This window comes from Bos taurus, chromosome 4, assembly GCF_002263795.3.
Source record: "Bos taurus isolate L1 Dominette 01449 registration number 42190680 breed Hereford chromosome 4, ARS-UCD2.0, whole genome shotgun sequence".
Taxonomy (NCBI): domain Eukaryota; kingdom Metazoa; phylum Chordata; class Mammalia; order Artiodactyla; family Bovidae; genus Bos; species Bos taurus.
This window is the reverse complement of record NC_037331.1, coordinates 69508311-69580399: the sequence shown is the minus strand read 5'-3', so window position 1 is coordinate 69580399 and position 72089 is coordinate 69508311. Positions and strand designations below refer to the sequence as shown.

The 72089-nt window shown below is 41.9% G+C and overlaps 1 long non-coding RNA gene across 1 annotated transcript; it reads left to right on the top strand.

The window, feature by feature from the left end:
* The first annotated feature begins 19822 nt into the window (after nucleotides 1-19822).
* Nucleotides 19823-40954, top strand: LOC132345115 (uncharacterized). The gene is made up of 4 exons (XR_009494244.1): nucleotides 19823-21268; nucleotides 29300-29443; nucleotides 31332-31410; nucleotides 36811-40954. It is a non-coding gene; the product is annotated as an uncharacterized lncRNA (long non-coding RNA).
* Nucleotides 40955-72089: the final 31135 nt, after the last annotated feature.

Here is a 72089-nt window from a genome sequence, read left to right as displayed (position 1 = left end):
AAGTAAGACGGTAGGTGTTGCAAGAGGGCATCAGAAGGCAGACACACTGAAACCATACTCACAGAAAACTAGTCAATCTAATCACACTAGGACCACAGCCTTGTCTAACTCAATGAAACTAAGCCATCCCGTGGGGCCACCCAAGATGGGCGGGTCATGGTGGAGAGGTGTGACAGAATGTGGTCCACTGGAGAAGGGAATGGCAAACCACTTCAGTATTCTTGCCTTGAGAACCCCACGAACAGTATGCAAAATGATAGGATACTGAAAGAGGAACTCCTCAGGTCAGTAGGTGCCCAATATGCTACTGGAGATCAGTGGAGAAATAACTCTAGAAAGAATGAAGGGATGGAGTCAAAGCAAAAACAATACCCAGTTGTGAATGTGACTGGTGATAGAAGCAAGGTTCGATGCTGTAAAGGCCAATATTGCATAGGAACCTGGAATGTCAGGTCCATGAATCAAGGCAAATTGGAAGTGGTCAAACAAGAGATGGCAAGAGTGAATGTTGACATTCTAGGAATCAACGAACTGAAATGGACTGGAATGGATGAATTTAACTCAGATAACCATTACATCTACTACTGCGGGCAGGAATCCTTTAAAAGAAATGGAGTAGCCATCATGGTCAACAAAAGAGTCCGAAATGCAGTACTTGGATGCAATCTCAAAAATGACAGAATGATCTCCGTTCATTTCTAAGGCAAACCATTCAATATCACAGTAATCCAAGTCTATGCCCTAACCAGTAATGCTGAAGAAGCTGAAGTTGAAAGGTTCTATGAAGACCTACAAGATCTTTTAGAACTAACACCCAAAAAAGATGTCCTTTTCATTTTCAGATCAGATCAGATCAGATCAGAACAGTCACTCAGTCGTGTCCAACTCTTTGTGACCCCATGAATCACAGCACGCCAGGCCTCCCTGTCCATCACCAACTCCCGGAGTTCACCCAGACTCACGTCCATTGAGTCAGTGATGCCATCCAGCCATCTCATCCTCTGTCGTCCCCCTCTCCTGCCCCCAATCCTTCCCAGCATCAGAGTCTTTTCCAATGAGTCAACTCTTCGCGAGAGGTGGCCAAAGTACTGGAGTTTCAGCTTTAGTATCATTCCTTCCAAAGAAATCCCAGGGCTGATCTCCTTCAGCATGGACTGGTTGGATCTCCTTGCAGTCCAAGGGACTCTCAAGAGTCTTCTCCAACACCACAGTTCAAAGCATCAATTCTTTGGCGCTCAGCCTTCTTCACAGTCCAACTCTCACATCCATACATGACCACAGGAAAAACCATAGCATTGACTAGACGAACCTTTGTTGGCAAAGTAATGTCTCTGCTTTTTAATATGCTATCTAGGTTGGTCATAACTTTCCTTCCAAGGAGTGAACGTCTTTTAATTTCATGGCTGCAGTCACCATCTGCAGTGATTTTGGAGCCCCCAAAAATAAAGTCTGACACTGTTTCCACTGTTTCCCCATCTATTTCCCATGAAGTGGTGGGACCGGATGCCATGATCTTCGTTTTCTGAATGTAGAGCTTTAAGCCAACTTTTTCACTCTCCACTTTCACTTTCATCAAGAGGCTTTTGAGTTCCTCTTCACTTTCTGCCATAAGGGTGGTGTCTTCTGCATATCTGAGGTTATTGATATTTCTCCCGGCAATCTTGATTCCAGCTTGTACTTCTTCCAGTCCAGCGTTTCTCATGATGTACTCTGCATATAAGTTAAATAAACAGGGTGACAATATACAGCCTTGACGAACTCCTTTTCCTATTTGGAACTAGTCTGTTGTTCCACGTCCAGTTCTAACTGTTGGTTCCCGATCTGCATACAAATTTCTCAAGAGGCAGATCAGGTGGTCTGGTATTCCCATCTCTTTCAGATTTTTCCACAGTTTATTGTGATCCACACAGTCAAAGGCTTTGGCATAGTCAATAACGCAGAAATAGATGTTTTTCTGGAACTCTCTTGCTTTTTCTATGATCCAGCGAATGTTGGCAATTTGATCTCTGGTTCCTCTGCCTTTTCTAAAACCAGCTTGAACATCAGGAAGTTCATGGTTCACATATTACTGAAGCCTGGCTTGGAGAATTTTGAGAATTACTTTACTAGCGTGTGAGATGAGTGCAATTGTGCGGTAGTTTGAGCATTCTTTGGCATTGCCTTTCTTAGGGATTGGAATGAAAACTGACCTTTTCCAGTCCCGTGGCCACTGCTGAGTTTTCCAAATTTGCTGGCATATTGAGTGCAGCACTTTCACAGCATCATCTTTCAGGATTTGAAATAGCTCAACTGGAATTCCATCACCTCCACTAGCTTTGTTCGTAGTGATGCTTCCTAAGGCCCACTTGACTTCACATTCCAGGATGTCTGGCTCTAGGTGAGTGATCACACCATCGTGATTATCTGGGTCATGAAGATCTTTTTTGTACAGTTCTTCTGTGTATTCTTGTCACTTCTTCTTAATATCTTCCGCTTCTTTTTCCTTTAATGCATATTATTAGTGTTACATGTTCTATGTATAAATAGTGTACTATTGTATATAGTTCTATATTAGCTGTGTACCCATTCAGTTCAGTTCAGTCACTCAGTCATGTCCAAGATTTCTGGGAGAAATATCAATAACCTCAGATATGCAGAAGACACCACCCTTATGGCAGAAAGTGAAGAGGAACTCAAAAGCCTCTTGATGAAAGTGAAAGTGGAGAGTGAAAAAGTTGGCTTAAAGCTCTACATTCAGAAAACGAAGATCATGGCATCTGGTCCCATCACTTCATGGGAAATAGATGGGGAAACAGTGGAAACAGTGTCAGACTTTATTTTTGGGGGCTCCAAAATCACTGCAGATGATGACTGCAGCCATGAAATTAAAAGACGCTTTCTCCTTGGAAGAAAAATTATGACCAAGCTAGATAGCATATTCAAAAGCGGAGATATTACTTTGCCAACAAAGGTCCGTCTAGTCAAGGCTATGGTTTTTCCAGTGGTCATGTGTGGATGTGAGAGTTGGACTGTGAAGAAAGCTGAGCGTCGAAGAATTGATGCTTTTGAACTGTGGTGTTGGAGAAGACTCTTGAGAGTCCCTTGGACTGCAAGGAGATCCAACCAGTCCATTCTGAAGGAGATCAGCCCTGGGATTTCTTTGGAAGGAATGATGTTTAAGCTGAAACTCCAGTACTTTGGCCACCTCATGCAAAGAGTTGACTCATTGGAAAAGACTCTGATGCTGGGAGGGTTGGGGGCAGGAGGAGAAGGGGATGACAGAGGATGAGATGGCTGGATGGCATCACTGATTTGATGGACATGAGTCTGAGTGAACTCCGGGAGTTGGTGATGGACAGGGAGGCCTGGCGTGCTGCGATTCATGGAGTCACAAAGAGTTGGACATGACCGAGCGACTGAACTGAAGTGAACTGAACTCACTCATGCCTTCTTGCCTGGTTCATGTCACCTAGTTGTTCAGGACTCTAATGAAATGTCTCCTGGTGCAGATGCCCACTGTGGCCACATCCCCTGCAGGGCGGGGACGCTTTTGCTGTTTCCACTCAGGACCTACTTCACATTGGCACTGCCTTCCTGGCAGCACCCACACCCCTGTGCTGCACGGTTGGTCACCCATCTTCCCTTCAGGCAGAAGCCCCTGGAGGATGAAGAATGCATTTTATCTCTGGCCCGCCGTAGCCTCCCAGCACTAGCCACAGTTTAATACAGAGAGAGTTCCAGAGTCAGAGATGAGTTACACTCCTATGTAGGCAAAAGGTATACAGACCCTTCTTAAAGCCCCTTTCCTGTGGTAGAACTAGCAAAAGTAGCAGTAGATCAACTTCAGGAATGGTGGTAGGTGATTCAGAGAGATCTGCCTCCTGGAACTGGAAAGCGTTGGTTGTCCGGAGGGTGTAGAAGAAGCTGCTGTTACAGTGCCTCATGTCCCGTTTCTCTGTGGCAGAAGAGACATGGTAATGTAGTTGTCCATTCATGAGGTCTACGTGGCAGTCAATCAAAGCTTTTCTTCAGATTCCTCTTTTCAGTTATCAAAGAAACCATTCAATTAAATATTTTGGTGAAATATTTCTTTTGGTTAATTTGTTTCTGAGACACTGTGCCTAGCTCAGTTTGTACATAATAGAGTAATTGATATTCAATAAATAGTGGATGATTAAGTTGGAATATTTGACTTGATGGACAGACTAGTATTTTTTCCAAATGTAGTCTGCTATGTCATATAATCCCATTTAAAGCTGAAGCCCAGGCTGACTTTTAAAAAGCAATTGAAAAATAATTTAAATCCTTACTGAATTCTCTTTTAAAAATACCAAAGGATTCTGATACTCACCTCCAAAACTTTCTTAAAAGCCTCAGTCCTCTTCTCTGTCTGTCTCTAGATAGATATACATAGATAGATATAGATATTTACATCTCACAAATCTTGTCACCTTTTTTTGAACTTGTGAAACTTTAGTCTCTTTCCAAACTTCCAGATCCCACCCCATACTGGCTCTTGTCTTTTCCTTGTTCTCTAACCTTATTTACTCTTCTTAATGTAAACCTAATTCTCTCGATTCCTGCCCACACTTAGTTCAACCTGGGCAGCCGTAGCTCAGGAACTAGTCTGGCAAAGACAGAATTCTCCTGAAGGATGTGGACAGGAGGACTGGGAGAGGAGTGTGGAGTGTGAACAGTCCCGGGGGGCCGAGGGTGGAAACAGTCGGCTATACTTAGAGCTGATTATCTTTTCCCTGTGAGCAAAAGTGAGTAGAGTGAAACCTGCAGTCTAACCCTGAAAAGAGAACTTGCCCAAACTCTTCCTTTTGTTTAGTTTCAACGAATAACAAACATTAGCTTGCATCCTGTTTTTGCTTCTCTCTTTGTTGGTTTACCTAAGTTCATCCTCTGACCTTCATGGGACCTCCTCTAAAAGTCATTCTGTGAAAATCTGCTTTATTTCTAAGGAGCTTTGGAGAAAGAGACTGTGACCTTCTTTGGCAGTTCATCACAAGAATTAACAACTCCTTTTAGAAAATTATTTTGACCCACGCACGTCATGCTATACATGTTAAGCCCAATCTATGGCCAGGGTCTGTGTGGAAAAGGCTGGTGTGAGGCCACAGGGAAGGACAGAAACTTCTGGACTGAGGAGCATTTGCCTTGTACACACACTGAAATTCAAAAGTCCTGAAAGCACCGTGTTGGATTGTGCTGGACTGGGGAGGTGAGAGACAAACACTGGTAAGTCAGATGCAGCTACACAGTGGTTTAGAATGTGTGTGTGCACGCATGTTCAGTGTGTCCGACTCTTTGTGACCCCATGGACGGTAGCCTGCCAGGCTCTTCTGTCCATGGGATTTTCCAGGCAAGAATACTGGTTTAGAATACAAACATATTTTGTGTAAAGAAAATTAAATTTTTTCTTAACCTTTTATTATCTGATTGAGATGTTCTCAACATTACTACTTCATCCTAAGTTTTGCTGTAGATATGTATCAGATCAGATCAGATCAGTCGCTCAGTCATGTCCAACTCTTTGCGACCCCATGAATTGCAGCATGCCAGGCCTCCCTGTCCATCACCAACTCCCAGAGTTCACTGAGACTCACGTCCAGCAAGTCGGTAATGCCATCCAGCCATCTCATCCTCTGTCGTCCCCTTCTCCTCTTGCCCCCAATCCCTCCCAGCATCAGAGTCTTTTCCAATGAGTCAACTCTTCGCATGAGGTGGCCAAAGTACTGGAGTTTCAGCTTCAGCATCATTCCTTCCAAAGAAATCCCAGGGCTGATCTAAGTTTTGCTGCAGTAACGTATAGTTCTTTTCTAAATCAAGTTTGTCAATAACTGTATAAATAGTAGACTTCCAGACTAAAAAGTGACATTTTTGTAAGGGTTTTGATGGTGAGTTGGATTGTGAGCAATTTAATTTAAGGTAGTCTTGGTGCAATCTAGGTGTTTGTATGGCTTGTGGTTCAGCCTGATCTCCAGAGGAACAAAAAAATATAACCATAGTAAATGTTGACTGAGTTCTAAAACCCTGCCGACCAATAAGAGAGCCCAAGAAAAGTAAAGGAATGGGGAAGATGAGTGAGATTATGCTGGCTGTTAGAGTAAAGGAGACTGTTTTGAAATTTGTTGTTGTTCAGTCGCTAAGTCGTGTCCTACTCTTTGCGACCCCATGGCTGCAGCTAATCTCCTCAGTCCTCCACTGTCTCCCGGAGTTTGTTCAAATTCTTGTCCATTGAGTCAGTGATGCCATACAACTATCTCATCCTCTGCCATCCCCTTCTTTTCCTGCTCTCAATCTTTCCCAGCATCTGGGTCTTTTCCAGTGAGTCGGCTCTTCACAGCTCAGTTCAGTTCAGTTGCTCAGTCGTGTCCGACTCTTTGCGACCCCATGAATCACAGCATGCCAGGCCTCCCTGTCCATCACCAACTCCCGGAGTTCACTCAGACTCACGTCCATTGAGTCAGTGATGCCATCCAGCCATCTCATCCTCTGTCGTCCCCTTCTCCTCCTGCCCCCGATCCTCCCAGCATCAGAGTCTTTTCCAATGAGTCAACTCTTTGCATGAGGTGGCCAAAGTACTGGAGTTTCAGCTTAAACATCATTCCTTCCAAAGAAATCCCAGGGCTGATCTCCTTCAGAATGGACTGGTGGGATCTCCTTGCAGTCCAAGGGACTCTCAAGAGTCTTCTCCAACATCACAGTTCAAAAGCATCAATTCTTTGACTCTCAGCCTTCTTCACAGTCCAACTCTCACATCCATACATGACCACTGGAAAAACCATAGCCTTAACTAGATGGACCTTTGTTAGCAAAGTAATGTCTCTGCTTTTTAATATGCTATCTAGGTTGGTCATAACTTTCCTTCCAAGGAGTAAACGTCTTTTAATTTCATGGCTGCAGTCACCATCTGCAGTGATTTTGGAGCCCCCAAAAATAAAGTCTGACACTGTTTCCACTGTTTCCCCATCTATTTCCCATGAACTGATGGGACTGGATGCCATGATCTTCGTTTTCTGAATGTTGAGCTTTAAGCCAACTTTTTCACTCTCCTCTTTCACTTTCATCAAGAGGCTTTTGAGTTCCTCTTCACTTTCTGCCATAAGGGTGGTGTCTTCTGCATATCTGAGGTTATTGATATTTCTCCCAGAAATCTTGATTCCAGCTTGTGTTCCTTCCAGCCCAGCGTTTCTCATGATGTACTCTGCATATAAGTTAAATAAACAGGGTGACAATATACAAGCCTGACGTACTCCTTTTCCGATTTGGAACCAGTCTGTTGTTCCATGTCCAGTTCTAACTGTTGCTTCCTGACCTGCATACAAATTTCTCAAGAGGCAGATCAGGTGGTCTGGTATTCCCATCTCTTTCAGAATTTTCCACAGTTTATTGTGATCCACACAGTCAAAGGCTTTGGCATAGTCAATAACGCAGAAATAGATGTTTTTCTGGAACTCTCTTGCTTTTCCCATGATCCAGCGAATGTTGGCAATTTGATCTCTGGTTCCTCTGCCTTTACTAAAACCAGCTTGAACATCAGGAAGTTCATGGTTCACATATTGCTGAAGCCTGGCTTGGAGAATTTTGAGCATTACTTTACTAGCGTGTGAGATGAGTGCAATTGTGCGGTAGTTTGAGCATTCTTTGGCATTGCCTTTCTTAGGGATTGGAATGAAAACTGACCTTTTCCAGTCCCGTGGCCACTGCTGAGTTTTCCAAATTTGCTGGCATATTGAGTGCAGCACTTTCACAGTGTCATCTTTCAGGATTTGAAATAGCTCAACTGGAATTCCATCACCTCTGCTAGCTTTGTTCATAGTGATGCTTTCTAAGGCCCACTTGACTTCACATTCCAGGATGTCTGGCTCTAGGTGAGTGATCACACCATCGTGATTATCTGGGTCGTGAAGATCTTTTTTGTACAGTTCTTCTGTGTATTCTTGCCATCTCTTAATATCTTCTTCTTCTGTTAGGTCCATACCATTTCTGTCCTTTATGGAGCCCATCTTTGCATGAAATGTTCTCTTGATATCTCTAATTTTCTTGAAGAGGTCTCTAGTCTTCCCCATTCTGTTGTTTTCCTCTATTTCTTTGCATTGATCACTGAAGAAGCCTTTCTTATCTCTTTTTGCTATTCTTTGGAACTCTGTATTCAGATGCTTATATCTTTCCTTTTCTCCTTTGCTTTTTGTTTCTCTTATTATACAGCTATTTGTAAGGTCTCCCCAGACAGCCATTTTGCTTTTTTGCACTTCTTTTCCATGGGGATGGTCTTGATCCCTGCCTACTGTACAATGTCATGAACCTCATTCCATAGTTCATCAGGCACTCTATCAGATCTAGTCCCTTAAATCTATTTCTCATTTCCACTGTATAATCATAAGGAATTTGATTTAGGTCATACCTGAATGGTCTAGTGGTTTTCCCTACTTTATTCAGTTTAAGTCTGAATTTGGCAATAAGGAGTTCATGATCTGAGCCACAGTCAGCTCTTGGTCTTGTTTTTTGCTGACTATATAGAGCTTCTCCATCTTTGGCTGCAAAGAATATAATCATTCTGATTTTGGTGTTGACCATCTGGTGATGTCCAGGTGTAGAGTCTTCTCTTGTGACAGTGTTAGAAGGTATTTAACAGTGTTTGAGATTTTATGTATATCCATGAAATAAAAGGAACAAGACACCACAGAACTTAAAAAACCTGAAATGGTCTTTTAGTTTAAAAGACCAGTTTGGAAAATCCAATGGACGGAGGAGTATGGTAGGCCACAGTCCATGGGATCACAAAGAGTCGGATACAGCTGAGCGACTTCATTTTCACTTTCTTTAAACTAGTTTAATGAAACAGTAATGTCAAAAATACATTTATTGAGCATATCCTATATTCTAAGGATTGTCCTGAGTCCTTCAGGAGATACAATGATAACAGATACATAGTTCTCAGGCTGTCCATCCGAGAGCAGATACACATGAAAACATCTAACCATAATACCAGACAGAATGAATCAGGGGCCGTAGCTGAAGGACAGCTATTAGACGTAGTAAACATCTATTGTTTCACCTACAAAACTGTCCCTTCTCTTCTCACAAGTCTCTTGATTTTCTTCAGGCCCACCCCTTTAGCTCTCTGTTCACAGTGGAGCTGGTTCAACCTCCATGTCCAGGTTTCTTTACTTGTAAATTGGGTATAATGCTGACCTTACCTTGAAACATAATTTTGAGGATGAATAGAATCACTATATGTGAAAGGGATTTGCAGTGAGGAGAGTATACATATAAGAATGAAGTCATGAAATTTTCTATTACCAACAGTTTGAGAATAATTGATTTCAAGGCGAAACAAAATACATGATGATTTTTGCTGTCATTTTCAAACACCATGTGTATTCATTTGACAGTGAACACTTTGTATTTATGAATTTGGGGGCATTTTCTTCATCGTGTCTCTTTTTGGTTTCCCATACCCCTTCTTGCCCAGGAAGCTTATGCACACACACAACATTAAGCCTGGAGGCAACCCTTCAGTCTTCTAACAATTGGGCTGGACAGTCACTTGCAACAGATCCCTTCTCCCACCCCCTCCCAGGGCATGTTTGTTTTTCTGCTCTCTGTGGCCAGGAGGTTGCATATCTCATGTCTTTCTAGAAAATCATTGATTATATTTATGCATTAGCCTTTTATGTAATAGTTTTTGAGTTAGATTTAGTCTCAGTGGCTGAAAGTTCAGTGTTTCCTGAATATTCCCCTCAAATCCACAACCATGTTTGGCAGTGAAGCGACTGAGGAATGAATAGGCTTCCATGTTGCTTGGTTATAGATAGGGAGATGCTGGCAGAAATTTGCAAGCATTTGCATATATACAATTGTCTGTCTGCTGTTTGCTTTCATGCTTGCTCTCCTCCTCTGCCCCCTGTTCTCTCTGTGCAGTGAATTACTAATACAAATACAGATAATGAAATTTCTGATCCCAGCCTGCAAAAGCGGACGCACAGTTTGGAAGGTATCTGGGGAAAATGGATAGGTTCTCTTGATCTCGTTGCTTTATCCAGACAAGGAAATGAAGGGGAGAAAGTAATTACAGGGACTTGTCTTTGAAGGTAGAATGAGTGGCACTGACAGCATTTCTTTTCAGAGAATGTTGTAGAGATGCTATTTTCTTGTTAATACCAATAGGTATTTCCCTTGAAATAGAGTTCACTTATTAAAATGTGTGTTCAGCAGATGGGACGCTGTCCACAGGAAGCAGAAGTTCTGTCCTTGTGGCTTCAGAACAGAGCAGGTCTAGGGGTAGATGAAATGTGCCCCCAGGATGGAGGCATTTGCCAGGAAAGCCATGATAGTGCAAATCCTAAAGGCAGGAGGAAAGCAAATTTGATCTTTTGGTAAATCACTGCTCCTGCACACTCAGGAATCACTAGTTCCTTAAAGCAAGAGCCTGACTGTCCTGGGCAGTTGGAGTTGGTAGCTCAGTGACCCGATTAGGTGGCAGTAATATCAAGAAATGTCCAGAGTATTACCAGTTAGAAAGTTCTGTGGAGAAAAAGGTGAAAAGCAATTTTAATTGGGAACTTTTCAGGTAACAGTTTTCTTACACCTATCCATGCAGTGAACCAAAAGTTAATATTCTGATAAGTAAGCAACTAAAATTAAGCCTCACATTTTCTTAAACAATGAATAAACAATGCAATTTTAATTGTCAATGTACTGTATGAGTTATGGCATAATGTGATCAACTTTGGTTCCACAAATGCATGTCAAGCTTTATTTTTTGATAATCTTTGATTTTACCTATTGTTGACCTTTTACCATATGTTATGTGGTAAATGCCAATTCTGTTTGTCTAAACAGGTTTCTAAACAATGCAAGTTTGTGCTGACAGCTTGTATGAAAAGAACAAATATTTGCTTTATATTTCGTGTAAATACGTGCATGCTGTCAAACAAGACGGGCTTAAAGAGGCTTAGATTTTGTCTTTCATGGTTCACGAAGGGACAGCTAATCTATATCAGAAATAATTTTAGATGTTGAACTGCAGCATGGAAAATATAGATCTCGCACTGGTTGAAATGACATTAGTAGAAAAAAAATTCAGCTGAAAAAGGTTATGAAATGTTTATTTTGTCATATAACTTAAAATATGTTGGGATAGAATAAAAAAAGAGAGAAATGGTTTAGAAGAGTTTTCTCAAAGCTATTACTCTATTGGAAATAGTTTGGTGGCATTATACTATTTTAGACATACAGGAAATTATTTAACTTTACATTAGAACAGGGTTAAGTAAAAAAGTGATAGCATTATTTCAGATAAAGTAGATTGATTCCTTGAAATTACTTGTATTAAAGAAGTCATGGGGCAATAGGTAGGCTCTTGGCTTTCTTTCAGTTCTTGCGTGGCATAGCCTTTATAGTCTGTAATGAGGTGGGAAGAGTTACACTGTTTTAGCTGCAGTTTTCTAGTGGAGAATGAGTGAAAGGAAATTTCTCTTAAAACAAAAACACTGTTTATCCTAGTGGTGCTATGGAGGTTTAACTGGTATATGCAATTTGTTTGCAGATATAATGGGTATCAATCTGAATATGAAATATTCATTACATACCATATTGCTTTTGTTTAGATTCATGCTTTCTGCCATCTTAGGTGGGATTGCGGACTGATTTTCCCCTTTGATTCATCTCCTCTCCGACGATGGCCACCGTGCAATATTACTGGGATATGTCAGCCACAAGCTACCTTCTTGGTATGACTGTTGTCCTCACTTTCCTTTATACAATGAAGAATGAACTGTTCGGGCACTGCCATCTGCCTTAATCAACACACTTCATAACGTGGAAGGAGAATTTTAATAAGACCTCCAAGGGGGCTGCTGCCATTTTTAAAGGGAAGGTTTCCTACAAAGGAAGTGCATGGAAACTCCCAAGAGAAAGCTGTTGAAAACACCCCTGGGGAGAGGACCCAGTGTCATCCCGTTTTATTGTCTACCTGTCACCACAGTCCTCGTGTGATTCCGACAGGCTGCTCTTTTCTCTTGTAGCCAGTGCTGCTTAATGTCATTTTCTTGGTTGAACATCTTTATTTCTGACTTGTTACAAACCATTAACTAGTTTCTAGGTTTCAATGTCCTGGCTACTTTTGACTAGTAAATCAGTTAGCATAACAAGATTTCCCTTTATCTTCTTGCTATGGAAAATCTCTACATGAAATGATCAATGTTCCAATTTTTATATATGAATCCTAGCAGATAGGAAGTGTCTGTCATCGGATGCAAGCTTCTTCTCTGAAAACATATTCTAGTTCACATAATAGAACCTGACACACTAGGTAACCATCACACTGTTTGTAGAAGGCTTCAAACAGTTTAGGTGAAAAGCAGGAAATTTTATAAGTTTATGGTTTCAAATAAATATAACCTTGCTTTTAATTAGATTTCGTAGATGAAATGTTTTCACACATATAATTTTTTGAATACATTTTGAGAAGCATTCAGTGGTTTAACAGTTGTCAATCTCCATAAACATCCTTAGTTATGGGTAGCATTGCTTAAATGAAGACTGGCTGCTTTGGACATTGATGTTAAAAATAATATATACAGACATGTGACTTGATGACATATTGCTAAAACATTGGAAACAATATTGACTTTACTCTGCTTTTGCAGAAAGCTACTCACATATGAAATTAATGTAGCTAAAACATAATCTTTTCCCAAAATTACTCCATACTCTTAAAGTTGTAAAAGTATGTTTTTAAAAAAAATACACTTACATATTATAAGCGAATCTATTAATGAAATGTTATAATATTTAAATCCTAAATAGTAATACTTATTGATTCTTACCTAATTGATGGGTTAAGGAGATTTAAAAGATTAGTTACTGACCTAACAATTTCACTTCTGGAACTCTGTCTTAGCGAAATAGTTAAGCAAGTACATAGTATATATGTTCAGTGTATGTGGCATTGTTTTTCAATTGTGAAAAATCTGAAGCTTAACAATCTATTAATAAGGGGATGGATAAATGAGCCATGGTATTCTATAAAATGGAACACTATGTTGTTGTTTAAAAAATGAACTACAGCTGGTGAGATGTTGCTATATAACACAGGGAGCCCAGGCTGGTGCTCTGTGATGACCAAGAGGAGTGGGATCTGGGGAGGGCAGGGAGGCTCAAGAGGGAGGGGATATATGTATAATTATAGCTGATTTGCATTATTGTTCAGCAGAAACCAATACAACATTGTAAAGCAATTTTCCTCCAATTAAAAAACAAATGAGAAAAAAAGTGGAAAAAAAAAAAGAACTACAAACATATGTGCTGATCTGGGAAATGTATTCGATATGTTGTGTGAAAAAAACAAATTGCAGCACAGTGTGTAGAGTGTGATACCATTTTTGAGGGTAGGGGGGACTCTCTCTCCCCACCCCCACCATCTTTGTGTGAGCATAGAACACAGTCTGGAAGGATCCACTCAGACAACCTCTGAGTGTGAAGGAATGTGGGAAATAAGAAGACCCGAGCTTCTGCTTACTATACCTCCATATTTCTTGAGTGGAGACTCTCTAATGTTTATAGACACCATGAGTTCACTTGGCAAGCTGATTAAATAATTTAATAAGAAAATTTCATGGCATGGAAAGGATAGGATGAAAAGACATAAATATAGCTACTAGAGATTTGTAACAAAGAAGCGTGGCTTCTTTCCATTCAGTTAGCTCTGGCACTTAGAACGTTTGTGTCTCTCTACATATTTTAACAACAGGACCTCAAAATCTGGGTGCACATGCTGTCAACCCCCAGTATATGTCATTCCAGGCAGTGGCAGTGGTCCTCAGTTGGTTTCTTGATGCTGTATTTCAAGTCAGCTCATAAATTATTAATAGTACATGTGTAGGTCAGAGACACACTAACCCTGACAATCATTCCATAATATTCTCTCTTTAGCTTTAGAAGAGAAGAGAAGAGAGTAATCAATATGCAACATCAGAGGTACGTTTCACATAGATATGGTATATGCACTTAGAAAAAAAGAGTTAGATCTTTACAAAAACCTGTCAGCCTGGCATTAATCTTCTATTATGAATAATGTGGCTATCCATGAATCTTTAACATTTTTTAAATGATGAAATTGTATGGTATGCTCTACCAAAGCAAATTTGATAATATGTGAGAAAAGATTGATCAATGAAGATGTTGATATACACGAATAAAAAATTTTAAACCTAGCTCATTAAAAGCAGAAAAAGTAACAGCCACACATTTTAATCTCAGGGTAAAATTTCAGCCCCAATAAATGTAGTTCTTACCATTATCCACAATGCCTAGAAATTATTCTTTAAACAAGTTATATAATTATTGTTTGGTTAAACCCATCAACTCATAAGACAAGCAGCTCTGGTAATATGCTACTAAGAACCAAGATGGTGCTGGTTCCTAGTTTATAATAAAAACTATATTTGAAAATTCCCAACAAACACAAAGATTAATGTTCCACATATAAGATGCAACAGTGCTTGAGAAAGATTATGAATACAATGACTTGTTAGAAATACTGCTATATTTATTTTTTCCATGAAGTAATTCTGGAATAATTTGGCCCAGGTTTAATTTTTAGAGAAGGTTAGAAATGTAGACCAAGAACTTTGCTTATGAAATTTGCCTAATGAAGACATTTTAATCAGTGCTTGTTGAACTGAAGATAAAAATATAGTTTGTTTCTACAGATTTGAGGAGAATTAATATGTATCTGATTGTTAATATTTGATTCTTGTTTAATTATTTATGATATCAAGGAATGAATCTGTCAAGTAAATAATGAAATGCATACATGCAGCATATGTAATTAGGTTAGGTGCATAAATCCTAAGTGTTCACTTTATAGTTGTCAGTGTAAAATTTATTAATAATGAGAAATGTTAAGTGAAGAAAATTCTTAGCACAGTCTACCTCATTAGTGTGGATTATAGCAGTTGTTGGTCAAAGAGGAAGAAGAGGAGGAAGAGAAGGTGGAGGAAGAGGGGAATGAAGAGGCTTCATTTTCTTAGTTGTGCTTTAGTTAAAAAAATATTAGAGAGTTAGAGTACATTTTCCTTCCTCCTGTTTTTAAGTGTATGAATTGAACAGATGAGTTGTGGATTTAAATAAATGAAGCAAATGGAATAATTTCATATTGAAAAAATACAGACCCTGGGATTTCTAAATCCAGATAATTATTTAAGGGGGAAAATTCAACTAGCATTTGAGAACAAAAAACCTACTTATATGATTGAGCTGTCAGATTCTAATCTTAAAATTTGGCTCTAAATTCAGTGTGATGGCGAGGAGATGGCAAGAAATACACTATCAATTGCATTCTTCCTTTCCCCCTTCTCCTCACTAACTAAAAAACAAGCATGGAAGAGAGAAGCACCTTATCAAGCACGTTCCTCGTACCCTGGTTTTTCCTGGGCTGCTAGGACATGTAACAAAACAGGGGTCTGAGGAGATCTTAGGTATCTGTGAGTGGGGCTTGACGGTATACATAGTGCTAGGTGGGCTCTCTGGGTATGATGGGCTGGAGGTTACAGGATAAGCTCTCTGCCCCTGAGGATAGAATGGAAACCCTGCCCCCTGCAGGAACATGACTGAGTGGGCACCACCAACTCCACATTAAAGAATCTGACTTGATAACCTGGTTAAACTTAGCTCTGTCCTTAATGTTAAGGGGGCTTCCCTTGTAGCTCAGTCGGTAAAGAATCTGCCTGCAGTGCAGGAGACCCAGGTTCGATCCCTGGGTTGGGAAGATCCCCTGGAGAAGGAAATGGCAACCCACTCCAGTATCCTTGCTTGGAAAATCTCATGGACAGAGGAGCCTGATGGGCTGCAGTCCATGGGGTCGCAAAGAGTCAGCACGACTGAGCGACTAACACTAACTAACTAACTAATGTTAATCATTAATAGTATTATGTGGTGTAAAGACCAGTCAACCAGAAAACAAGATAATGAGATCTCACACTACCACTAATTAGCCTGGAAACTTCCAGAAAATTCTTTAAGTTCTTTCTTCACTTATCAAATGAGAGAGCTGATTCTGGGGCTGATTTCGGCTTTAATGGTCTATGATTCACAAAGATGATGTTGAAATACATTCAATTTTGTTCCAGTGCTGCCATGAGTTTCTTGGGCAAAAAAAAAGGGAGAGAGGTAGCATTAATATATGAACATTCATCATCTGACTGGGTATTGTTATAGCGGCAGTTATACATTTATAAGAAGATGGAAGATATAGTCACAAAAGGAATACCATATATTATTTTAGTAAATGATATGAATCTAACTATAGTAACCACTTAAGAACTTTTTTTTTTTCTGCCTCAGGTATATAAAGTTACAAGAGAACTAGAAGGTCCATTTACGATAACATGACATTACAAAACAAAGACTGTATGTTGCAATTTTCCTACCAGCCCTGTAAAAGAGGGGAATGATTACTTAATTATTATGTCTTCAAAAGCTTCTGTGATTTACTGATTTTCAAAAGGGTAATATTCCCATGGTTAGTAATTGCATTAACAAATTATTTGCTAAATCAAAAAAATTACTTGCTATCCTCCTGATCTTAATTCTTAGATATCTGCAAGCTAAAGATTTTGGGGCAAAAATTACTTCCTTCATTTAAGCATTATTATTGAAAGGAAAACTTAAGATGTGGAGTCCATTATGTAGCTAGTTTTTAGGAAAAAAACAAAGGAAAAGAGTAAAAATGATTTTACCACCCTCTAAGAAAATTGCCAGTTGAGTTTAGCCAACTTACTATTGACTAAATCAATATACACAATTTTTGTGTGTATATTTTCCAAATATACAAAATGTATACCATATTTTGTGGAAAGGACCAATATAAGAATAATTTGGGGGCTTCCCAGGTGGCTCAGTGGTAAAGAATCTGCAGGAAGATGCAGGAGATGTGAGTTAAATCCCTGGGTCGGGAAGATCCCTGGAGAAGGAAATGGCAACTCACTCCAGTACTCTTGCCTGGGAAATCTTGTGGACAGAGGAGCCTGGTGCACACAGGCACAATTGAGCACAGACACACATACATATTCACAAGAATAATTTAAATATGAGGATATTTGATTTTCAAATCATATACCATAATAAATTGCAGAGAAATACTTTTAAATACCTACCTAATAATCTTCCCTTCTTCCCTGGGAATCACTCCTTTCTCCCCAGCCCAGATTCTTCAGGAAAATAGACTTTTTTTTTAAAGCCAGTAAGCTTTGTGATAGTTTGTATGCAGGAATAGATGACTGAGATACTGACTAAAATTCAGCTTTTGTTTTGATATTGCCTGTCTTAATTCTTGCCTTTCCCGTACTCCCTCCTCACCAATATAACTCAAAGGTAAATCCTGATTTGTTATCAGTGATGATTATCTCATCTCCTTTGCTAGTGAAATTGTGCAGAGAGGCATATGGTCCTGTTCTGGCCAAATAAATAGGAAGAAAGATCTTCTGAGGGGTCTGCTGGTATAACTGACTCATTCGTAAGAAGAAATTTAAAGGAAGACTACTGCAAGGAGATCCAACCAGTCCATTCTGAAGGAGATTAGCCCTGGGTGTTCTTTGGAAGGAATAATGCTAAAGCTGAAACTCTAGTACTTTGGCCACCTCATGTGAAGAGCTGACTCATTGGAAAAGACTCTGATGCTGGGAGAGATTGGGGGCAGGAGGAGAAGGGGACAACAGAAGATGAGATGCCTGGATGGCATCACCAACTCGATGGATTCCGGGAGTTGGTGATGGACAGGGAGGCCTGGGGTGCTGCGATTCATGGGGTCGCAAAGAGTCGGACACGACTGAGCGACTGAACTGAATTGAATTGAGTCTCATTTTGGAGGCTGGACTTTACATATCTTCAAGTGATGCCTGGAACTATGGCAGCCATTTTGGAACCCTGAGAAGAACTACCTAAGGACAATGTTAGTAAGCTGAAGATGGAGTGGTGGAAAGATGAGAACAATCTGGGTCCTTGACAATATTAAACATGAATTAATTAACCTCAGCACCTGCTATCTTGAGCCTTCCTACAGGAAATACTACATTTTGTTTGCTGTTTAAGCTAGTAGAGACAGGTTTTTTATTACCTGCATCAAAGTTTTTCTAACACAAACAAGGTGAAAGAAGCTTTAATCCCTTTATGAGAACAGCTCATCCTTAAACTGGGAATGAGCTTTATTATACAGTCTGCTATAATATTTACAACCCACTTGTTTGCATAATAATGTTTATGTCCTTTGCTACTTGGACATGGGAATTATTTCTAGAATACTGGGTATCAATAAACACAAAACATGTTAAATTTACTGAAAACAAATACTAGACAACTGAGTATTTTGTGTCGTTAAATGTGAGGAAAGGGAAAGGCTTCTTGCAAAAAAGTGGTATTTAATCTGGACTTGGAAAAGTTGGAGATGAGGTTCAAGGGCATTCTAGAGAATGTGGGCACCCAACCTACTGAAGTACTATGTCGTGGGAGAAGAAATGCACTAGAATGACTACCTAGGGGTATCTCAGCAGTGGCCACAGGACTAGAAAAGGTCAGTTTTCATTCCAATCCCAAAGAAAGGCAATGCCAAAGAACTCTCAAACTACCACACAATTGCACTCATCTCACACACTAGTAAAGTAATGCTCAAAATTCTCCAAGCCAGGCTTCAGCTGTTGCGATTCATGGGGTCACAAACAGTTGGACATGACTGAGCAACTGAACTGAACTGAATGGTAGATAGATAAGGCTGGAGCTGGTTAGGTGTGGACTGTGAATTGTCTTGAATGTCTTGTTAAGGAGTTTGGGCTTCCTTTACTTGGTGGTGGGAAACATTAGAGGGTATTTGAGCTGGTCACCACTTATTGATTCTGGATGAATTATTAAGTTTACAGTATATATTATAGCACATATATAGTATACTATACTATATTTTACATATTTTAATAGAAAGTGTGCATGACTTTAATGAAACAATCAAAGAAAATTTCCACTCTAATTTGATTCTGTATTTTAAAGCAATTGCCAAGGGAACCAAGCAAGTGACTGGTTAAGTAGCCATTGTTTTCCAAAATGCTTAAAACCAGATGCAAGTGCCCCAGAGAGACTATTTGAAGGCTGCTGCTGCTGCTGCTGCTAAGTCGCTTCAGTTGTGTCAGACTCTGTGCAACCCCATAGACGGCAGCTCATCAGGCTCCCCTGTCCCTGGGATTCTCCAGGCAAGAACACTGGAGTGGGTTGCCATTTCCTTCTCCAATGCACGAAAGTGATAAGTGAAAGTGAAATCACTCAGTCGAGTCCGACTCTTTGTGACCCCATGGACTGCAGCCTTTCAGGCTCCTTGGTCCATGGGATTTTCCAGGCAAGAGTACTGGAGTGGGGTGCCATCGCCTTCTCCGACTTGAAGGCTAGAAAACAACATTTTAAAGGCAGTCAAGCTCAGACACCTGGATGTGTGCTTGCAGCACAGTTAGATGGAGGGTCTGATGCCCTGGGAGGGAAGGGATGACTTGCCTTTGTAGGCAAAGAGAAGTCCTGATAGAAAAGGGAGCTGGGGAAAAGCTGTTGAGAGCCTTGAGACTGAATGAGGTTGGATGTGCGTGCCCAGGAGGAGAAGTTGGGATTGTGAGGTTCCATTTGAAGAGCCCAGGAGCAGAAGTTCTTGCGTCATTTTACAGATAAAGAAACAGAAACAGAGTGGGGAATAGACACAGCCAAATTTCTCGAATTTTCATTTGTTAACTTCTTTATATTATCTCTTGTTCCAAAAAGGAATTAACCTTAAATAAAATCCTGAATAAACATGAAGCAGAAGGCAATGGCAACCCACTCCAGTACTCTTGCCTGGAAAATCCCATGGGCAGAGGAGCCTGGTAGGCTGCAGTCCACGGGGTCTCGAAGAGTCGGACACAACTGAGCAACTTCACTCTCACTTTTCACTTTCATGCATTGGAGAAGGAAATGGCAACCCACTCCAGTGTTCTTGCCTGGACAATCCCAGGGACAGGGGAGCCTGGTGGGCTGCCGTCTGTGGGGTCGCACAGAGTCGGACAAGACTGAAGCGATTTAGCAGCAGCAGCATGATTTCACTGTTGATAGAGAAAGGACTAGGACGCCACTTTCCTAAACTTCAGCCCTGGCATTAATTGCGCTAAATCTTGCAAATCTGTCTCTGTTGAGCGTAGCTCTGTTGCTGGTTACCAGGTGGTGCGTGCGTGCTAAATCTCTTCAGTCGTGTCCGACTCTGTGCGACCCTATGGGCTGTCTCCCCCCGCCCCCCGCCCCCCCCAACCCCCACTCAGGCTCCTCTGTTCATGGGATTCTCCAGGCAAGAATACTGGAGTGGGTTGCCATGTCCTCCTCCAGGGAATCTTCCCAACCTAGGGATCCAACCCGCATCTCTTCTGTCTCTTACATTGGCAGGCTGGTTGTTTGCCACTAGCGCCACCAGGTGGTAGACACCCTGAAACTATACACAGCGCTCAGATATCCCGCAGGGAAGCATTTCTCAGACCCGCCCCTACCCCGCAGACGTTCCCCCAACTTCCGCGTAGGCCAGGACGGGTCATGTGCTTTTTTCTGAGCCAAGCCCTGGACAAAAGAAGGGACTGATCTGATTGATTTATACTGTTTAGCGTTTACCCTTGAGCCACAAGGGAGGAATGGCCTCGGGGGCTGGGGGAGATAGGGAAGAAGGAAGGGGGCATGGTATAGCAACGTGAGCTGAAAGAGAGGCCGAGAAAACTGCAGAATGGTTGAGAGCACAGGCTCTGGAGGGAGGGAGGCTTTCTTTCTCACCCATGATCCACCGCTTCCTAGCTGGCTTACCCTGGGCTCCTTGCAAGGCTTGGCTAAGCCCTGGTTTCCAGGAGAGCAATAGGGTTGTTGTGGCAAAAATAAAATAATCTCGGTAAAGCAGTCGGCATAATGTTTTGTGCATAATAAGCCTCCAGTAGATGTTTACTATTATTGTTATTGCTGTTACTGGTGTTATTAATAAAAACGACCTCAGGAAGTTCGCAAGGAGTCCACACGCAATAACCGCAGCTGTCCAAGGCAGGAGGTGACTTCTTGCCAGGGAGTGAGCCCTCCCCTCCTTCTCTATGCAAAGGAAAGAGAGAGGCTCTGGAAACACTGCTTTCCCTTCTGCGCAAGACTTGCGTCCATTCCCATGTGGACTGCTCAGCTGGGCCAGGAATTTGGGAGGGGGATCTGCACGGTGACTGAGCAACGCCTTGGTGGCAGGAGGACCCGAAAGGTTGGGAATAGGGCGTCGCAAACCCTCTCTCCTGCTTGCTAAGTGGGCAAAGATGGGCGCTGGGGATGCTTTCGTCCAACTTACTCACCTCGGGCGTGGTGGTTGGAAACCAATGAGGTCCAGCCTCCTCTTACCAGGGTTCAAGCTTAGGAATCCCATGCACAGGGTAGTCTTTTTTTCTGGCATTTTCACACGTTAATTCAACGACAGTTAAGAAGCAGGGCATTTTCTTAACATTCACGAGCAAATCAAAGTAGATTAGCAATTCCCGGGCCCCGCCACCGCGTTCCGTTCCTAGACCCACGGGCCGGCGGGGTTCCGGCGGAGCTGCGCGGGGCCGGGGGCAGAGCGGGGAGGTGGCTCCGGCGCGGGGAGGGGGCGGCGCCGCGCGGGGCCTGGGGCAGGGGGGGAGGTGGGTCGGGCGCGGGGCGCTGGGCCCCGCCCGCAGCCGGCGGCCGAGCGGAGGCAGGCAGCGAGACGGGCGCGCCATTTGCATTCGCCCGCAGTCATTTTTATCCGCGGAGGTAATGAAGTTGTCAGCGGCGCCCAGAGTGTGGCAGAGCCTGATATTCAAATAGGCCTGCCGGGCGCCGGGCGCCGGCTGCCCCCCGCCTCCCACGTCCCGCGAGTCCCCGGATGAGCGCGGCGCTCGCTCTCCCCCTGATAGCCGCCGGCTTTGTCTGCCGCCCGCACCCGTACCAGCGCCCTGGCTCTTCTCCTCTCTTCCCTACCCCGCATCTTTGTCTCTGTCTCCCTCTCCTCGCATCTTTGCCTTTTGTGTCCGACTCAGCCTCAGACCCCAACCACGCCTCTGGGGCCGACTCCCCGTGACCCACAAGCCCTGCTGATCCGCAAGTGTTGGCGGCGGTGTAGTATAGCAGGGAGGCTGCCATCCTCGCATTGGGCGCTGTCCCCGCTCCCCTTCCGCGCACCCAGCAGCCCCTCGCTCTCTTCATCTCCACCTCTAAGAAAGAGGACCGGACCTTGACAGTATCACTTTGGCCTAAAGTCGCTCTGTCCCGTTTCTGAAAGCTTATTTGTGGTCCTTTTTAATATTTCAAAGCCTCAGATTCACCAGTAGAAGCGGCTGAGAAAAGGCGGCTCGGCAGGTTCAGCGCTGCCAGGAGAGGAGGCGCAGGCTAGACAGACCCCTGCTTTGAGACAGGTAGTCGACGGGGCGCAGTGAACATTTAAGCTCTTGGGATGGGTGCTTTTTTCTAGGCCTGTGTAGCTGTGCGGTCCCTGGGGCAGCCGCTGGACACGTGGGGCTGTTGAGCACTTGAAGTGTGGCTGGTCCAAATGAAGATGTGCTGTAAGTGTGAAATACAGACTAGATTGTGAAGCCAAAAAATAAATAAAATAAAATAAAATAAACTGTCTCAATCATTTAAAATATTGATGGGACATTGAAATGATAATGTTTTGGATATATTGGGTGAAATAAGATATATTGTTAAAATCTATTAAGGCTGTTTCTTTTTACCTTTTAAAAATGTCACCACAAAGAACATTTAAAATGACACATGTGGATCACGTTATATTTCTATTGGGCAGGTACTAGTCTAGAGGCTTAAGACCCAAGGTGCTTTCCTCTAACCCTCTCACCTTACACTGCAGGTGCTTTGGAACAAGACAAGGGAGAGAGAGAATGTTCTTAGTTCTTAAGCATCAAATACCCAGGCAGATAATTAGGAAGTAGTCAGTGTTATACTGAAAACCTTGACAGCACTGAGTAGAAGCAGTGGCTTCGATTGCATAAACTGGCTGTTCCTATCCCTTTGTTCACTGTAAGGAGAGACCCATGCTCCCACCACAGTCATGCCACAGTCCCCTGGACTAACCATCTGTGTGTGAAGTTGGGCCTCTAGGAGTGTTTAGTGCCTTTTAGGAGTTATTTGTTGCACACTAAACTTGCTGACATGCCGTTTAGAGGAGTGAATGCTGTGTATGTCCTGTAACAACTATTTCAGAAGTATTTTTGGTGTACATGGTTCCTTAGCATGCACAGGGCTCCTGAAGTATGCATTGACACGATGTGCTGCCAATGATGCGGACCTGGGGGAGTCCCTGAGTGTGCATTGACTGCACACACGGCCACAGCTCTTACAGGGCTTTTATGGCGCAGCTTGCCAATGATCCGTGCATTAAAGACTCCCAGAATACACGTTGACACGATAGACTGGAGCTGTTTGGGTTTACCGAGTCGATGATCCGGAGATAATTGTGGTGTCTTATGCACTTTCATTGAGATTGGAGTGCTCATGGTTCTAATGGCAGAACCAGAACTGCCCCAGTTAAGCCCTGCTGTGACTCCCTGAGCCCATGGATCTTTAACCTCCTGCATCATGACACCGTGGTGTTGCTAACGCTGATGTTTTAACTGACGCAATTGAGTTAGCATTTTCCCCCCCCAAAGTACCTTTTGTAATTCAAAACCTAGATTGGAGGTCTATGTACTGATGGCTTCATCTGGTTAATCATAAGCTAAAAACCTTGGGAAGGTCATATTTACAACAGAAAAAGTGGTTTGGAGAGAATAAGTTTGGGAAATGCGTATGAGTTTGAGAGAGTTAGTACAGAATCTATAACCTTAGTCTTGAGAAAACCAAGTCGGTTAAACTGAAATTGATGAAACAAGGAGATGATAAGAAGGTGGAAGACACTTTTAGACATCATAGAATATATTCAATAGGAAAATAATTCAAACATTACAGAAGTGTATGAAATAAGTAACTCTCCTATTCCTTTCTTTTCTACCATCAACCATTACAATGTTACTATTTTTTGTATATTTTAGTAATTTTTATACATATAAAAATACGTGTATCAATTCTTTGTTTACACAAGTGGGATAACACCAAACCTTACTCTCCAATGCCCTGTATTTTAAACTAATAATATATTGAACATCTCTCCTCAGGGCATTTAGATCTGTTGCATCCTTTGTAATGATTACATGGATATGGATCTAGGATATGGATTTGATTTTAAAATTTATGCTATTTCAACCATCCTACTACAGTGAATATATATTTGCAGATTTGTGCAAATTTGTTCACAGGGTAAATTTTCAACGGTGGAAATGCTGGGACTAAGAGGTGTACATTTAAAATGTTGATGCATATCACCAAGTTGATAACCAGATTGATTGTCCTGCTTTATACTCCAACTAGCAATATGTGTGTGCCTATTTCCCCACTCCAGGCCAATGTATAGCTTTTTCATGGGGACACTTGTGTGTGGGTGAATTTTTCCACTATGTTCTCTGCACAGCTTTATGGTAAGAGTCCAGCACTGGAGGCTGTGATAAATGCAATGAAATGAAGGAAGTTAGACTACAAAGTAGGAAGTCTCGTTAATCAAGATAAAAAACGATGGCTCCACAAAACACCCTGAGATCGGTTGAATTTTGGTAATAGCTTGTCAACACGGGAGAATTGGAATTAGATCACATTAATTCATCATTCAGCAGATATTTGTTAAGTTATAAATGAATTCTCCATTGGATTGTAAGCCCTTTGAGAGGAAAACCTTTGTCTTTTTCATCTCTGTGGCTTGAATGGAATTATGGAATGGGGCTTGACCTAATGTTTTTTCTTTTAATTGTCATTGTTGATTTGATTGTTTTAATATGTCCAGTTATTTTTCACCATATACCTGGCTCTGCCTGAAGCTGGATTTTCAAGATGGCTGACAGTCATTGTTCCTCAGCTCACAGTGGGAGAGACAGGGGGATGGAAACCAGTCTGAAAATTCCTTAATATGGGCAAAGTGAACATAAGCAACTAACTGTGATGGAGTAAATAGTTTCCCTGAAGTCTGATATTTGAGCTGGAAGATGGTTTGGGAATGGTTTCCAGCCTGACAAAGAAGGACTTCCAGACAGAGGAAGTCACAATAAAGGGATGGAATTTTGGAGGAATGCTGGTGTGACGGGCTCACGGGGAATGTGTTGGAAGGATGGGGACTTGAAGGGGAGGCACCACCTACTTAAAAGGAGGCATTGAGTTCCCATGCTGGAACATTAAGGGAGTGACATATAAGGAAGGAGTGGGCTTCTCTTTCAGGCTGTCTCTCTGATTGTTGTGGGGTATTTGAAAGTTCTGAGAATCCTGGAGCTTTTAAGTGCCTCATTTGTAAGATGGAACATACAGCCTAGATAATTTCTAATATTTTTATCACCTCTGAAATTCAATGGCCTTTGAGCTATAGGACTTGAACTTGCCTGCAAGGACTTTTATTTTCTGTTTTGTGTGTCAAGGAGCACTGTGTGATATCATGGGGTATTCCTTTAAGATGGTAGTAAATGCTGGCTATAATTTGCTGGAACTAACTACCATGGACACTTACCATAATTCCAAAGTCTGCATACATGTTTTACCCCCATTCCAACAAAGCAATGCTAATGAGAATGAAGAAAAAAAACCAAAACAATGCCAGGCAACAAAAAAAAGATTTACAGAAGTGTAAATCTTTTGATAATTTGCTCTTCATAAGCAACTAAACCCTATCTTCACTGAAAGTTGAATAGACACGACCTGAGTGGTTTTCCTGAGAAATATTGCAGAGTTGGATGTCAAGTGTCCTGTTTCTTGGGATACATATGCTGAATGAATTTCACTGGGTTTGATAAGCATGCCATCCATGGCCTTGTCTGGGGCAGAAGGAAGCGTTTTGATTGAGACCATGTCTAAGGACAGAGAGAACCCTGTGGCCTATTGATTAGAGACCTTCCTTCAAGCTGACAACTTGAGAATTATTACCCAGCCCATCTTGTCCCAAAGCATGAGAGACTTGCTTAAAGTCTGTGCTGACTTCCTGATGAACTTTATGTAATTCCCCCAATTTTTAGGCTCAGGGTTTTCCAAGTTGTATTGGAGGCTATCTAGAAGCAAAATAAACACAAGCAGACTGCTTGGGACCAAACAAAACACATGTCATGATAACAACTCTTATGACTAATGAGTCATCTAAGATATGGGAAGTTGGTGAAATTATTGAATTATTGAAGAAGGATGCTTTGCCATTCCTATTGGTCACAGCTCAGAGTCTTGAATTACACTAATGCAAGTGGGAGATCCGAGGGGATTTGCTGAAACCTCACAGAATGAAGCCATCTACCCCACACGTTGATACTGGGGATTTCCAAAATAGCTTCCTATGAGATCATCTTGTATGTGAAATCCATGGTAATGACTTCCAAAGAAGACCCCTGACAGATCCCAGCTTGATATTATTTTGGGAGGGGGCCTGGAGCAAAGTCGGGACACTGAGAGAAAATTTTTAATTTTCTCAGAAATCAAGCAGCAGCACAAGGTTGTTGAGAGATGAAGAGAGATTTTATTACTGCCTGGGTGAGCAGGTGCCAATCCCAAATCATTATCCGGACTTTCAGTTCAGTTCAGTTCAGTCACTCAGTCATGTCCAACTCTTTGTGACCCCATGGACTGCAGCATACCAGGTCTCCCTGTCCATCACCAAATCCTGGAGTTTACTGAAACTCATGTCCATTGATGGAGATCGGTGATGCCATCCAACCATCTCATCCTCTGTCATCCCCTTCTTCTCCTGCCTTCAATTTTTCCCAGCATCAGGGTCTTTTCAAATGAGTCAGCTCTTCAAATCAGGTGGCCAAAGTATTGGAGTTTCAGCTTCAACATTAGTCCTTCCAATTAATATTCAGGACTGATCTCCTTTAGGATGGACTGGTTGGATCTCCTTGCTGTCCAAGGGACTCTCAAGAGTCGTTTCCAACACCACAGTTCAAAAGCATCAATTCTTTGGCGCTAGAGCTTTCTTTATAGTCCAACTCTCACATCCATACATGACTACTGGAAAAACCATAGCTTTGACTAGATGGACCTTTGTTGGTAAGGTAATGTCTCTGCTTTTTAATATGCTGTCTAGGTTGGTCATAACTTTCCTTCCAAGGAGAAAGCATCTTTTAATTTCATGGCTGCAGTCACCATCTGTAGTGATTTTGGAGCCCCCCCAAAAATAAAGTCAGCCACTGTTTCCACTGTTTCCCCATCTATTTCCCATGAAGTGATGGGACCAGATGCCATGATCTTCGTTTTCTGAATGTTGAACTTTAAGCCAACTTTTTCACTCTCCTCTTTCACTTTCATCAAGAGGCTTTTTAGTTCCTCTTCGCTTTCTGCCATAAGAGTGGTGTCATCTGCATATCTGAGGTTATTGATATTTCTCCCAGCAATCTTGATTCCAGCTTGTGCTTCCTCCAGCCCAGTGTTTCTCATGATGTACTCTACATAGAAGTTAAATAAGCAGGGTGACAATATACAGGCTTGACATACTTCTCTCCCGATTTAGAACCAGTCTGTTGTTCCATGTCCAGTTCTAACTGTTGCTTCTTGACCTGCATACAGATTTCTCAAGAGGCAGGTGAGGTGGTCTGGTATTCCCATCTCTTTAAGAATTTTCCACAGTTTTTGTTGTGATCCACACAGTCAAAGGCTTTGGCGTATCAGAACTTTGGAGACAAGCAGTTCTTGTTCAGACAGCAGTCTTTTATCAGTCCACTCTCAGGGACTTCTCTGGCGGTCCAGTGGTTAAGAATCTGCCTTATTGTGTAGGGGACGTGGCTTCAGTCCCTGGTAGGGGAACTAAGATCCCACATTCCATGGAATTACCATGTTGGCACATCACAACTAGAGAGTCCATGTGATGCAGCTAGAGTTCCTGCATGACACAGTGAAGATCCTGCGAGCTGCAACTAGGACCCAAACACAGGCAAACAAGCTAATTAATTAACTTAAAAAGTCTTCAAGTGATCCACTCCCAGATTGAAGGAGAGTAAATTTTATTTTGGAAGAATGGTCATTGTGAGTTTGTCCCTCAACCAGTATGATGTAGAGCAGCTGGTAGAGCGGTGTCGTATGTATCAGCGGGTGGCAGGACGCCTGAGTATTTCTACACCAGTGAAGACTAGGAGATCAGAAAGCACCCATCTAGGGGCCATGAGCACCAGAGGAAAATAATGCTAGTTGTTAGTGCCCCATTGGTAGACATTACTCCAAAATTTTTCATGGCCATTTACCAAGATTATTGAGACTTCCTTCATAGGAGTTGTAGAGTTGATTTTCCTGGAGCTATGTTGTGATTATGGAGTTTGGCTCCTTTTGGGGGAAGCATGGGGATGAAAAAAATTATGTAACTCAGAATTAGTTTCCAAAATTCTTATATGCTTGTGATCTAGCAAAGTAATCAAATTTTATCTTGGTACTCAGTAAGAATCAATCAAATAATGATTGAAGAACAGAGGAATGAACTGTTGGATAAACAATAAAGAGTTAACAATTGTTTTTATCTAGTACCATAATACCTGTGTATGAGGAGAGAAATGACTGCAAGCTTAATTTAAACATGTGGGTTATAGGACCTAACTACTGTCCCTAAAAGTTGAAAGAAGAGAAAAGACAATTAGGAAAAAACGATCAATTTCTAAGGCCTTCAAGTCCTTTTGAAAAACCCAATTATAGGAAGATCTCACAGAGTAGATTTCATTTAAGTCTAGACATGCCATCAATTGACTTAAAGTGTTAAGTTTCTAATCTAACAAGGTGCATGACTTTCGGTTGTGTCTGACTCTTTGCAACCCCATGAACTGTAACCCGCCAGGCTCCTCTGTCCATGGGATTTTCCAGGCAAGAATATAGAACTGGGGTGCCCTTTTCTCCACCAGGGGATTTTCTCAACCCAGGGACCCAGCTTGCATCTCTTCTGCCTCTTACATTAGCAGGCGAGTTCTTTACCACTAGCACAACCTGGGAAGCCTCAGTCAAACAAGATAGCTTTGAATATATCACACATACCTGGTGAACTGTACTAGTGTCTCAATACTTAAAGCCTGTGAAGATCCTGATATTGAAGTGAAAACCGGAGAGGAAAACAGGAGCCAATAGAGACTTAGAAAGTTCATTTCCAAGTTTATGAAAAAATCAGATCATCAGGATGAAGCAGGAAAGTTCTGATAAAGAAGCAGAAGTGTTTGTTTGTTTGTTTGTTTTTAAGAAAACATATGTGACATCTCCAGCAAATGAAATTCAGATTGCGTGCAGAAGATTGGATTCCTGTAGGAGTCATTTAACTGGGGAAGACAGACCTCCCATTACTTCACATCACAGAGCTGCAGAGAATTTTTTCCTGGCCTAAAATGTAAGCCATCTTGAGGATAAACCTAGATAGTAAATTTCTTCTGGCACCAAGATTCTAATGTCAGGTCTTAAGAGGCCACCAAAGCTACAAGACAGAAAGCAGTTCTTCAGTGGGCAGTGGAGCTGCTTGAAGAAGCACTAGATATTTCTGCATCTCCTGGTAATGTGGAGATAGTCTCAGTGTACTTTTTTGCAGGATAAAATGTTCTGTGATTGTATATGCTGCTGTAGTTTTCATAGTGAGGTTAGCAGATGTGACACATCAAAATGCTTGTTAAACTTTAAAAGCAAAGTCCTCTAACCCTGATATCAGTAATAAAACTATCCCGAGTGATTCTTCAGGGCATTCAGCTTTGAGACCCTCTGTGGTTAGGGTTGCAATGGTATGATCTAAAGTTCACTGGTTACTCAAGTTTTTGGTTCCTTTAAATATTGGAAGCTATATGCTGGAGGAAATAGGCATGGTTAAGCAAATACTTCTTTTAAAAATAAAAATAGCTTTATTATTTTCTTCGATGCACGATACTGGATGCTTGGGGCTGGTGCACTGGGACGACCCAGAGGGATGGTATGGGGAGGGAGGAGGGAGGTGGGTTCAGGATGGGGAACACATGTATACCTGTGGCAGATTCATTTTGATATATGGCAAAACCAATACAATATTGTAAAGTTAAATAAAATTAAAAGTAAAAAAAAAAAAAGAAAAATGGTGTATGCTAATTGTAAAAATATCAAGCAATGTGGAAAATATAAGGAAATTAGTATTTATTTTTAAATTAAAGACATTTTTTATTGCTGCACAGCTCAGTATGTGGGATTTTAATTCCCCAACCAGGGATCAAACCTGCATTGAAAGCACAGTGTCTTAACCACTGGACCACAGGGAAGTTCCAGAAAAGAGTATTTTATATACTTTTTAGATAAGTGATATTAACTCTAAAAACTGTATTTGATGCAAATAGTTTTGTTATTTGCCTTTTTGTAAATTATAGAGATTTTACATTTTTTTTTTACAAAATAAAATTTATCAGGTTTTCTCCTTTTCATTTCTGGCCTCTGACTCATGATAAGAAAGACTGCCATTTTCCCCAGATAATAAGAATCTTCTTTTTCCCTCTATGGCTTTATAGTATTAATTTTTACATTTAAATTGTTGATCCCTCTGGAATTCAACTCAGTATAAAGAGGCTAGGATCCAGCTCTGTTTTTTTTTTTTTTTTTTTTCCCCAAATGGCTAGCTAGTTTTTTGAGATTATTTCTTGAATAATTGATTTTATTACCACTGATAGAAAATGCCACTTTTATTATGTACTAAATGCCCATATACTTTCTGGGCTCTATCATGGTCATTTCGTTTGATCACTCTGCATCTTTGTGCCAGGACCATACTTTTTAATGTCTCAATATTCATTTCTAGAATTTCCCTGGCTATTCTTGAATGTTTATTCTTCCAGATGAACTTTACAATTATTTTTCAAAGTTTCAAGAAAGATCCTGTTGGGATTTTCATTAAAATCACATTTAATTTATAAATTAATTGGGGGTGGGGGGAGAATTGGCTTCTTCACAATTCTGAGTCTTAGAAGAGAATGAATGAGACATGATTTCCCAATTGTTCAAGCCTTTGTTTGCATGTCCCTCTGTGTGTATGTGTGTGTGTGTATCTCAAACAGATTTTGCCTGTTTCCTGTAAAGTTTATTTCTGGATACTTTACAGGGTTTTGTTGGTTTTATGATTAACCATATGGTTCTTAGATATGTGCTTGAACAAGCTACCCTCTGGCATAGGATATAAGCTTGGAGCTAGATTGCTGTTTTAGGGGGTCAGTGTGCAATAGAAGCCTATGTTTTGGAGACTGACCTGTATGGATCTTTGTTTTATCTTCTAGATTGCCATGACACTTTGGAAAGAGTCTCTTCTCTAAGCTTCTTTTCCTCATCTATAAAACAGAAACCTTGCAGGAATTGGTAAGCATCAGTGATAATACTTGAAACACCTAATATAGGGCTTAGCACCTACTGGGTCCTCAGATATGGGAGCTGTTTGAGGGTCAGGCTAAGGAGTTCATTTCAAAATTCCTCACAAGGTTGAGATTCCTTGAATCTTTCAAAAACATATTTGTACTCCCCCCCCGCCCCCGATGTTTAAAAAGTGCTCTGAATAAAAGCACTGTTTTAATAGCCTTCCTCCCCAGTCTCCTTCTTCTCATGATAGAAATATTTGCTGTGAATAAGAGACCTCATCCAGTGACTGGTTCTGAACACCATCACTGCTGAAAGGTTTAGTTCCAGCTACATCACAATGGGAGGCCTGGCTCTTTCGTCTTACACTGTTAATTAATGGTTGCTTGGGGAGTTTGGGGATGGGCTTCAATGTGTTAATGGCTTAGAAAAATACATCTGAGGTACAAAGACCATTTGGAGTACCCAGTTAAGAATGATTTGCCACATATAGGAGAGCCTAAAGAAAGCTTTCACGAACATGGGCATTCAGTTCAACCGATAGTTAGCCCCACATTCTTAATGGCATAATCACCAACATAGCCAATTCAGCATAATGGCCTTTTAATACTTAAACAATTACTTTGGATAATAAAATAACACTTTTAATTTGCTTGACACCAGATTCGACCTATGTGGATATCATCTGGTGGTGAGGTGAGGGAAAAGAGAGTCTGTTGGGTTCTAAATCCATTATAAAGTGATAACACACGATGTGCATAATTGTGCTTCAGGCCTGAGATGCTCTCGATGGTTTAGTGGGAAAATAAAACAGTGAACAGAATATGCTGTTTGCTTGAAATTTAACAAATACCCTTAATTTATATATCGATTTAGACATGTTTCCTTAGGAAGAAATAGCTAAGCCTTGAAGTTGATGTGCTTTGATTAAATCTGTTCATTTGGAACACCTGCTGGGGAAGGTGCTATGGAAGATACAATCAACAAATTTTTGTTGAGTAAAAAAATAATGCTGTGTCCTGGAAGGAAAATGTAAATGAATTTGTTGCTCCACTCTACTAATATCTTTCTATCTGTCTTTTGGATATCGTAAACTGTTTGTAATCTGTTTTTAACTTTCATCAGTGTTTTCTTTTCGGAAGTAGGTGAGTTTTAAATCCTAAATAATTCAAAAGCCTCCACATATGTGCCTCCTAAGTGAGTGAACCAGGCAGCCAACTGTATTTTTGGCCTCATGGTTTGTTGGTGTCAGCCAGCGCCCTTATTCTTTTCATTTGGAAGAAGAGCTGGGACAAGCTTGTGAGGCATGGGCCATGTGATATCAGGGGTTCCAGCCAACCTCATCTGTTACCTGATTGCAACTTACCTACTGCATTAATTCTTTTCAGCTAACTATCAGATCAGATCAGTCGCTCAGTCGTGTCTGACTCTTTGTGAATCGATCTCCCATTAAAAGGCAAATGCTCCCTGGGAAATATTAGGAGTTATCAGTCATTTATACCTTAGTTGAGTATGAATTTGTAACAGCTTTCTGTTTTGTTTTCTTGGCCCTGCCTTGTTGCTGTGCGATCTCAGTTCCCCTACCAGTTCCCCGGGCTACGGCAGTGAAAGCCCAGAATTTTAACCACTAGGTGACCAGGGAACTCCCCTATAACAACTTTCTTAAAATTAGGAGATATGAATATGTATGCTAATGAAAAAAGTGATACTAGTCAGTAGCTAAAATATTTACCAAATTGCAATTAAGGACAGGATATTTTACACACTCCTTTCTTGATAGCAGATTTGAATGTGTTGGAGATGGGATCACATTAGGTAGGTAATTTTGAATGTTAATCTTGTTTTCTATTTAATATTAGATCTACCCCTCCAATGACTGTGTGCTTTTCCAATGAATGGCTTTATCAGAATTATTTTTCTGTTCTACTGTTCAACAAATACATGTTGCTGCTGCTGCTGCTGTGTCGCTTCAGTCGTGTCCGACTCTGTGCGACCCCATAGACGGCAGCCCACCAGGCTCCCCCGTCCCTGGGATTCTCCAGGCAAGAACACTGGAGTGGGTTGCCATTTCCTTCTCCAATGCATGAAAGGGAAAAGTGAAAGTGAAGTCGCTCAGTCGTGTCCGACTCTTAGCGACCCCATGGACTGCAGCCCACCAGGCTCCTCCATCCATGGGATTTTCCAGGCAAGAGTACTGGAGTGGGGTGCCATCGCCTTCTCCAAAATACATCTTAGCAGTTTATAATAATGAAGGATGCTTTTAGGTCTGTGAACTACCTTTTTATAAATGTCTTTGCTTCTTTCCCCCCCTTTTTCATTTGGATCTTTAAATGTTGGACTTTCCTTCTCTAAGATGTTCCTGTACATATAAACACTCATCGTTGTCAACTGACCCTCTTGCCTTTTCAGGATTAGGGGCTGCCTGTTAAGTGTCCTGGGTCAGTGCTGGGCAAAGCATGGTCTGTGGACCAGTGCCTGTCTTGAACTATTTGCTGCTGGTCCACAATGAGACAGTATGGAGACTGACAGGAAATGTTCAGAAAGAAAACCTTCATAGTGATTTGACATTGCCACACCATCCAAGTAGTCAAGAGGATGGTCTTATAGGACATAGAGCAGGTTGGGTTATAAGTCATATGTGGTGGAACTGTTCTATATAGACATGGTAGAACTCTCTATCAGCCCATGGCAGATTGGACAAAACAAAGCAATCAAGCAACCTAGTCTTTCACTTTGGGTAAGCTATCCTAAGTCGGAGTGGAGGATGTAAGCACACAGGGCCTTGAAGTTCTATAAATCCTCAACACAGGGAGTATGGACCAGTAGTTAAAAGACAGACTGGGTTCACATCTCATCTCTGCCCCTTATTTTCTGAGATGTTTGATAAATGATGAAAATGCTTTGTGCCCTGGTTTCCTCATCTGTAAAAACAAAATTATTGGTAGAATTAACTTCATAATATGATCCTACAGAGAAAGGACTTAGCACACTGCCTGGCATGTATCAGATGCTCAATAAATGAAAGCCTCCATCATTTTGTCATTAAATAGCATCCCGGACAGAAATTTATGGAAGGATTCCTTTATGCATAATTATAGCAAAACAGGCAGCTCTCAAGTGAAACAGCACCCATCCTCTGACTGCCCTCTTTTTGTCAGCTTATCTGTGATCACCGAGCTCTTTGTGTTTATCATCTACAGAGGGTGGTGCCACATCCCTTGCAGGGCAGTCTGGATCAGAGCTGACAGGCCAGGAAATCACAGACCCTTCAGAGAGCTCGTCTCTATTCCTTCCTGCACTGTCACCAACTCATCAAAAACTCTGAATGTTTATCTCACAGTTGCCAGACATCCATGTTTGGGATTGTTCTGAATTTTACTGCCTTGTCCTGTTTACAGTCCTTACGGGGCACACAATAGCCCTGTGTTGGTACCAGGTAGAGATATGTCTCCATGATGTGTCCATCTGTTTGGACACCAGGATCTGGTTGATCTCTAGTTCTTGAACCACTGGACATCCTTCAGCCTTGATGTAGCAGGAGGGCTGAAAAAGTGTCAGAGTTGGTGTTGAAGATCTGGATTCTTATCCTGGCTCTTCCACATATGATCTCTGAGCCCCAACACCTTCTTCTGTAAAATGGGGCCATAGCACCAAGCTTACCATGCAGCCATAGTGACTGAATGGAATAGCCTTTGATTAAGTGTCCTGATGCACAATAAATGCAACTTTCCTCTCATCCTTCCAGGATTGGATACCTTTTCTCTTCTCACTTTGGGCTGTGATGAGCATATAAGGCATTTCACAAAGTGAATTCCTCATTAGAATGTATGTTCATAAGGGCAGGGATTTATCTGTTTTATTTATTGCTCATGCCCAAGTTCTAGAACAATGCCTAGGGATAGTGAATGCTCAGTTAATATGTGTTGAACAAATTAATTAAAGTGAATTATACAGTCACATTTCCTGCTATCTCTTTTAGGATGCTTTCAGCTCTGGGCAATAGAAAGTGTTCACTAAACTGGTGAGGATATCTGTTATTTCCTACAACTAGAGGTTTATAAGGAGAGAAGTTCTGTGGCTGGTTAATTTAATTGCTCACTAACACGTGCCTGGCCCAGGTCCTTCTCATTTTTCTGCTCTATCATTTTCACCCTAGCTTATCTCATGGTCATAAATGGCTGCCATGGTGCCAGACATCACATCTAGACAAAGTAACATCCAATAGAAATGGGGAGAGCCTCTCTGATCCTTGTATAAGTTTGCATTCAGAAACTCAGAAACCCTCCAGCTGACTTTTGCTGAAAACCCTTCAGCTGACATTTGCTCACTGACACACACTAGCACACAGGGCTCAGTTAGGATTTGTCCTGAGTTATCTCGGGGCTTCCCTGGTGGCTCAGTGAAAGAACCCACCTGCCAATGCAGGAGTTTGCTGCCTGGTCAGGGAAGATCCCCTGGAGAAGGAAGTGGCAACCCACTCAGTATTCATGCGTGGAACACCACATGGACAGAGGAGCCTGGCAGGCTACCATCCGTGGGGTTGCAAAGAGTCGGATACGACTGAAGCCACTGAACAACAACAACAACAACAACAGAATATGTGGGAGGGGTAGGTAACTGAACAGATTCTTGCCTTTCCCAAAAAAGGAAGAACAGCAGGCAGTCAGCTGTGTTGGATTTACCTCCTCCTTGGAGTCTTAGGAAAAAAAGAATGATTAAGCAAAAATTAATCAAACAAGTGCATGACCAACTAAGTGTTTAATGTCATATGCAAATTAAGGGTTGGCACTAAGAATTGAAGAGAGAATTGCATGTTGAGAGTTGGAGGAGTGTAGCCCACCCAGCTGCCTGATTCAAATACAGATATATTCAGGATTGCCAAGTGGCTGTGACAAAGGGGGTGCTCAATGTAAGATGAAGTAGAGCAAGATACATTTCACAGTGTTGCAATGTCTCACAGACTATGTTAGACATGCAGACCTGCTGTAACTGTGGCAGTATGTCCTCACTAATGCATCCTCCATTAATTCAAAGTGTGCACTAGCTCAGGCTAGTATTTACTCTGGTATTTTCATGGGAGAAATGGTTCACAAAGAAATCAAATAGTCCAAGTAATATACTCCTTGGAATGTGTTAACAAATTATTTTTAGGGGACTTCCTTGGGGGTCTAATGGTTAAGACTTTGCCTTCCAATACAAAGTTTTGATACCTAGTTGGAAAGCTAAGATCCCACATGCCTCACAGCCAAAAAACCAGAACATAAGCAATAAAAGCAATATTGTAACAAATTCAATAAAGACTTTAAAAATGGTCCACATCAAAAGAAAAAAAATCTTAAAAAATTATTTTTAGTACTTTGGCATATAAAACCTCATATACAAATAGTATTTATTTGCTTATTTAAGCAGGTCCTTGGAACATTCCAATCCCAAAGAATGGCAATGCTAAAGAATGCTCAAACTACCGCACAATTGTACTCATCTCACACGCTAGCAAAGTAATGCTCAAAATTCTCCAAGCCAGGCTTCAGCAATATGTGAACCGTGACCTTCCAGATGTTCAAGCTGGTTTTAGAAAAGGCAGAGGAACCAGAGATCAAATTGCCAACATTCACTGGATCATGGAAAAAGCAAGAGTGTTCCAGAAAAACATCTATTTCTGCTTTATTGGCTATGCCAAAGCCTTTGACTGTGTGGATCACAATAAACTGTGGAAAATTCTGAAAGAGATGGGAATACCAGACCACCTGACCTGCCTCTTGAGAAACCTGTATGCAGGTCAGGAAGCAACAGTTAGAACTGGACATGGAACAACAGACTGGTTCCAGATGGGGAAAGGAGTTCGTCAAGGCTGTATATTGTCACCCTGCTTATTTAACTTATATGCAGAGTACACCATGAGAAATGTTGGGCTGGAGGAAGCACAAGCTGGAATCAAGATTGCTGGGAGGAATATCAGTAACCTCAGATATGCAGATGACACCACCCTTATGGCAGAAAGTGAAGAAGAACTGAAGAGCCTCTTGATGAAAGTGAAAGAGGAGAGTGAAAAAGTTGGCTTAAAACTGAACATTCAGAAAATGAAGATCATGGCGTCTGGTTCCATCACTTCATGGGAAATAGATGGGGAAGCAGTGGAAACAGTGTCAGACTTTATTTTTTGGGGGGGCTCCAAAATCCCTGCAGATGGTGACCACAGCCATGAAATTAAAAGATGCTTCCTCCTTGGAAGGAAAGTTATGACCAACCTAGACAGCATATTAAAAAGCAGAGATATTACTTTGCCAATGAAGGTCCATCTAGTCAAGGCTATGGTTTTTCCAGTGGTCATGTATGGATGTGAGAGTTGGACTCTGAAGAAAGCTCTAGAGCCGAAGAATTGATGCTTTTGAACTGTGGTGTTGGAGAAGCCTCTTGCGAGTCCCTTGGACTGCAAGGAGATCCAACCAGTCCATCCTAAAGGAGACCAGTTCTGAGTGTTCATTGGTAGGACTGATGCTAAAGCTGAAACTCCAATACTTTGGCTACCTGATTTGAAGAGCTGACTCATTTGAAGAGACCCTGATGCTGGGAAAGATTGAAGGCAGAAGGAGAAGGGGACGACAGAGGATGAGATGGTTGGATGGCATCACCAACTCAATGGATGTGAGTTTGGGTAAACTTCAGGAGTTGGTCATAGACAGCGAGGCCTGGCGTGCTGCAGTCCTTGGGGTTGTGAAGAGTCAGACATGACTGAGCAACTGAACTGGAACCTAGACGTGAATCATTTAATGGCTTGTGGTTAAGAGCACTATATGCATTTGGAATTAATCAAACCAATACATTCTAAAATATTCTGTAATGCAAATTCCCTTAATTCGGCTATTGCCCTCCCTGCAGTTAGGTTGGATTATTGGGGTTTTCTTGGGTCCTCCGCCCTCAAGTATTTACTGGTAATCAGATCACAAGAAGTCAGCTCTTGCTTCTGGTGCTGCTACTGTGGAGTTGCTGAGGATCAGTTGTGGACCCACATTCGGTGGAAGCTGGAGAGGGCTACAAGTCAAGTGTAGAAAGCCTGGGCAGCCAGATTGCCTGTGTTCAAATCCTAGTTTGGTGACTTGTTATCTGTGGGATTTTGGATGATTATACTGTCTCTCCATGCCTCAGTTTCCCCTGTTGTAAAGAGGGAAAAATGATAGTCCTTATCCTATAATGTTGTTGTAATGTAGATTTGAGTTAGCATATATAAAGCTTTATAATGGTGCCTGGCTTTCAGTAGGAATGAAAATGTTTGTAATTTATTGTGTGTGTGCTCAGTTGCTCAGTCGTGTCTGACTCTTTGAGATCCAGTGAATTGTAACCCAACAGGCTCCTCTGTCTGTGGGGTTTTTTTCAGGCATGAATACTGGAGTGGGTTGCTGTTTCCTTCTGCAGGCTTGCTTCCCAACTCAGGGATTGAATCCACGTCTCCTGCGTCTCCTGCATAGGCAGACAGATTCTTTACCACTGAGCTATCTGGGAAGCCCTTGCTATTTATTTTCACATATCAAATATATTAATTCAATAAGCATGGGGTGAATAATATTATTACGATGTAAAGGACAATGTTGGATGAATTACAAGACATTTTCTTTCACAGACCTTGAGATGCAACTTCTCAGTGCATGGGCAAATTTTATCCAGCATATTATAATATGGGTAAATGTTTCTATGAGTTGAAACAAATTTTGATAAAATTACTCAATTCCCTCCCCACCACCTACAAGCAATCTGCAATGATTTTATGCCAGTGTATACTGATGGGCATTCACACTTGCCTCCCACTGAGGCAAGTCTACTGAGTTAAACACAGTAGACATTGAATATACACTTATAGCACTGAACTAATGAAAATTTTGTTTAGGTTTGAACCTAGTTGACTTACTTTTATTATCTGTTTAGAAGTCATAATTTCTTTGTTATGAGAGCAAGTAAAAAATGCATTGAATAGAAACCTGTTTGAACATTTTAAGGTAAAATTCCTCTGCTTAAATTGTCTTAAAGGGGTTAGGATGTGTCTGAATTTGCTAATGAATCAAGTCATCCTCTCAATTTGAGTTCTTGGATCTGGTATTTCAACATCCCGTTAAGGCTGTTGATCTAATGTGGGTTTGTGAGTCACAGGTTGAATGATCTCCATATAGTTCTGATCGGCTTGACACTTACAGGTAGTGGAAAGATGCTTTATCTTGTGTATTCAAGCTGGTAAAGGGAAAGAATTTGACTTCTGGTCAGTTCCTGGAATTCTTTCTACCCATCCATGCAGCAGGGAATTGTCTCATCTTAAGTTCGGGCTTAGTCTGCAATAGGAAGTTAGTCACATACAACACTATTTGTGGTGTTCCAACACTAAAATATCTGGGAAAAGCCAGGAGCTCAGAGTCTTAGGAAGACATTGGGCTAGAAGCTCATTTCCAGCTCAACACGGCCCTCGCCCTCTGGCTATCTATGAATCAACCCTTTTATTGGTCCTTTCCAGGGTGAATTTGAAACCAGGATGGCCTCAGAATCCTGCCTCCCAAGTTATAGCTGCCTCCAGGTTCTGATCTTATCTTGCTGTCTGCTGTAGGCCTTCTGTTGTAGATGCTTTCCTATGGCGCTTATCACAAAGTTAGTTGTCCTTTGTGTTTCTTTTCCTGAATGTTTGCAGGAATGAGTCACATATCTCTTGTAATATATGAGCAGCTTGGAGGAAAATGCTGTTATTTTAAGAGCCAGCCAGGAATTCCTTTTAGGGAGGAGACTGTCTGCCACCTTAATAGAAGTATTTGGCTATGAAGATAAGGTCCACAGGAGATAGTCTGAACAGTCTGGAGCTAGGCTAAGAGATAGCAAATTGCTCTGTGGAATAAGTTTACAGGAATTTGGGAATGGGGGCAAGCAAAGGAGAAAGAAGAGAAGAGACAGATGAAGTAAGGCAGAACGCGAGGTGGCGGCAAATGATGGGACCTGATGAGAGACTTTTAAGGAAACAAAGTCTCCTCCACATAGATACTTTACTGGAGTGGTGTTTTGGCCCAAATTAAGTAAAAGGGACTACCTTCAAAATCTTGGTTGGTATGGGCAGCTATAAAAGATGAGAGACAGTGAGATCAAGAACTCACCCCAAAGAAGTCACTGGGGAGAGAGAAGTGACTATGAGAACACAAACTCTTGGGAATTCTCAGAAATCTAGGGAAGAATATTGAACTTGCCACAAGATTAGGGTTGGAGACTTGGGTAAGTTTTTATTTCAGTCTCAAAGGAGATTAATAGTAGGCTTCCCTGGTGGCTCAGATGGTAAAGACTCTCCTGCAATGCAGGATCCCTGGGTCGGGAAGATCCCATGGAGAAGGAAATGGCAACCCACTCCGGTAATCTTGCCTGGAGAATTCCATAAACAGAGGAGCCTGGCAGGCTATAGTCCATGGGGTTGCAAAGAGTCAGGCATGACTGAGCAACTATCACTCACACTCAAAGGAGGGAAGGACCTCAGCTGACAGTCTTGTTACATCCATCTGTACCAGGGATAAAAAGTGTTTTAGAGGTAAAGAATTTTTTGGAATACTGCTACAGAGATGAATAAACCTTAAAGTAAATGATATGACTTATGTGTCTCATAAAAAGAAAAGCTTATCAGTAGCATTTTTAAAAGTTATTTTAAAGGATTTGTTTATTCTAATGGATAGAGATTGTCTTTGGATAATATAAATATTCCAATGATTTAATGGAGTTATCTGAAGCCATGTAGACATTAATTAGAGTTCTATAATTAGAATTATAGAAGCTTCCTACTGCAAAATAGAAGGCAATATGTTAATGTTTCAGGTCTACTGTGCTGTTAGAACACAGTACCTGATGCATTTTCATATACCATGGCTCTAATAATTCTTTCTAAATAACCACTGTGATAGATATTTAATAGTTCTTTAATTAATGTTGGAGTAAAACCCATTTATATCTGTGCTTATCCCAGGCCTCCTTCTCTCACAAGTGAACAGTCTGTCTGCTTCCTGTGTGCGGAGCCACCCAAACTGATGATGACACAGAATCCAATCAGAAAAGCAGCATAAAGATGAAAGGTCTTACCAATGAGAAGTGAACTTGCTAAAGTACACCTTTCAATGAATTTGGACAAAACTGAAAAATGTTGTTGATATCAGATCCTTAGGCTGATTACTGAAGCGTTCGATTTTTTCAGTATGTCAATTCATCACTGTCCACCTGGTTATATTTAACACTTTCTCCTGTTTTCCAGCATGTCTGCTGAGATAGGCAAACGCTGTCACATGATATCTGCCTCTCAGGAAGGTCAGTAGACCATTTGGGAGGCCGCGGTTTCTGTCCCCCTTCTGCCTCCGTTCTTTCTCACGTAGTGCTGACAGCAGATGGAGCCTCACTGTCTTGCAGGATCTAAAATATTAATAAGATCAGGGCTTTTATCCTTCACACAGTTGAGCCTTTCCGTTTAGAGGCTCTGCAAAATGTCGAATCTGCTAATTTATAACACTGGCCCTCCAGGAAGACCTGCTACCACTTACAGGTACCCAAACATCATTTCGAACCAGTGTCCTTCCTTTTCACTTCTTGGAAATGCTGGTTCACATTTGAAATCACTCACATCTTTCAGAGACACTTGGATGAGTTTAATTCCATTTTGAGATGAGAGGTCTTGGGGTGCGTTTTAATAAATATTTGATGGGAATACTAGCCATGGGGTTGTGTTCATTTACAAAATTAGAGATGGCATCTCTGAGGCAAGCTTGACTTTGTGGAAGAAGCGATGTTTATAAATGCACTCAGTGTTTTCATGCCTGGTGTTCCCTCTACTTTTTAGAACACTGTAGTTATCTATGGTTTCATTTTTAGAAGCAGTGATTAAATTGCAGAGCACTGCTGTGTGATACAAGTTTAACCATTGTCTATTCAATAGACTTTTCTTTTTTTCACTGAAAGTAAAATTTACTTTTCTGCAAAAAATATGCATATCCTATGGTGTGCAATTTAGATCGTTTTAAAGGACAGTAAAGACATTAGTTTAGATATCCCATCCCAGTTGGACAATGAGCATCAATTTGGTTAATTAAGAATCTCAGTCTCTGCAAATTTATGGTACAATTACAATTTACTTCGTATGGAAGAGGGTCTTTACCCCATGCCACCATTAGCAAAATGTCCACTTTTATTATTTGCTGACTATTTCAAAAGCAGATGAATTTTAGAGGAAGAGTTAACATTTCTTTTCTTTTTTTTCTTTTTTTTTGCATTGAAATTTCTCACTGAATGTCAGTTGTTTGTCAGCAGAACGCAACTATGAAGACTTTTGACTTAAATCTTTTTCCTCTTTTTTCTTTCTTTTTTTTTCCTTAAAGAAAAAGCCAATTCATCAGGTAGGAAAGGACTGCCTTTTGCAGTCTCAGGTCCTGCCAGAGACAAATGACCGTAAAAATTTAAAATCAATCATTAACAGATTAGCTGTTGGTCCAAAGTAAATAGCAATCAGCTTATTAGGCATCAGGCAGAGTGAGATAAAGGGGAAGAGTTATTGAAAATGAGGATGTTGTCTGGGGCTCTGCTGTAGGGTCGCACGCGAGGAGGCTGTCTCTTTGTGACTATAATTACAAATGGAAAACAAGGTAGCCAGCTGAACAAGTTGAGCCCCTGGTTGTGTTGAACATAGTACTGCAGTTTTCTCGTCTGTGTCATGGCTTTGTTCCCCTTGGTTAGCATGGGACTTGGGTGCAGTCCCAGTTGTTCTCTTTGCCTTCTAAGCAAGATCTGTCAGCTGCTGTTTAGTTGACTCTGCAAAGCAGCCCAGAAATTATGCCGGAGGCACCTTCGTTTCAGGAACTGGACCTTTTTTACCCCTTTGCACACTTAGTTCAAATCTCATTACTGGTTAAATAGAGATTTGAAAGTGAAGGGGTGGTTCATTAGCTGCTTCCCTCTAATTCCAGGTGTGATCTGCTGTTCAGCACGTGCCACAGCAGTTGTTGCAACAAGATCTACCAATGGACGCTGAAATCAGCACTGAAGGTTTGAAGAGAAACAGATATTTGTACAACTTCAAAGTAGCTTTCTCAATATATTTATTAACTGTAAAGGAGAAATAGTAACTTTACAGTGGTGAAACCCATCAGATACACTCTTAACCAAGTGATCAAGGTTAAGGTTACTATCACTAGTAATAAGACAGTTGCTCCCCTGCCCGGCCCCCCATGCTACACTGAGAAGGAAACACCATCACCGTATTCTTACTAAAAATGCATAACCTCACTCCAGTGATGAAAAAACATCAGACAAACAAACCCATTATGAAAAATAACTGCCCAGTAATCTTTAAGAGTGTCAAGGACATGAATGCCAAGGAAGACTAAAGAACTATCATGAATTTGAAGGGACTAAGGAGACAAAGGATTGTGGGAGTCTTTGTTGGATTCTGGAACAGAGAAAGGCCATTAGGAGAAAAACTGGTGAAATCCAAATAAATGATAGCATTAGAGGAAGCTGTGAGAAGGGATTATAGGAATCATTTATACTATTTTTGCAGCTTTTTGTAAGTCTAAAGTTATTCCAAAGTAACAAATTATATTTAAAGAAAAGGAAGGATGCACTGAAAGGAAAAATAATTGCTTGAGTTCCAGAAACTTCCACTGCAGAGCACAACTTGTAGTCTGGGCCAGTTTTAGCTTTTGTTCATAGTTGTGCTTTATTTTGGCCAAAGCTGGAGTAAATCATTGCTTTCAATGACAGAAAAGTAAAATAACATTCTTCAGGTAGGGCCCTTCTTTACACTTCTTCTCATGAATAATACAGTAAGATTATGGTGTTATCAACAGGTACAGTTACCAAGGGAGGCAGGGACAATCCCAGTGTGTGGAATGCTGGATTCTGCAATTTGTGTGCCTTGGGTTACCAGTTTGTGTGAATTATATTATGTCACTTATTCTCCTGGATCTGCAGGCTGACTGGATTGGCTCTGCTTCGTCCTGCGAATCTGGGTCTGGCCTGACTTGGACCAAGGGGCTAACTGGGACAGTGTTTTCTCCAGATGATGGCAGGAGTACAAGGAGGCAAGCCCCACCGCACAAGCACATTTTAAGCTCCAGCCTGTGTCTCCTTTTGGATAAAGATGTTTACTTGGCCCACCCAAAGTTGAGGGGTAGGGAAGCACACTCTTCCCATGGAGGTTGGGGGGATAAAGTGCATATTTCTGATGAAAAATCTAATCAATCATAAGGACCTTAAGTAACTAGTCAGATTGTAATATCTTTGAGGTCTGAGCCCATGCCTGGTACTGCGTGTATATCCTCCCTGACAAGAAATATGAATTTAAGCACACAGTAGGAAATAAAAAGATAAGTTTCAAAATTTAAATCAGAAAATAAGTCCTTTGTGCTTTTCCTAAATTAAACAACAAACAAAAGCTTAGAAAGAAAATAAAAAAGAGCAGGAAGAACTCACATCAATGTGGATTATAAATTTTTTTTTTTTTTTTAAGAATGAGTAGCTTTAAATTAGAAAGAAAATTAGTATTTTGTTGAGGAAAAAGGCATTATTCACAAAGAAAAAGTTATTCTAGATTTATTTTTGGCAGATGATGAATTAACAGTAACTGTTCCAAACTCTTATCTAAATGTAGTAATAGCTGCTATTTCCCCAGTATTTTATAGATGAGTGAAGGCACACATGATTTGTCTTCTTCCATTTTATGGAAGGATAAGAAAGCGAGGGTTAGAGCATGTGTATGCTTTGCCCAGCGTCACCAGCTGCTAAATGACAGAGCAGGCATAAGTTGTCTTCTGGCTTCAAGTCCAGGGTTCTTCTTACCACCTGCATTACAAATTTCTACCTGTTGAGAACGAATCCTTTCCTTCACTTCCTGGGGCTTTTGTAAAAGATCTATCACTCTGAAGATGAATTGAACTATCAGGTAAACATTTAAGGAAAGGAGAAGAACCAAGTTGGAATGCAAGTGAATTCTGGTGTTGGTGGCTGCTTGGCATTATAACTGATGATATAATTATTTCCTGGGACGTGGAGCACCAATCACGGAGTAGATGTAATAGACAGAAGTTCTTAGGTATTTACAAGTATGGATAAAGTGACTGCCCTTCATTAATAAAGGCAGGTGCTGGAGTCTGCATTCCATTGTTAGTTGGGATGGTATTCGGGTAGTAAGTTTCTAGACCAGTCAACATTTAGGTTCCCCGTTAACCCCTGTGACCTGCCTTTTCAGCCTGTGCGCCTCCAGCTCTTAGATCCAGTTCAAAAGGCGCCTCTTTCAGGGAGTGACACTGTTCTCCTGGTGGGAAGCGGGCACCCCTGTTTCTAAACCCCCAAGCACTTTCTTTGCCTATACTTCCCTTAGCAATCATTGTGTAGTCATGCACCGCCTTTATAAGGTTAATTGTTTGTTTCTCCTTTATGATTGCAAAATCTTACAAGAAAGTTGATCAGATCCTAACATAGATCTCAGCACATGGCGATTCTCCCTGTAAACAGGGCTTGGGAAGATGACCAGATGAACAGAAGGTCTAGTCTTTCCTAGCCTGCTAGTTGGAGAGGCTTTTGATGCATCTTTGAATCCACCACAGCTCTGTACTTAGTGCCTTACATACAGCAGATGCTTGCTATGTTTTTGTTGAAAGGAAAACATTTGTGTAAATGAACAAAGGAAAAAATAATAGATGAATAAATAAGTGATTGAGTAAATGTCTGGATACTGAGGTGGAAGATCAAGAGGAACACACGTCAAGTCAAATATCAGAGTTCCTTAAAAAAGATGAATAATATTTGAAACAAATGTGTGATGCTCTAGATGTCAGAAGAAATCTCTTGAAATTTCTGATCGTATTCAAATTATAGGAACAAGAAATGTGAATGCCACTTTCCCCCCAGTGATGGTAATGCTAAGTGCAGTACACCAATATTCCACAGTCTGGGCTGTTTTTAGAGTAAAACATACTGAAATCTTCTAGCACCATAATATTTGTGTTATTTAAATATGGCATTTAAAAATGAGTTTTGCACATGGTGTTAAGACTTCATCCAGGCTCATGCCCCTTCCCTGCTGGACGCCTTTCTAGGGCAGCCTATTGTTGTACTTCCCATTCCCTGGGTTGATAGTGAGGTTGGCATCTGCTCTCTGGGTCATTTTTACCCTCCAGAGCCAGGCACAGTGCCTGATTCCTGATTGAAGCTGGGAGACAAAGCACCTGAGGGTTGACCCTGGTTCTCTCTCAGGTAGAACAGGGGGGTTGTGGGCTGTTGTGCAGTTGTTGAGTTGTGTCCAGCTCTTTGCGACTCCAAATGCTAATATCTTGGAATTTATTCCACCTCATGTATTTTGTAATATTTTAATGCAAAAATTCATATTATCGTTGCAGTCACTACTCTTCTCTTACAATATGGAAAATAATTTCACCCAGATTATGCTTTTTCCTCTGTCCAAAAACTTCCCTATGCTAGTAAGTAAGAACATCCAATGGAAGAGGAAAATTAACCAAATTGAGGGTTATACTTATTAAGTACTTGAAAAGGTCCTGTAATCATATCTTAAGACTCACTAATGTAGAAATAGGATTTTAAAGACACTGGGTGTTGCGCAGTTTCCCGTGGATACTTCCTGATTTCAGTAGTTGCACCAAATGTGGAAATGATATCACCCTGGGAATCCTGTTCCTTCTCTTGTGAAAGACTTCCCCCCAGTGGTCAGCACACCTGCATTTCTTCTACAGTGTGCCGGTATTAAAGCAGCTTTGTCCAGTACAACTCTCTAAGATGATGGAAGTGTTCTGTGTCTGCTCTGACCACTAGGGTGGCCACTGGCCATGTGTGGCCGCTGTGTTCTTGAGATGAGGAACTGAATTTTAAATCTTATTTAAAATTAATTGATGTGTGCATAGCCATATGTGCCTAGTACCTACAGCATAGGACAGGTCAGATTGAGAGCCGCGTGGCCTCTGTCACCCTTGGCCTGAGAAACAGCCAGAGAGAAGGGGTCAGCTTCTACTCCTGTCGTATCAGGCAGCCTGGGGAATCCTCGAGCTTTGAAGGCTACTTCCCTCCACTGCTTGAGGCTGCCCCACCAGCTCAGAGGACTGGGTAAGAGCAAGAAGGAAGAGCCAGGGTTTGATCTACCTGTTTATGCATTTAGTCTCTTTAGTCCAACTTTTTATTTAAAGACTATTGGGCTGACCAGGTGGTGCTAGTGGTAAATAACCTGCCTGCCTATGCAGGAGACTTGCGAGATGTGAGCTAGAACCCTGGGTCGGGAGGATCCCCTGAAGAAGGGCATGTCAACTCACTCCAGTATTCTTGCCTGGGAAATCCCGTGGAAGAGGAACCTGGTAAGCTATAGTCCTTAGAGTCGCAAAAGAGTCGGACACGACTGAGGCAACTTTGCATGCGTGCACGCTGAGTGTCAGTAACAAGCTGAGATCATAACAGCCCCATCTATGCTGTTTTTAAAGTTATTGTTTACAGCTTCTTTAATTCTCCGTGAAGGTGATGAGTCTGCAGAGCGTCTTTTTTGAAGGAACTATTATTAAGCAGAGAGTCCCTGTAAATGACTGTTATCCAAATGACATCCTTTCCACCACACAGCCCTTACCCACTACTGCTCACACACACAGTTTTCTTGGGAGACCCCCTCCCTCCCTTTTTGGTGAGTTGCCACCACTTTGTTCTACGGGGTCGAGACATGCTCACTCTCTTATTGTAACTAGTGCCATTGCTGCCTGAACTTTACTGATATTCTGAAGCAGAACAACTGCTTACTCCTCTCCTAAAGGTTCCTGCTAATGAGGCCCACACAGGTGGCAAGGTGTTGGCATGAAGAAATAAGCCCACTAAATAAAAATTCTGTGAAGTGGTGAAGCTGGGAGAAAAGGCATACGTTTTCTTGATGAGGGTAGGGGTGCCTTGGAGCCTCTCATAGAAGCTTTATTCTGATGCATGAAGCTAGAAATTAGGGTGAAAAACAAGGAGAATTTGCTTTAGAGCAGCTGGTTTACGTTGTGCTGCTTCCAGGCCCCTTAGCAGAATGCCAACCATTTCCCCGGAAGCACAGCGGCATCATTTCATTGTCCTTCTGCTCGGGGAGAACAACCAACAGCCCTCCTGCCCTCAACTTCAGATGCCACACACATCCCAGCTTTAACTTGCTAGCAGCCCGGGCACCATAACATCCAGGAAGACCACATTGCAGTCATCACTCTTTAGGGGCAGGGGGTGGTGGTAATTACCAGCACATGATTATTTTATTCTGTCTGAATTATTTACAATGGAAGGAAGCAGTTGAGGGGAGGGAAAGTTAGGGAGTGTGTTCAACCCCACTTGCATTGATTCCACCCAGAGCAAGAAGAGCAAACCTATTAAGAAGAAAAATTGCTTCCTTTCCTTCCTTTCTTTCGTCTCCCATCCCCGAGTCTTAGAAACAAATACGTGATGCAAAGAGGAGCCCTGGGTGGCTGCGGGGAGGGGCCCATGGTGGGGGTTGGTGGCTCTCGTCCGTGACTTGTGCCCTTACTGCAGGTGTGCCACTGGCCCCAGCTTCCAGCGTTCCCTCCTCTCTCCCCAGCTCTGAGCTTGCACGTGGTGCCTAGCAAACACCGCAGATGGATTTAAATCCCACTTAGAAGATGTTCAGTTATGGAACTTGTAATCAGGAGAGTTGGGCTTTAATCCCAAAGGTGCCGTTCCCCTCATTGTTTTTTAAATTTAAGATTTATAACTCTCCTACCTCCAAAAGAACTTGCAGATGGTTTATAGAGGTAGTGTCTGAAGGCACCTTTGGGGATCAACAGAACAGAAGCCCCCTGAAGGAAGCAGAGTGACTGGCACAGTTAGGTGGTAGGAGTGTGGTGGTTTGTGCCTCCATTTCCTCTTTACCAAACAGGGAAAGCAAACCCAACTCTGCCTGTGAGGCGATGGGCAGAGCAGTGTTTGTAAGATGAGGTGTCCATGTCATTTTGGGATAATATTGCATTCTTCTATTAAGAAAATAAAAATGTCAATAGAGGCAGAGTACCTTCCTAACCAGACCCTACTGCACATCCCTACCCTGGTTCTCTGAAAGATTGTGGGCAAGAATAGAAGCAGGTGACAGAGGATGAGATGGTTGGATGGCATCACTGACTCAATGGACATGAGCTTGAGCAAACTCAGGGAGATAGTCAAGGACAGGGAAGCCTGGCATGCTACAGTTCTTGGGGTTGCACAAGGAATTGGACTTGACTTAGAGATTGAACAACAACAGAAAAATACCTGCAGCAGAGTTCCCCAGTGCACTGAAGAGGAGAAACTGGGGCTGGCTTAAATTTGTGCTGCTGTGAGTCTGTGGGGCTTCCCAGGTGGCATTAGTGGTAAAGGACCTGCCTGCCAACGCAAGGGATGTAAGAGACTCTGGTTCGATCCCTGGATTGGGAAGATCTCCTGGAGAAGGAAATGGCAATGAATTACAGTATTCTTGCCTAGAAAATCCCATCAACAGAGGAGCCTGGGGGGTTGCAGTCCATAGGGTCACAAAGAGTCAGACACGACTGGAGCAACTTAGCACACACACACAAGTGTGTGTGGAGCCCCACAGGAGGGAAACAGGGCGGGGCACTAGCAAGGTGGTGGTTTTATTTTTTCTTCGTGGAAGAGCTTTTGAATAAAATGTTAAAATACTTACAAATTTTATAACCTATGTGAGTTATAAAACTTTGCAATAAAATGTCTACATACCTTTTACCCAAATTAAAATACATTATTACTACCATGGAGACTCCAAGAGCAACCCTTTTGCTATCAAAGGTAAACCACTATCATGATTTCATGCATATCATTCTCCTGCTCTTTAAAGACAAATTTTCCAATGTTTGAACCCTCTGTAAATGGAATCATACAGATATATTCTTCTATGACTAACTTTTTTCACTCAATATTATATTTGTGAGATTTGTTCAAGTTAATACATGTAGCATAATTTATTCATACTCACAACTGTTTGTTATTCTGTTATAGGAATACTCTAGGCTTATTTATCCATCCTCTTGTTGATGGCCATCTGAATGTCTCCTTTTTTTTTTGTTATTACGAACCATGTGGCTGTGAATATTCTAATCCAATCTAGTCTCTTGGTGCACAGATCTAAGAATTTCCTCATTGTATATGCCTGAGAGTAGCTTTGCTGGCTCATAGAGAATGAGCATCTTCAGCTGTATTAGATCATGTCAAGATCTTGGTGGTTGTCCAAGCTATACTCCCAACAATAATGTTTAAGAAGGAATCCAAGAATTCGAATCAGCTATGAGCTGATTTAGCTACTCTCAAGTATCTGGAGTTAAGAGAAAGGGAGACTGCATAGCTAAAAGGAATCCACAGATGATGGTGATGATGATGACGTGACGAGGACAACAAACCCAAATATAGTGCTTATTATGTGCCAGGCACTGTTCTGAACACTTCAAACACATGGACTTGTTCCATCTTTATGATTACTCTGAGAGGTATATATGGTTATCCTCACCTGTAGGTAAAGAATCTGAGGCAGAGAGAGGTGAGTAACTTGCCCACATCATTATGGTTGGTAAATGTGGGACCTGGAATTTGAGATGTTGCTCTGAACCCCATGCCTCATTTCAACTGTTAACCTGTGCTGCTGCTAAGTCACATCAGTCGTGTCTGACCCTGTGCGACCCCACAGATGGCAGCCCACCAGGCTCCCTCGTCCCTGGGATTCTCCAGGCAAGAACACTGGAGTGGGTTGCCATTTCCTTCTCCAATGCATGAAAGTGAAAAGTGAAAGTGAAGTCGCTCAGTCGTGTCTGACTCTTAGCGACCCCATGGACTGCAGCCTACCAGGCTCCTCCATCCATGGGATTTTCCAAGCAAGAGTACTGGAGTGGGGTGCCATTGCCTTCTCCGGTTAACCTGTGAGTTCATGCTAAATGAGACAATAAGAAGGGCAAGCTCATGATTGGTTGGCTACCCTGCCATTGGTAAAGGGTGGGACTTACCTTTCCAACCATACTATCACACACCCCCTTTCACAGTTAAGAAGCAAGAGAAAAGCATTTCCCCCCACTTGGGTAGCATGGAATTTGTATGATTTCTGGCCAAATATGTAATAAAAAATGTGAGAAGGAGTTCTTAAGCTAAAACACCCCAAACCTTGACCTAACACAGCCTCCTTGAAGTTGATTCTGTGGTTATTGGCATTTGACTAGACAAGAAGAGAAATAACTGTTCCTCCCGGCCCATCCTCAGGGACCTTAATGCTGGGTACCATAATTTGTGTGGCAAAGCAATGGCGGGGGATATTGACTATTTCAAAGACTGATCAAAATGGCTAAAATATGACATAATCATACTGTCACGAGGCATTGCTAATTTTTGTCATGAAAACATCAGCAGAAATGAAGAACCATACATAAATTCATACCTCAAAATCAATAAAGCTGTATTTTTTTGGTCCAAATTATTCAGGTTAGTCTTTTACATGGTATCTTCAATCCTCAACTTTCTACTGCCCTTTGTCTGTACACAGACATTTGTACAGGGTAGAAAAGTGGTGTTACTAAAGTGTAATCCATGGTATCTTTCTTTATGATGTCTTTAATAGTAAACACATTTTTCAAAGATGATTAATTGCAATGTTCTCAAGACAGTAATTTCTTCTTTTGTTTATTTGTTTAAAATAGGGATGTTCACGTGAAAACCCAATGCAAGGTCCAAATCATTAAGCTCTTCCTAAGTTAGAGTAGGTATATTTCACATTGAAATATGTCATTTTAATGGCGAAAGGAAATTTTGAAATATGTCATTTTAATGTCAAAAGGAAAAAAAAAAAAGAATGTCTTCAAAGATTTGGCCTATAGAGTAAATTTCAAAATGGGAAACAACACTAGTCCTGTAATGAGATGTAAATCACAACACTGACATTTATCTTCTCTTGGTGAGTTCAATTCCCTGTAGCAGCATAGAGAGGAAAAGAAAATATTGGAACTGAGAGTAATAAAATGAATACAGCAGGCTCCCCGTGTATGAATGACACTTTCTTCACATAATGAGAGTAACTGGCAGGCATCTCTAGGACACATTCCCCTTCTCTGAAAATATTCCAGGCTTTCTGACTCTTCTCAGTTTACTATCTTGAATCTCACTGGTGGGAGGATCACTAGGCTATGGGACAAACCCCTTAATAAACAGATGTCTTGAGTGTGAAGAAGCGGTGGGCTATTCGTATGTGAATGCGAATTGAATTGATCAGATGGTCTTCCTTTTGGCAGCCAGCTGAGAGGTTCTACATGCAGGTGTTCCAAGTTCTAAATCTGGGGACCGACATGATTGGGAGGAGGGAAACGAGGCATGAGTGAGGCACAGAGGTGAGGGGTTTAGGCAACCATGAAGATGCAGAGCACGTACATTGTCGAAAGTGGGTGAAGAAAGTAAGCTGGAAAGACACACTCAGTTTACTTAAAAAGTGTGCCTGCATCTAGTACATACTCGATTCTAGCTACTGTTGTTATTCCTCTTGGCATTAAATCAGTTTTGGTGAGCTAAGATGTTAGGCTACAACTAAAGTTTTGTTTTTATGGGAAAATGTGTTCAGAATGTAGTGGATTGAATGACTGGCTCTAGTGCTTCACCCTCTTGTTTTAGCCTCTTGTAGGCAGAGTGCACTTTCCTACTCCTTGACTTCGGGCTTACCTATAAAACTTGTTTTCTCCAGCCATGTAGGCAAAAGTATGCCAGATCTAACCCTAGGACTTAAGAGGCTTTGTCTTTTCCTGCTTACCTCCTTGTGCCTTTCTGCACTTCTGGTCTCTGTGAGATGAACTTTCTGTAGATAACTGCTTACCCTTTAGCTGACCTGCAACTTGAAGCATAATCAATGTAATTTAGCTGACCTCCAGCTGGCCTGTAGATATGTGAGAATAAATGATAATTTTTTTAGGTCAGTGAGTTCTGAGATGGTTTGTTACACATGTTTTTGGCAGTAGCTAACTTATACGGACAGAGAAGGCAATGGCACCCCACTCCAGTACTCTTGCCTGGAAAACCCCATGGATGGAGGAGCCTGGTAGGCTGCAGTCCATGGGGTCGCTAAGTCAGACACGACTGAAGCAACTTAGCAGCAGCAGCAGCAGCAACTTATACAGAGGTTTTTTTTTTTTTTTTTTAAGAGCCATCTTAAAGTGAATTCTTGAAATATAACTCATTAGGAAAATTGGGGTTTTTCTGCATTGCAGTAAGATCATTGTTCTCCTTTAAATGATAATTTTATCTGTTTTTATTTAGTTGTAGCCCAGTGACAGAACAAGAGCACAATTTCTTACCTGATGAGACAAAGATTAACTGAGAGTATGCCTTGCTTCTGCTACTGCTGCTAAGTCACTTCAGTCGTGTCCGACTCTGTGCGACCCCATAGATGGCAGCCCACCAGGCTTCCCCATCCCTGGGATTCTCCAGGCAAGAATACCAGAGTGGGTTGTCATTTCCTTCTCCAATGCATGAAAGTGAAAAGTGAAAGTGAAGTCGCTTAGTCGTGTCCGACTCTAGCGACCCCATGGACTGCAGCCTACCAGGCTCCTCCGTCCATGGGATTTTCTAGGCAAAAGTATTGGAGTGGGGTGCCATTGCCTTCTCCGATGCCTTGCTTCTACAGATAACCAATAACAGCCACTGTATATAGCAGTGGTTTTCAAACAACTCTGGTATTCTAGGGCCTCCAAGAGTTTTCACAAAGGCTGCCTGGGTGAGGGAGTTCCCCCTCTCCCTCCTTTACCTAGCTTCAGCTGTGGTAGAGCTCATTTTCTTTGATTTGCATACTGGGCTTCTTTGTAAGATTTTATCTAATTAAAAGGCTCAGATAAGTTTGAACATCTCCAGTGAATGCTTTACTTTTCTGGAAACTCAAGGCTTTTCACACCTGTCCGTGCTGTTTCCTCCACCTCGACTGCTCTAGATTCTCTTTCTTTCTCTCTTTTTTCTAAGCTTCTCTGTAGAGAGCTCCTATTCATTCCTCAGTACTCATGGTGATTGAAAAATATATCCATGAGTTCTTTGATAGTTTTCTGTTCCAAAGATGGGGTCTGGTCGCTATCTCTTTAGGTGTGAACTGTACTTGATGATGTTTAAGGAAGAGAATATGTAGAAAGTGATGATGCCCAAAATTAGGACCTGTCTTTCTGTCTCCATCTTTTCTCAGCTCACTCATTCTTGGGAAATTCACCTGGTATTTCATGAGCACACTCAAGCAGCCCCACATGGAGAACCCCACCGAGAGGAACTAAGTGAGGCTGCCTCCCAATAGCCATGTGAGTGATCCTGATTGCAACCTCATGAGAAACCGTGAGCTAACTCAAATTCTCGACGCACAGAAACTGAGTGAAAAGAAACCTGTTTTAAGCTGCTATGTTTTGGGGTCTTTGTTATGCAGCTATCTATAACTAGTAACAATATGCGACTGAAAAGATTCTTTTTTTTGCTACTCTCCTGAAATGCCGGAGTGTTAACAATTTTCTTCTTTTTCATAGCCTTTAATATATATCTTGTTTGCAGAAGTTATTCCATTGCACTGCTTATTTACATATCTGTCTCCTGCATTATGCTGTGAGATATTTGTATTCTCAGATGCCCAGCACAATTCTTGGCATCTTATATATTGAATAAAGAACTGAAAAATAGCCACAGCTCAAATTTGAAAAAAAAAAAAAAAAAGCACTCAAAGAATAGGACAAAAGATAAAAGAAGTCATCTTTATGTCTAATACAGAAATCCTCAGTTTTGACCAGAGATGGTAAATAAGCAGAAAAATCCTCAGATGGAGTCAATAGTGTATTTTCATAACTTGTGAGCATATAGAGCAGTTCTCTGTGCTCTTGTTTAGCGAATGATAGGTGTTCCTGCTCAGATGGTTTGTCTAGAATCATGGGGTCTGTTAAAAGCCAGGATCAGTGTTTTGACTAGGTTTATAGGTGAATAAGTTAGAAATCTGTCACCGCCCAAAACAAGCCTTGAATTTATGGCTTTGACCAAGTGTAACTTGAAGATGTAATTTACCAAACTACAGAGGGTGTTTATTTTCAATAGCTAGAGTTACATAGCCACATTGAAAATGGCAGAGGTGGTATCTGGTTAATTCCATGTGGGACCAGTGACTTGGAATTCTAGCCTTCTGGGTATGTCAGACTGCGCAGGCCCTGCATAGAACAATTAGATATTTAAAATTGAAATTTAGTGATGATGATGATTTGTATTTTTATTTTAGTGATGATCTAAACATTGGTAAAAGAATATTCTGGATCATTGGAGGGTCAGTCTAATAACTTAGGCATGCCATATATTAATTTCAGGTCCTGCTTTTATGACTGTGGCTCAAGGGGCTTGTTAGGTGACAGGGTTTAACTGCAAGTGGACTATTTCTCAGACTGAGGTCTGTGCGCTTACAGTTTCAAGGATCCACAAGTTCTTACATTTGGAAAACAGTGATAGAGACAATAAATGCTTCCTCTGAGGCGAGATTATTGATTTTTCATCTGTGTAGTCAAGGGAAGGTTTTATGAGGCATTGGCATCTGAGTTGGCCCTCAAGGACAGGCTCCGTATGCTTTCTCTTAACAAATGACATCAAGTATCCATTTAAACTCTCTGCTTGAGCAAATACCCTACTTCCAGGGGCCATTCATTACTTGCTGGTTATTCTTTGAGAGCTACTGTGCGTTAGTTATGCTTAATTATAGTGTGGTCCAGGGTGAATATGGACTGGAAGCACTGGAAGGAGACACAGAGAAAGGGAGAAGGTGGAGCTTGAACAGGGAGCAGAACGGTTCATGTTGACGGAAATGCAGGGCAAATGCAGGCCACTCTCTAGGGCACAGTGCTGGCTCAAGCCTGTTGTAAAGGTCAAGGCTTAAGAGTGTGTACTTTTTCTGTGGCTAGGCAAGGTTGTTTTTTATACGTTGATGGGGATGACTCTGATAATATTGAAACTAATACAAGTTCGTGGTTGTATTGTTCAATAACCATCTCAGCATCCTTTTTAAGATTTATTTTATTATTATGTTTTAGAAGCCTTGCTCACTGGTGAAATTTTTGGGCATGTGGAGGATTTTCAATTTATGTGTCATCTCTGATCATTGTAGAAGACACAGAAGACATGTTTTGAGTGTGTTGCCTTACTGAAGTGGTGGACTTGGTCTGTCATATTTAAATTGCATAACCATGCCTGCTCTTATGCCCACTCTGGCTGGTTAAATCCACCTGGGCACCTGACTGTGGGAGAGCCAATCTATTGTCTGGGCTGAGCTCATCAGGCTCTGTCTTATGTGGATTTGAAATTCAGACATTGAGAAGCTGAATTAGTAAGATGAGGATGGCGCCAGACTGAAAGGTTGTGCCAGGTTAAGTGACGTTGAAAGCAGGGGAAGCTTGCCGAAAGAGAGAGATAAAGAAGAAAAACATAGTTATTGTTACCATCTTTCTAAATTCCATATATATGCGTTAGTATACTGTATTGGTGTTTTTCTTTCTGGCTTACTTCTATACTAATGCATATATATGGAATTTAGAAAGATGCTAACGATAACCCTGTATGCAAGACAGCAAAAAAGACACAAATGTATAGAACAGTCTTTTGGACTTTGTGGGAGAGGGAGAGGGTAGGATGATTTGGGAGAATGACATTGAAACATGTGTAATATCATATAAGAAATGAATCGCCAGTCCAGGTTTGATGCAGGATACAGGAAGCTTGGGGCTGGTGCACTGGGATGACCCAGAGCGATGGTACAGGGAGGGAGGTGGGAGGGGGGTTCAGGATGGGGAACACGTGTACACCTGTGACGGATTCATGTTGATGTATCGCAAAACCAATACAATATTGTAAAGTAATCAGCCACCAGTTAAAATAAATAAATTGAAAAAAAAAAAGAAACAAGGAAAAAAAAAAGAAGAAGAAAAACATGGTAGAGATGAAATGTATGTAGAGAGAATAAACCTGGATTCTGGTTTTCCAATTCCAGTTTTTATTTTACTTGGCTTGCAGGTAGTGTGTTTCCTGTTTATGCTGTTAACCCTTTTCAAGATTGTTGTGTCTTTACAATAAAATCCTCTGTGCTTAAGCTAATTGGAGTGGGTTACACTTTCATCCACACAGAACCTTTCTAAAATAATGCTGGATTTTCAAATGAAGTCTTTGGTTTTTAAGAGATGGTGAGGCTGAAGGGAATATTGTCAGCTCGCCAGTTTAGGTGCTAAGCCAGCTTCCACCCATGAAGGTGGTGAACGACATGGATGGCTTCGGTTTATTAGTGGAAACTCTGGGTAGCAAATTGACAAGTGCAACTTGACCACTGCTTGGTGAGCTTCCACCTCTTGATGTGGCCAAGGATGGACCAAAGACCTCAGCAGTCACTATGGTCTACACTGACCAGAGACAAGAACGTTTTGACAAAAATCTGAGACAAGTTACCATGGTGACATACGTTTATTTTTTACACTTAATTTTCCATTCTTGTAACAAAATCTCACAGCTGAAGAAGAGTCATTGTCATTCTTTCAAGTGTCTGATGAAATCTAAAGATCTCTTCATACTAACTGCAGGATTTAATCAGGAGTGGGTAATATGACTGCATGTATTGTAATGAATTTCAAATACTGCAACCTGCAGCAGTTGTCAGTAACTGAATTCCTGGGGTATGCAACTTGTAATTGAAAATCTTTACAGTTTAGTTCCACTGTCATTTTTCTAATTCTATTCAAAGAATGTCTATCAAAAGTTATGCTTTAGTAGAAATGTATATTATGGGAAATTATTAATTCCAACATGTAGGTAATTTGGAAAGCTTGATATTTTTCAGGGTTGTTGAAACTGTAGGAAGAATTTTTATCCTGATAACTTTATGAGGTTGCAATGAGAAGTATTAACATTATTTTATGCAATTTCCTTCAAGATGCTGAGAATCTTTTTTAGGTACACACGCAGCTGGAAAAATTAGGGACTAAACCAACAGGGGATGGAGACCCTGGGAATCTTCTTTGCACTTTTTCCTGGAAGAACCTTTGCTCTTCTGCTCTTCATCTCTCCATTTGTGGGAATTCTGTTCTTCAAGTACAGAGATTAATGGCAGCATGATGAAGTTTTGCTTATCCTTTCTCATGCTAGATTTGTTTGATCATGGAAATTTTACAAGAAACAACCAAACTGCACCACAAAATGATATTGATATTATGGGATTGCATCAATAGCATTGGCTGTTTCATTTCCATTCACTTATCAGCCATATTTACTTCTCAGATATTTCCTTAACCGGAATTGACTGTACTATAATTGCCTATTTCTTTGGTCCATTGGCTGTTAACCTTGAAGTGACTGGGGTAGAGCTGGCGAGGCCTTTCCTGTCAGGCCTGACCTCTCACTATGCTGGAGAGAGCGCTGCCATGACAACGGCGACAGATGTCAGCTAAGCAATGTGCACCCTAGAAAGACTCCTGTATTGAGAAAATCGATCTTGTAATGGTGCCATGGAGCACATTCGCTGAACTGCCAAGTGTTCTAGGCTTAATCATTTATTTCATCTAGCAGAGAGAAGAAAACATAAAAGAAATGAAATGAATTTGACCTCTGTCTTTTGAGTGACTTTAGTGCTACACTGAATTCTAGCAAGTGCCTCTTATGAATTTTAAAAAATTACATTAGGAATAACATTTTGAAGTGAAATGAGTCTTGTAATGCCAACCCTCCAGAAACATGTTATTTCAAATGTCAGATACATAATAGTCATTTGCTATTTTCTGTGTATGTCCAGGGGTTAGCTCTGTCTTGGCTATGTTTCAGGCAAATTATTATAAGGGAACCAGGAATGAAACAGACCAGAGCATGCTGCTTTGATTTTCTCCATTTTTCTCAGCATAAAGCAACTTCCTTTGTGCTGATTATCACAGGGTTTAGTGAGTAGATAAACAGTGTCTCATATTGACAGCTTCGAACCCCTCTCAATTTTAGAGTCTTCCAATAGCTTGTTCCTGGTTCTGTCTCCAGAGTGGAGTTTGTCTCCCTGACAGTTAATTCTGGGACAGCCTTCCATTGCCTTGACAGGCTTGTCATTCACGGCGTGACACCTCTCATTCATCTGAGTTTGGCCTGCTGGATATGCAAATGATCAGAGGACTGAAAACCATAATCCCTCAGCCATGATAGCCAGTATGTCACTGTCACTCTTCTTGGAAGAACCCCCTGTTAGTAGCCAGGGAGTGGTGCAGAACTAAACCAGGGGAGGTGGAATGCACTCATGACCTTTTTTTGGCCCAAGTCTGAACTAGATTTTTTAAAAAGCAAGCATCCAAACCAAGACAAACTCCCCAAAGCCTAAAGATTGTAGACAAATCTCTCTGATAACCTTGCCCATATAAATAAATAGCACTGAAAGTGATTATAGTGAAAAGGATCTCTTAAGATTTTCAATGTGATATGTCTGTCTCTTGTGCTGAGGGATATTTTATTGCATTTTTGCCCTCAAGTGGAGCTGACGGGAGCCAAGCTTGTAATTTAAATCAATAAGAACCCTTTACCATGGCCATAAAATACTTGGCTAAACCTTTGAAGTGGCCACAGTTGAATGCACAGTGAACACAGTATAAATGTTCCTTAAGATGTATTGTATGAGACCACTACTAAAACAGCATTCAAAGGAGCCGGCCTTAAGCATCCTCTGTGACTGATGGGAGAGGGTCCTGCCTGCTTTTGATCGTTTATATGCACTGTTCTCATTGCCACACCAAGTCACTCCAAACATGTCGTCTTAATTGGCACATCACCCCTGCCACAACCTTCTGCTTTCTCTTCAGACCTTTGCACTATCTTGTTGAGGAGGGTGGTTCTGGGATCTGAGTCCCCTTCTAAACCAATAATCCACTTCTGATATGCTGTTGTGTTGATTGCTTCTGTTCCTTTCCACTAAAGCTTGGAAAATAGAACAAAGGCCGGTTGTTCATACCCATCCAGAGAGTGCTGCACGGGTGGTTCGACAAAGCTGCCTGAGCTCTGTGCTTTGTAGAAAACTGAAGGCCCAGGATGCAGCTTGCCTGTTAGTTTCTCTTGGAGTGGATTGATTTTGGAGTAGAGTTCTTCATGATGGACTTGAAAAGCTGGTGTTCACCTCTGTGCTTCCCTGTCTGCCTCACACCTGCTCTCAGCCTGGCCCTTCTGCTGGCTCCTTCTTGCTACCTTTGTCTCACCATTGTGTGGATGGAATAGATGGATGGATAGATGCTTCCTCACTCTTGTCCTCTTCTGTGTCTCTGTCTATGTCTGTCTTCATACTTTGTCCCTCTCTGTCACTCAGATTCTAAAATCCTCTCTGATTCTATAGTAGCGGTAAACATAATTCTAAGTTTGGAACTTGGCCATGAGGCCATAGAGTCACTCATCCGGTTGGATGGTAGTGATGTGGTTATGCCAAAGTCACAGGCTCAAACCCAGGAGGCAGCCATTCACTTCCAGAGCCAGCGATTGAATATTTTTCTGGGTCATTGCCTTATCAGTTCAGTTCAGTTCAGTTGCTCAGTCATGTCCGACTCTTTGCGATCCCTTGAATCGCAGCACGCCAGGCCTCCCTGACCATTACCAACTCCCGGAGTTCACTCAAACTCACATCCATCGAGTCAGTGATGCCATCCAGTCATCTCATCCACTGTCATCCCCTTCTCCTCCTGCCCCCAATCCCTCCCAGCATCAGGGTCTTTTCCAATGAGTCAACTCTTTGCATGAGGTGGCCAAAGTACTGGAGTTTCAGCTTTAGCATCATTCCTTCCAAAGAAATCCCAGGGCTGATCTCCTTCAGAATGGACTGATTGGATCTCCTTGCAGTCCAAGGGACTCTCAAGAGTGTTCTCCAATACCACAGTTCAAAAGCATCAATTCTTTGGCGCTCAGCCTTCTTCACAGTCCAACTCTCACATCCATACATGACCACCGAAAAAACCATAGCCTTGCCTCATAGAAACCACTTATTCTTGGTGATAAGCCAAAAATAGGGTCCAGAGTCAGGGGCCACTTGCCATGTTACCTGATAGAATACAGCCTTCTTGACAGTTCCTTGAATCTCAGGACCATGTGTCCCAGCAGTTAAAGGACAGATCCACATTTTGTGGTCTTTCTTCTTCTGGTAGGTGCTTTGTGAAGGGCCCGTCTGGGTCTCTGGCTCTGTCCCCCTCCGTGGCCATGTGTTATGTGTGTTTGCTGCCAGCAATTTGGCTAGACATTTTGCTGTGTAAGCTCAGCAAACACAACATGGTTAGGTGGCTCTTGACATTTTAGCTGATGTTTATAAGATTTCTTTTGCTCTTACGTGACAGCAGAGTAAGTAGGGCCTCTAAAATTAAAAAAAAAAATTACAAAAGGGAAAGACGCATATGGAGTAGAGAAAATCTTACTGGCAAAGGACAATAACCTTCAAATTGGGTGCTGAGTGGAATGAGGGTTCATTACACTATTCTATTTTCCTTCATGCTTTAAAACATTCCATATTATAGTTAGAAGGAGTTAGCATGCCACCTCAGATGCATGGCCACCATACTTAATGAAATTAGATCTCTTAGATCCTTGACCTAAGTCTGTTAGTCTGTCCTTTTACCCACATGTAATAATCACCTTTCTCTTATGAAGCCATTTGAATCTATATCCATTTACCAGCTTTGTGGCCTCAACTTCAACATTTGATATGGGAATATTTGCCTATCTGTTCTTTCAATTTAGATTATAAGTTCCTTAATATCAGGATTATTTCTTACCTTTCTGTGTTTCCTACCTAGATTCTCACAGTGTGAGGCCCGGAGGAGACTGTTCCACCTTGTGGTAACACAGAAACCTCAGAATATCAGCGATTGAACACAAGGGTCATTTCTTTGTTCATGTAAAGTCTGTTGCTGGCTGGGCAGCCCTTTTTCATCTTGTAGCTATGCTCTCAGGAGCAGGTGGCCTTCAGGGAGACTCTAGCAGGGGAAGGAGATGGAAGTGGCCAACTGGCTCTTGACTGCCTCAGCCTGGAACTGACCCACAGAACTTCCCCCACAGCCCATAGGCTGGAACTGGTCACATGGCCTCCTAACAGCAAGGGAGGCTGGGAAATGGAAGAGAGCTCATATTTGGGGAGCATGCATTGTCCCTGTCACAGAAGCTAAACAGTGTTTGTTGAATCTGCCTCTTATCCCATAAGCATATTGCCTCATGATTGTCACCATGAGAGAATGTCCAGGGAAGAATAGTTATTTGTAAAGAATTAGAAATGGCAATCAGATTATTTTCTTTCCATTTTTTTTTTTTTTTTTTTTTTGCTCTACTACTGAATTAGTTCCTACATGGCTGATCCCTTTCTTCAGTTAATGGCAAGGCCCCAGTTGGCTGACTGACTGCTCTTCAAGGAGTTTGGCTCCATAGCCATGGCAGCTGGAATCCAAGGCACAGGGAATCATCTCTTCTCTGTGTCTGAGGATATTAGAGCTCTGTCCTGTCAAGGGACCCATTCTGGGTGCTGCAAGCTGAAGATGCTCACAGAGTAGAGTGGGACCCATGCAGTTGACATAGTAATAACAGAAAGGATAGCGTGGTACATCCGGCCATTGCAAGAAAAGAAGGGCACAACTCTACATTATAGTGGGAAGTTTCTGCCTCACACAAGGTTAAAAATGTGTTATCTAAGGAAAGGAAACCATTAACTAAACAGAGAAAATGTAGACTTCAGCCAGGCACAGATTCCTCTGTGTATGCTATGCCACTGTCTTCACTCAAGTTTAGTGATTGAGGAGGTGCTTATAGGCACTTGCGTGTAGGTAAATGTCTGTACAAGTGGGTGTTACAGACCTCTGTACCTGCCCTGTTCTGCCTCCTTCCCACCTGCTTCCTCTCTGACTTTTTGCTCTAGGCTCACTATGGGGACCACTGTGAAAATGGCATTTCTTAGAGTGCAGAATGTGCCAATTGAAACTGATATGAATGAGAAAAACAAGCTCCATATGCCTCACTAGCCATTGTTTTTTGGGTGTAAATCTAATTCGCTCATTTCCCCCCCAATAGCTTGTATAAGCCCTGTGTGCAAGGGAGATGGGAAAGAGCAAAAGGTAGTGACCCAATTAAGTAGCTGTCTGCTTTGGTCCTAGGGATGTGAAGAGCAGAAGTCCCTCAGCCTAGTTCAGGCAAGGAGGAATTTTATGGAGGAGGTTCACCTAGGGTGACAAAGGAAAAAGGTCTCAGGGCCAGCTTGGGCAAGAATGAATCTGGGGCAGGAGCAAGTTGCTGTACCAGCTCAGAGAATCCCCATCTTTCTCTAGAACCACAGTGTCTTTCTTTCTTTCTTTAAAAATTTGAATTTTTAATTGAAGCATAGTTGATTTACAATGTTGTGTTAGTTTCTGGTGTTCACAGTGTCTTTCATTGCATCTCTGCTTCTCTCTGTGCCTTTGCTCTATTTTTTCTGCATCTACTGATGGGCTTTTCCTGATACCTCTTGGAATTTTTCTCTCATGGTGTCAGATTACATGTGGCTTTGGCTTAACATGGCCCTGGCTGGGCCTCAGTCTCCCTTTTAACTTCTGGCCACTCTCATGGAATTCCTTAATTTAACTCCCAAGAGAGACATTCTGATTGGTCCAGTTCTTTTTCCTCCACTACATCTTAGGTTCTGTGCCATGGGTCATTGGGAAGCGTTTAGGTTGGCATCTGGTCCAGCCTGCCAGGTGGGTTGAGGGTGAGGGGTGCCTATCTTCTTGTATAAAACATTATCTCCTGGGTGACCAGAGCTGTGTTTGGGGCAGGTTCCTTGGAGAAAAGGCTGCAGCCTTACTGAAGCTGAGATGAAGGAACTTGGCTATGCAGCATCACCTTAGACATACTGATCTGAGAGTCTCCTAGAAACAACAGACAGCCATTGAAGGGCATTAAATGGAGGGCGATCTGACTCTTTTTGCCTCTTTAACAGGTCCTTGTGGCTCTGTCCTGGACAGAGCTGGAGGGGCACGTGGATACAAAAGGGGAAACCAGTTAGGAGGGTTGGTGAGAGACAATAGGGTGGCTGTTGAGACAGCAAGAACTGGGTGGGTTACTCTATTTGATAGTGAATGGTAGCCATCGCCTGTCCCTCTCCCCTGGACACCTAGGTCCAGTCACAGTGATCCCTTTTTAGTTTCTCAAACTCACCCAGCTCATTTTCTCCTTACAGCCTGTGCAGCTGTTGTGCCCTTTGCTGTAACACTCTCCCCTCCCTCCTGCTTAGCCTACTTTTTCTTCAGTCTCAATTCCAAGGTCACTCCCTTCAAAAGCCTTCTCAGATGCCCCTCCACTCACAAAACAGATGAGATTCCTGGTTTGCAATTATAGTCATCCCACAGTATCCATGGGGATTGGTTCCAGGACAGCCTTGGGTACCAAAATCTTAGGATGCACCTTATCTCAGATGGTAAAGTGTCTGCTTGAAATACGGGAGACTCAAGTTGGATCCCTGGGTCGGGAAGATCCCCTGGAGAAGGAAATGGCAACCCACTCCAGTACTCTTGCCTGTCCCATGGACGGAGGAGGCTGGTAGGCTACAGTCCGGGGTCACAAAGAGTTGGTCATGACTGAGCGACTGCACTGCACTATATAAAATGATGAAGTACTTGCATATAACCTATGCACATCCTCCTGTATACTTTATGTCATCTCTAGATTACTTGTAATACCCAGTACAGTGTAAATGCTATGTAAGTAGTAGCTGGCATGTGCTGAATTCCCGTTTTGCTTTTTGAAATGTTCTGGAATTTTTCCTTTTTTTTTTTTTTAATCCAAGGTTGGTTTAATCTGTGGATGCAGATCTCTCAGATAGAGAGGGCAGACTGTAGTGATTTAATGTCTCTTTCTCCCATTATAATGAAAGTCTCCTATGTTCAAAGATCGTGCTTGTCTTAACCACATTTTAAAAAGTCCCCTGCACCAATATCCTGCCTGTTACATAGTGGGGCCTTTGTAGATATTTTTTGAATGAAGTATGCTGACAGTTTCTCACACCATATTGTTCAAACCTTCCTACAGTTTTGCAACCCCATTTTACAGCTGAGTAAACTGAGTCTCAGAGATCACAAAGCAGGGAAGTGGCAGACCCAGGATTTGAAGTTAAGTCTGTTTTAACACCAGAGCCCTCACTCATCCTATCACAGCAGGAATGAGGTGAGGTTATTTGATTCAAACAACCTGATTCAGAATAGGCCAGAGTCAGAACACTATGAATTCCTTTTGTTTCACTTGTTCCAGCCTACTGAGATCAATTTAATTCACTTAGTATTTATGGGGTGCCACAAACTCAATTCACTATGCTAAATAGGAGGGCAAGAAGGGACAAGCTGGGCTTCAGGGAAATGCCTGTAGCAAGCTGAACACGGCAGGCCTCAGGAGGAGAAGAAGCTGGGTGCCTCCCAGAGGAGCAGCCTGGCCAAAGGCCCAGGTCATTGAATTCTTAGGAGGGGTTTGGGGGTCACAAGGACCTGCTTTCCCTGACCCTTGCTGAGATGGGTAGAACAGTTAGCTGGCTGCTTCACGGAAAGGACTTGGCTTTGGGGTCACCCTCTGCTTCTTTCCAACTATTGGGCAACTATTCACACTCTCCAAAACCACGTGTTTGCATCTGTAAGATTTTATGAGAAAATGCATGGAAAGCACTGAGTTTATTGCCTGGCATATGGTATTCACTAATATTTGTGACCTTCCTTTACCAGTGACCACTGGGCAAGCATCCTGTCTGCTTCTACCAATAGATCAACCCTGGAAGCAGGTCACAAAGAAACATTTCTCTGTGGGGAAGTCAGAAAGTTAGCGACCAAGAATATTGGAAACAGTGACGCAAAGAGATTCCCACTTCCAATTTTTCCCTTTTTGTACTGTTGAAGTGAAATTTGTATAGCATACCACTTTACAGTACAAAGTTCAGTGGAATTTAGTACATTCATCATGTTGTGCAGCTACCACTTCTATGAAGTTCTGAAGTATTTTCATCAGTTCTAAAGGAAACCCTGTACCTGGTAAGCAGTTACTTCCCCATTCCCTCCCTCCTTCAGCCCCTGGAAACCATCAGTTTGTATCTATCTCTGTGAATTAGCCTGTTTTGGATATTTCATGTAAATATAATCATATGATATGTGACCTTTTGCGTCTGGCTTCTTTCACTCAGCGTGTTTTTGGGGTTCGTCCATGTTGTAGCATGCATCAAAATTTCATTTTTTTAATGACTAAACAATGTGCCATTGTATATAATATCACATTTTTTTCCTTTACTCATCCATTGGGTTTCTGCCTTTTGGCTCTTGTGAGTAATGCTGCTGTGAATGTTCCTGAATGAGTATTTGTTTGAGTAGCAATTTTCAATTCTTTTTTGGTATATATACCTAGGAGTGGAATTGCTGAATCATGTGGTAATTTTATATTTAATTTTTTTGAGAAACCATATCAAACTGTTTTCCAAAGCAGTTACAGCATTTTACATTCCCACCAGAAATGGACAAGAGTTTCAATTTCTCCAGAGCCCCTCCAATACTTGTTTTCAGCTTTGTTGGAATATGGATACCCTAGTGGGTGTGAAGTGGTGTCTCCCTGTGATTTCCATTGGCATTTCCCCCCACCCCATCCCACATCTTTATTTTCTAAACACAGAGGAGCCATTTGGTCTTCCTGGCTTCTTTGACTCCTCAGATCTTCCCTGATGGCTAAGAAGTTAGAGGCTTCCATGGGGAGAGAGGTCTGCTGGTACACTTCTAGTTGGATTTTAAATCAGTGCAAACTCTGTGGAAGGCCATTTGGCAACATTCCTCATTGAAATTACAGATGCGCACCCCCTGTGACCCAGCAGTTCCAAGGCTAGGAATCTGTCTTATGGATATACTCCCATGTGACCAAAATGATGTATGTCTAGTGTTATTCACTGCAACATTATTTATAATATTTTAATAGCAACAGATGGGAAACAAACTGAATGCCCCCCCACCCCCACCCCAGGGAACCAGTTAAGCAAATTTTGACACAGCCAGACAATGGGATACTGTACAGCTGTAAAAAAAAGAGGGAGGCCCTTCTTCGTGTGCTGATACAGAAGGAATTCCAAGACATTGTCAAGGTAAAACAAATCAAGATGTAGAACAGTACATACATAGGCTGCCTGTCCATGTAAAAATGAGAAAAAAGAATATGTATGTGTGTGTATCAGTGTATTTTCTTGAATATTGAAGTAACGCTTTGGGGAAGAGGAAATTGGTGTCAGGACAAAGGTGGGAAGGACCACGTTTGCGGTCTACTTTCTTGCGTCAGACCCTGTAAATGTATTTCCTGTTCAAAAAATTAAGTAAATCAAAATGAAGACCATTCATAAGTATTTGAAGGTATCATTAATTTGGCCCTGATTTTCTGGTCATTTAGGTAGGATAGGGACTCTAATGTAGATTTTCCACGAAGAGTAATGCCAGGGATGGAGTTGCAGGAGAAATAATTTAAGTTCTCACCCTTCCCTTTCCCAGTGCAGTCCTGGCTGGAGCCTCAGCTTTGCTGACTTGACCATAATTTGAACTTGAGTCAGCCTGCTGGAGGCCAACCCCAGTCACCTCCCACAGGCCCTCCTCCCTCTGGGTTCCAGGAGGTCTATCCTCAGGGGGGCTCAGAGTGAAAGTGATGGGACCAAGTGAGCCGAGGAGCAGACGTGGCCCTGGGCTCAGGATGGATCCTGGGTTCAAGGCAAATCTCTAAACCTGAGCTCAATGCCACTTCCCTATAGTGCAGCAGACAGACCATCCAGGAACAAGCTCTGCCGCTTTCTTGCTAAGTGACTTTGGGCAAATCACCACATGTTTCTGAGCCTCTGTTTTCTCCTCTCTAAATGGGGCTAATAATTGCAAGACTGTTGTGTGTAGAAGATGAAGGCTGTCAAAAGGGCTTTCCTAATGTAAGCCTGATAAATGCTCCAAGTGCGGGTGCGCGCTCATGCGCATGCGCACGCTCACGGGCATGCTCAGTCATGTCCAACTCTTTGCAACCCTGTGGAATATAGCCTACCAGGCTCCTCTGTCCTTGGGATTTTCCAGGCAAGAATACTGGAGTGGGTTTCTATTTCCTATTCCAGGGGATCTTCCCAACTCAGAAATTGAAGCTGAGTTGTATCTCCTGCGTTGGCATGTGGATTCTTTACCACTGTGCCACCTGGGAAGTCCAAGAAGCCCGAGAATGTGAAGGGTCATCTTTTTTTTTAAGAATAATTTTATTTATCTACTTATGGCTGTGCTGGGTCTTCGTGGCTGCGCAGGCTTTCTCTAGTTGTGGCAAGCAGGGGCTACTCTCTAGTTGCAGTGTGGCAGGCTTCTCATTGCATGGCTTCTCTTGTTGAGAGCGTGGGCTCTAGGGCACACCAGCTTCAGTACTTGCTGCACATGGGCTCAGTAGTTATGGCTCTCGGGCTCTAGAGCACAGACTCAGTAGCTGTGGCACATGGGCTGCAAAGGGTCATTTTGAAGGTCACCATGAAAAGTCCATATCGACTAAACATCTCTTACGTGCCCAGATGCTTGAGAGCAGAAGAGATGACAAATGGGAGTGACTCCTTCTCTAGCCTTTAAAGGTGTTCAGGACTTACAGGGTGGTGAGAGAGCTAGACGTGAAGACAGTTTATTACAACAGTACTGAACATGTAGACCAGAAGAGAATGCACTGTGTGAGGGGCAGAGAGGAGGAGGGCATTAACTCTAGCTGGGACCTCAGCAAAGGTTTCAGAGACCAGACTACAGCAGGGTTGATTCTGGAAAGGAAAGTAGGAGGTTGCTAGGCCCACAGGGAAGATTCAAGGTGGAGGAAACCTTCAGTGGAAAGGCGAGAGGGGAGAAAGAATAGAGTGTCTTTGGGCAACTCCAAGCAACTGTCTGCTTCAGACTTAGGGAAAGGGTATGGAAGCTGAAGCTGAAAAGGGCTGGGCAGGACACGTATTGGAGGCCTTTTTATGGTCACAGTCAGACAATACAGTAAGAAATAAAAGAGAAACAGAGAAACATGGAGCAGCAGGAGATTGTTTTAAAGGTCCCTTCACCCAGACGTAAGACATAAAAGAACCTAAACCTTTTTGCTCCAGGTACCAGATGAATCCAGCTCCCAGTCACAAAGTCTGCCAGTCAGGCTTTGTGTTTTCCTGGTTGAGATCCAAGACATCATGGAGATCCAGAGACAAGCCATCCTCACCACGCAGTCCCCTGCCCCACAGCATCTGTGAGCAAAGAAGTTGTTACAGCCCACGATGAAGTCACTCAGCATTTGGCAATCCCTCTCTCAGAGCTCTTTCCAGATTTTTTGTTTCTGTGCCCATTTCTTAGCAAGTCTGTGGTTCCTTGAGGATGGAGGCCATGTGTGACTCATCTTTATAGAATGGACCTAGCTCTGTGTCCAGCTCATAGGCTGAGCTCAGTCGGTGCTTGTTGATGGATGAATCGAAGCCTGGGAGGCAGAAGTGGGGCATGTTCTCTGTCAAAGACAGGAGAGAAGGTTTTCTGAAAAGAGTGATAAGAGATGTGAGTGGTACCCTCTGCTTCCTTTCCTCCTGTTTTTTATTCATTCTCTCCCTCTCACATTGCTCCTGTTAAACTCATTGTTTTGGGTGCCTCCTTAGTTTTCTGGAAATACCTACCATGCTGGATTTTGTGCATTTGGGGCATGGCTACCCAAATAATACCCATGTACCAGAACAGTTACTTGGGCTATTGTGGTTGATATTAATAAATCAAAGATCTCTAATGCGGGTTTCTATTTTACATTTCTTTGTTGCAAATATTAGGAAATATTATATAATTTAGTGTTCCAACACAAGGTTGTTTTCTATGGTCCACAGACTTTTTTTTTTTTTTTTTCTGTTTGGAATTAGAAACTGATGATACTGTCACTTTTTCCCTCAGGAAAATATTTATGGATTTAGCATTCTTACTTTGAGGGTAATTCTCCAGTGGTTCTGCCTAAATGTTTCTCCTTTAAATTCATCCTGAGGCCGAACTTTAATGTTTGAAATGGTTAGTTCACACTGCAACTAATTTAGAATTTGAGTAAACAGAGACAGTTTGTGTGTATATCCTCATAAGAAAGATTTGAAATAACCCTTTATCTCAAAAGTTTCAGAATTTTACTTACAAATGTGAAGAATTTCATCAAAGTTGTCACTATTTTACAAACCAAGGGCTTAAGAAATCAAAGCTTTCTTGAAGCATCAGGGCCTACCAACTATTTTGGAGGCTTCGCTGGTGGCTTAGGTAGTAAAGAATCTGCCTGCAGTGCGGGAGACATGGGTTTGATCTCTGGGTCTGGAAGATCCCCTGGAGAAGAGCATGGCAATCCATTCCAGTATTCTTGCCTGGAAAATTCCATGGACAGAGGAGCCTGGTGAGCTCTATAGTCTATCAAGTCACGAAGAGTTGGACATGACTGAACAGCTAATACTTTCACTGTACCAACTATTTTTGAAGATTTGATGCTTATGATGCATGAATTCAGTTCAGTTCAGTTCAGTTGCTCAGTCGTGTCCGACTCTTTGAGACCCCATGAACCGCAGCACGCCAGGCCTCCCTGTCCATCATCAACTCCTGGAGTCCACCCAAACCCATGTCCATCGAGTTGGTGATGCCATCCAACTATCTCATCTTCTGTTGTCCCCTTCTCCTCCTGCCCTCAATCTTTCCCAGCATCAGGGTCTTTTCAAATGAGTCAGCTCTTCCCATCAGGTGGCCAAAGTATTGGAGTTTCAGTTTTAGCATCAGTCCTTCCAATGAACACCCAGGACTGATCTCCTTTAGGATGGACTGGTTGGATCTCCTTGCAGTCCAAGGGACTCTCAAGAGTCTTCTCCAACACCACAGTTCAAAAGCATCAATTCTTCGGCGCTCAGCTTTCTTTATAGTCAAACGCTCATATCCATGCATGACCACTGGAAAAACCATAGCCTTGACTAGACGGACCTTTGTTGGCAAAGTAATGTCTCTGCTTTTTAATATGCTGTCTAGGTTGGCCATAACTTTCCTTCCAAGGAGTAAGCGTCTTTTAATTTCATGGCTGCAGTCACCATCTGCAGTGATTTTGGAGCCCAGAAAAATAAAGTCAGCCACTGTTTCCACTGTTTTCCCATCTATTGCCCATGAAGTGATGCGACCGGATGCCATGATCTTAGTTTTTGGATGTTGAGCTTTAAGCCAACTTTTTCACTCTCCGCTTTCACTTTCATCAAGAGGCTCTTTAGTTCTTCTTCACTTTCTGCCATAAGGGTGGTGTCATCTGCATATCTGAGGTTATTGATATTTCTCCCGGCAATCTTGATTCCACCTTGTGCTTCCTCCAGCCCAGTGTTTCTCATGATGTATTCTGCATATAAGTTAAATAAGCAGGGTGACAATATACAGCCTTGATGTACTCCTTTTCCTATTTGGAACCAGTCTGTTGTTCCATGTCCAGTTCTAACTGTTGCTTCCTGACCTGCATACAGGTTTCTCAAGAGGCAGGTCAGGTGGTCTGGTATTCCCATCTCTTTCAGATGCATGAATAAGTATTAATAATAATATGTTGTTGTTGTATAGTTGCTAAGTTGTGGTTTGACTCTTTTGTGGTCTGTAGCTCACCTGGCTCCTCTGTCCATGGGATTTACCAGGCAAGAATACTGGAGTGGGTTGCCT